The sequence below is a fragment of the Magnolia sinica genome, chromosome 1, assembly GCF_029962835.1.
Source record: "Magnolia sinica isolate HGM2019 chromosome 1, MsV1, whole genome shotgun sequence".
Taxonomy (NCBI): domain Eukaryota; kingdom Viridiplantae; phylum Streptophyta; class Magnoliopsida; order Magnoliales; family Magnoliaceae; genus Magnolia; species Magnolia sinica.
Window position 1 is genome coordinate 56,297,508 of NC_080573.1, and position 72,089 is coordinate 56,369,596.

At 40.7% G+C, this 72,089-nt stretch overlaps 1 protein-coding gene across 1 annotated transcript; it reads left to right on the forward strand.

Moving 5' to 3' along the window:
• Positions 1-29,697: 29,697 nt before the first annotated feature.
• Positions 29,698-31,402, forward strand: LOC131244077 (glycerol-3-phosphate acyltransferase 9-like). The gene is made up of 3 exons (XM_058243761.1): positions 29,698-30,155; positions 30,298-30,396; positions 30,964-31,402. Exons 1-3 carry the CDS (start codon positions 29,980-29,982, stop codon positions 31,010-31,012), a joined length of 324 nt encoding a protein of 107 aa, XP_058099744.1. The 5' UTR covers positions 29,698-29,979; the 3' UTR covers positions 31,013-31,402.
• Positions 31,403-72,089: the final 40,687 nt, after the last annotated feature.

Below are 72,089 nucleotides of genomic sequence, written 5' to 3' on the forward strand. Positions count from 1 at the left end.
GTCGATTAATTCAGTATGCGCTTGTACCAATCGAACTTGTCAAATAACCCGATTGGCCTATTATGCATTTACCATGTATGGATGCTACTGCTTGAATCTAAGGTACCACTTACCAATGCAAACCCGTTTCAACCATAGTACCAAGATCTGCTAAGACTCATGAGCCGGGCATGGTGGTATGGGACACCGTGGTCGAGTTGTCGGCCTATGGTGGGGTGACGAGCCTCCCCGTAGTGGCCAGTGAGCAACCCAAACTCGTGAGCCGAATACGGTGGTATGTGACACTGTATTCGAGCTGCCGGCCTACGCTAAGGTGATCAGCCTTCTTGTAGTGACCTCGAGTATAAATTAGGCCTACGATGAGGTGACGAGCCTCTGCATAGTGACCTCGAGTGTAAACTCGTGAACTTACCTATCCACTGCTTTAATCAGGGGTGATACCCTACAACTTGCCTATCATATGTGATTAACTAGGATTGGCGACCTTAGATGGATCATTGTTTGGGTAAGTAATATAAATGGAGGTACCTTAACTTTCCGATGAATAAGCCTAATAAATTACTTGGTTAACACGACCATGCACCACATTGCATGTGCTTTGACGAGAAAACGCACGTTTAGGGAGTTTTTCATGCGCGACCGTGAGATGATGTTGCTGAAGGAGTGCAAGCGAGGGCATGCATCATTACGCATATCATTCCTACATTAACAAGAGTAATTAGGATATAGTTGTTGTACTGCTTTATTATTACTGCTTGACTAAATTGATAACATGTTAACCTTTACCTTGTAGTACCACTGAGTTGATCACTCACCCTCACTCTGGGACGGTGTTTTAAAACACCAACCAGACTCTGATTTAGATGCAAGTTATGGCGAGACTTACGCGACGGAGCCGGACTTCATAGACGAGGAGGAGGAATTCTCCTATGTTTAGCTATTATGCGGGTCTATGTATACCTCGTGCTGCTACGATGGGATTTCACTGGGACACTAGATTAGTAGAACATTTACATTTTGATACTTTATATGTTTTGAAACAATACTTATATATATTTAGCCTGAAAAAGATTCGTACTCCGGATGGTGAAACACTTTCATGTTATAATACAAGTACTTAAGTCTTCTGCTTGCTTAATTATCTTAATTCTGGAGTATGATATACTATTTTAGTGTAATCCCACTCATGTTTAAGGCACTAATATGGTCAACATTCAAACATCATTATCTATGTTGCATAAGTGATGCGTTGGAACTCGGGAGTTGAGCTCTGCTTGACCCCCGATTTTCGAGGCGTTATAATTTCAATGGAATATATTAAGACTAAGAATCAACTTTCAGACATAGTCACAAAACCGCTTGACAAAAATAGGTTTGCAAAATTGAAATTTGATCTTAGTATGTGCAATATGAACTGATGATTTGTGCCTATTTGTATCATAATGTATATTTTTTTTTTCTTTTTCAAATTCAAATAGATGCAAATTTATAAATTTTCAGTGGTGCACGACCAGTTGAGTACATAGTCGACTAGTCGTGGCTCAACCAGTCAAGTATGTACACGACCAGTCGTGGATCTCTGGTTTTGCCTCTTATTTGGGGAAAAACCTCCTTTTTCTTCACTTGGTTCTTCTTCTCCAACAAGCCCTACCATGACCGGTCGAACCCATCTTTGATTCCTCTTCGGTTAGTGCTTCAAATCTTATGCTCTGATACCATCTTCTGTCTAGCCCCAAAACCCGGGGATGGACAGCTTCCGTGATGCCCCGAATTCGGCACTCGACTTCCATACACCAAGTCCCGAGTTTGGCGCACCACAAGGAAGATTTTTGACTGAATTTTATATATATATATATATACACACATAGTAATACCTGAGCATAAAGATCCATGATCAAATTACCAAGTAACACTCTCCAATAGAAATCCTGATTGTTACAAATACAATGCCTTCCAAAGGTACACAGCGTCAATATTGCCAAATCGAAGAATAGATGCAATGCATCGAGAAAGCTAAGTCTTCCAAGCTACTCCACGAAAAAATGGGAAATAGGAGGCTCAGGGCAAAAGCCTAGTGAGTACACACGTGTGTGCAATGTGTCCTACATGCAAGCAAGATGAATATGTTATAAGGAAATCATACCACAACCATAACTATATTACATGCATCCATAATCACTTCATCATCATCATATTGTCATGCCATAATTATACAATATCGGAAATATCGACAAGTCCATAAGTCATACAATATCGAGTACGCAATATAAATTAGCTATACAAATGAAGAGTTATAAAGAGCCAAGATATCGATATCGAGGATGCAATGCAATATACGATTCCGATGAGTTCACGAATGTTGTCAGCCATATCTAAATACTAAAACATAGTAACTGAAATGCTAAATATTACTAATGTAATGCAATATGTGGTGCGAATGAAATGACTATCCTGGTGAAGTCAAGATGATAGTACGTAGTATCGCAGACTATGGGGTCTATCACAAAGGACTTCTATCCAAACTAGTCTCATACCTAATTTGGATAGCCGGACTCAATGTGGTAAACTCCCCGATCTCAATTTAGTCATGCGCCCCAACCGAAATCCTGGCTATTGCGAAGGTACACATAACAAATAGTTGTGCAACACCAGAGTGGATCGTGAATGAATGAATGAATAAGTATGCAACTCCCTGCTCAATAAGTCCACATATCAAGTATAGTTCATCTTTGGGATTATCACCGGGTTCTATTACACTCGCTAGCTTGTCGCCCTATCCGAGCACACAACCGGGTAAGTGGAAGAGACCTCACTATCCGCTTTGCCAATATCGGGCCCGGCTCGTCGATAGCGGACCCATTCCTCAAGCTGGTTAAAATCAACCTAGATATTGCCCCCTCACTCAAAGCGGGTAAGGTCACACCCTCCCAACCGACCACGACACGGTGGGAGACGCAGCCTCCTGGTATACGGCCTTCATGCGCTCATATATATCCACTCGGCCTCGACGTTGGGGCATCTTCTGGCCATGGAGGTTTAGGGATTTTCACCCAGGACATCTATGACGCCCATATGCTAGAACAAAACATTTTCGGTGTCCCATTTGGCCATCCACGATACGTCGTGGAGGCTACGGCCCTAGTGTCACTAGGGCGTACATGAATCATAATGCGAGATGCATGAGTCATACAATCCAGTCATGCATCAATCCGGCATACCGCATGCTCAAGTGAGATAACCTCCGCCTATCGAGGAGACATGCGATGGTCAACCACATCTCATAACAAACATGCAGATGATGCGTATGGGCATGTATAATGATGTTATGCTGTCACATACTCACAATCAGTATCAATAACCGGCCTCAACAATCGGCTTCGACAATGTGGACATTTAACCAACATTACCCCCAAGGAATGACCCACATAAACATCAATACATACATCATGGTAAAATCACACATCACGTCAGTCCTCAGATATATCGCTTTGGGTCTCACACGAGGGCCGCACATTCATCGCATTGGGCCTCACTCATGGGCGGCATATACATCACATTGGGCCATATCATATGGGCCTTACACATCGCAATGGGCCTCACCACATGGGCCATGAATACATCACATCAGGCTTCACGACCCATGGGCTTCAAATACACAATAGGTGAGGTCTACACATGGGCCTAAAATACATCACAATGAGCCACAACCCATGGGCCTAAAATACATCTCAATGAGCCACGCCCATGGGCCTAAAATACATCTCAATGAGCCACTCCTATGGGTCTCAAATACATTGCAAGTGGCCTTAAATCTATTTCACAGGTAGGCCACATACCTGGGCCTAATACACATCACTATGGGCCACATCACATGGGTTGGAAATACATCACAATGAGCCTAATCATATGGCTGAAAATATATCCCAATGGGCCTTGCCCATAGGCCACGAATACATGGCTACACCAATTATGATAAGTCTTATACTACAACCACTTTACACGTCACATAGTTAATGGCTCATATTTGGTGCTGCATAGTTAAGGGTCAAGAGCCACATTTCGTCGTACCATTTATGGTTTAGAGATCACATCATATAGAATTCAGGACCTTGATAACATTAGCTTGGGTAACATAACCCTACATCACATTCGGTTTAATATACAACTTAGTTGTATGTGATTCAAGTGGCAGTATCTATATCGATAAGCACAAACTTACGTTGTTGAATGACCACCAATGCCACTTGATTTCATACGGTTAGGTGGCCTTGTGCGTATTTCACATTCATACAATTAGATGACTACATATACTACATATACTCCACTATTGCCTATGATTAGGTGGCTATATATACATCAAATACCTGCATGATTAGTGGACTAAACAGGTGTATCACACCCTCACACCACTAGAATCTACATATTTATTATAATTAAACATGTTTAAGGGTTTAAACACAAGTAACATGATCTTATTACTCGGGGCCGCACTCTGACCAAAGTGCTAAGTGATCAAGGGATGTCCACAATCAGCATATTTAAAGGATTAATCATCATTATTTTAAAAAAATTACAATACCAGTTCGTCATACATTCCACACATGGAGATTACAAACTCTTATCAAAGAGGCTCAATGGTTGGCCCAAACAAGGCTACCACTGATGGGCCCACATAGCGTTCACTTAAAATGGGCCTTAACATTCTTGGGCTCACATATTAATGGAATTCATAATGAGTCCTATACAGTAGAGTCCATGGAAATTTCCCATGAGGTTGAGTTGTGTGTGACCCACCTACGACTTAAGTCTGCTTTGATTTTAGTCCAAATCCTAAAATGATATAAGGAAGTGGATGGTCTGCATGGATTAAATAGATACACCATGTTGGCCTTAGGTTGGATTCAGTAGTTAAGTACTTATCCTCACAGCCTTGTATTGTATGGTCCAATTCAAGTTAAATTGACTGTTCTGTGGAACAATGGCTTAAAGGGAACCCGGTATATGGGTTGGATGGATTGAATATCTAATACATCGTCAAGATGACCTATAATGAATTTTCAACGATGAGAGTTTAATTTGCATTATTTCAGAACATACTACTATTTAATCATTGGATGGGCCTAAGTCTTGGTAACATATCGTCAAAAGACTAGGTAAAATAGATAAATGATGAGGATCTTAAATATAAATCATGTCATAACCATGGTGGATTAAGTGACATAACGCCTACCTCAAAGTGGGGTCATACCACACACAAGTTGAGAGGGTTACCCTCCCTTAAATATTCATAATTATTTGTTGGGCCCACAGAGGTGTGGTTCATAAATCCAGCCCATTCATTATGTGTGTCCCACTTGGTTGAGGGGTCAGACCAAGTTTCAGATACATCCAAATTTCAGGTGGACCTAACAAGTGATTTACATACTCAAGCTTCGAGTTGTATGGACAGTTTAAGGAGATCAAAGTTACATGGGTGCAAAGAGATGTATTTATTACATATACAGAGTTCATCTATTTTTATTTCTCTTTCTATTTTTAAGATCATTTTATAGCATCATCCCAAAAAATGAATCATATCCAAAGATTATCTGGACCTCACCACAAACAGTAGTGGAGATAATGATCTCACCGTTAAACAATTTACAGGGCCCACCATACCATTTATTTTCCATCCAATCTGTTCATAAGGTCACAAAGACTTGAATTAAGGGGAAAAACAAATTTCATACTGCTCCAAAATTTCTGACCCAAAAAGGGTTCCAATGGTATACATTTAATCCCCGCTACTTTTGTAGTGTGGCCCACTTGATAGTTAGATCTATCTTATTTTTTTCTTCTCAAGCCATAAGGCAAACTCGCCAAATGGATGGACGGTTTGGATATAACACATACCTCATGATCAGATTTCCAAATCTTTTTTTTTGTGATGATTATTATTATTATTATTATTTTTTTATGGTGTGGGCCGCCTGAGTTCCGTGTACGGCTGAATTTTGGAGGTGACCCGTTTTTAAACAGGACCCATCAAATGCATGGGGCTGATGTTCGACATACCTCATGGTGGGGCTTGTGGTGGAGCCCACCTCCTTCCAGCGTCAGCCCTGTTTTTTTTTTTTTTTTTTAATATTTGGGGCCCACAATAGGACGATCCAGTCCATCTGTTGTGTGTGTCCTATATGGTGGAGGGTTCAGTCCAAGTTTCAGATGCATAAAACTTTCAATTGGCCCCAGTAAGTACTTTTATATGTTTTAGCATGTCTTTACATGATTTTTGATCGTGTGGCCTACCAGAGAATTAGATTGACTTCATTTTTTGGCTCAACACCTAAAATGATCTGAAAAATTAAATGGACGACGTGGATTTAATACATACATCATGGGTGGGGCCTGCTGTGGACCCACACCTGCTTGCTGCAGCGTCCGCTGGATGCTGGCAGTAGCGTCTCACTCCCTCTCTCTCTCTCTCTATATATATATATATATTAAATTCATTTATTTATTTATATTTTTTTATTTTTATTTTTTTGTGCACATGTGTGTATGGGGTTGTGTGTGTGTGTGAGAGTGTGTGGCCAGCCTAATGGGCCACACTTGGATGATTTGAATGTCATACAAACATTTTTGTGAGGCCCACTATTAATGGATCCCACATGAACTCTATAATAATTTTATTTTATTTTTTTTATATGTTTTCTCTTATCCATCCACACCATCAATAACATCATCATCATTATTACAATTTTCTTTACCATCAATCATACTATTTTCATCATCCACACCATTCCTAACATTTATTGCAATTATCATCACCATTAATCACATCATTATGATCAACATCATCTCCACCATATAAAAACACAACAAAAACAAAATAAGAATGAGTAGGGTGGGTGTACTCACCTTGATGAATTAGATGGGTAGTTGAGATGGAATTGATGGTTGAGATGGATGGAAGGGATGGGATTGATGGAGTTGATGGCCCACCAAGATCACTCCTCTCTCTCTCTCTCTCTCTCTCTCTCTCTCTCTCTCTCTCTCTCTTTCATATGGAAAAAAATGGTGAAATGCTAAGGGATGGAGGGGTATTTATAAAGAAATGGATAAAATTTTGGTTAAGTTAAGCTACTGTGATTAATATTAGCTTAGGCTAGGATTATGGTACTTAATTCATACTTTGTAATTAATGGTAGATTAAAGGAGCATGGGATGGCATGGTGTGGTGATGTCATGCATAGTATATGGCATGAAGAAAGGTTGACTTTTCATGCACATGAGAGAGAAGAGGTATGGGTATGTGACATCACACACATGGGTAGAGATTCTCTCACCCATGTGTGGCATATACATGTGTGCATGACATGTGTTGTGCACATGTGTGGAATGAAATACATGGTGTCATGCACACATGATACACTTATTATTCTTCACGGTGTATCTCACTAACGGAGTATCATACCGACGCACGGGTGGTGGCTCCATGATCACGGCGACGGGGCGGTCAATATAAGATAGGTTTCGAGGTCTTGGGGTTCTGATCAGTTGGGTGTGTACTATGAACGGCTAATCTAGGTCTAGCTAAGGGTGTCGATCATCGTGCATATATGCATAGAAACTGGTACGAAATGGACTAGGTATTACATAAAGAGCTCTGTTCGACTAGTCAAATTTGGTCTTCAACTGGTCGAAGATCTAAAAATTTGAAAAGTTGTTATTGCTGGACTTCGAGTCGAATTTTCTCGAGCTAATGGAGAGTAGAAATAAGAAGAAAGGATCTCATTGTCCCTCTTCTTCTCATTCCACTCCTATCACGGTGTGCCATCTTCGGTCACCCGAAGAAGATCCCGAGTATGTGTGGGATATTCACTTACGCAACGTGATAGTTGAACGGACAGTTAACACTAATTATTTGACACCTTTTGGCATTGTTCCTCTCCTTCAATTTGTAGGATGGGATAACATTTTAAATTGGGGTGGTCCGGCATACCGTTCCATTGCGCAGGCCATGTATGCTTGCATAACTGACTTCTCTTCTGAGAATCTTACGTTTACAATTACAACTAGAGAAGGTCCAATTGATGTGTACCGTCACTTAATTTCTAGATTAATGGACCTTCTAGTTAATGATGACGGTATTCCCATTAATACTCTTGTAGCAAAACCGTCTAAATCTGAGAAAAGATTGCTCATTAAAGTTCTATGCAACATGAATGCAGAATGGAGTTCTGGGAATGCCCTCGCTTCCAAGTTTATGTTACCCAGATACATGGTTCTCCATCATATATTCATTTCTAATGTCTATCCTAGATCTGGTAATAAAACTGAGCTCACTACTTTCATGTTCTGCATTCTTCACTCTATTGTTACTGGTGTCTCTGTGTGTCTTCCATCACTTATCTATTACATCATGATTCAATTCTGTCTCCATTCAGGTCATAGTGACATACCATTTACCTATCTTATGACTGTCTTAGCCACCCATAGTCTTGTGGCTATGCCTGTTGGAGAAGCTCCTACTAACCATCTACTATTTAACAATTCGAACATAAATAAGATGAATTTGAGGTTGGCTCCAGGGCAAGTTGATGTAGGTGCTGGAGGAGCAGCTGAAGCAATTGAAGAGGAGGATGCTTTGCCTCCAGATGATGTCAATATGGATGACATATTTGATGAGATTGAATCAGACTTTGCAGCTGATCTTGATTTTCAGCTATCTGATTTTGATGAATGTTTGCATTCCCTTGAGGAAAAGGTATAGGGTATGCATGTGTCCCAAGAAACTCAATTTAAATGCATGTGCAAATATCTTAGGCACATTAATATAGGACTACATCAAATAGATCCTTCTATACCTGCTCCTTCCTTTGGTTCAGATTAGTATTGAATCTCTGATTTGTAATAACTTTTATACTTGGATTTCTCTTAACTCTATATGCTTGGACATGTTTGAATGGTTATCTTGACAATATTTATGTTATCTTGAACTTACTTCTTACTATCATTACTCATTGCTCTTATTATTTCCATCACCATTTATAGGTTCTTTCCTTTGTCATATTGTGACAAAAAGGGGGAGAATTTGTGTTGGTATGTCACGAATTTGAGGACGAAATTTTCTTTAAGGGGGGTAGATTGTAACGACCTTGGAATTTTTGTGCTTATCTTTCCTTAAGTAGTTGTTTTGGGATAATTAGTGCTTTACTCGAATTGCTTGTGAAATTCGCATCAATCACTTTAAATTGTATCCGCATGGCTCTAAACGTGTAGATTAGTGAGCACTACGTTACTCTGATCTGGGATCCATCGCAAAATCCAGTTGTTGGGGAATTTTTGGAAGATCTCGATCGGACCGACCGCGCGTCGAAAGTCCGATAGCGATGATCTTAGGCATTTACCAAGTTGGGCTTGATCTTCACCTCGAAAATCAAGTCGATCCGATGTTCGGGTCGATTTGATTGAGCTCGAAGTGAAGAGTGTGAGAACGGTTGGAATTTATTAAGCTTTTATTGAAATTGAGTCGTGCCGCTTGCGCGACGATTTTAAGCATTCCGACCGTTGGATTCTGACCCAATTTCACCCTCCGATCAGGATAGTGGCCCATGCATATCCTAGTGCTTGTGGACCCGATCGAGTTTCCGTGATCGTTGATTTGAGTGTGGTCCGCCACTACTGTCTCAAGAGCCGGTCGGTACGAAAACTCACCTGACCTAGATCCATGGTCAATGAGCTTAAGTCCGACCTTTCGTGGTTAGAGGCCCACCGAAGTGCTTCGTTGGATCGAGAAAGGCATGCTTTGGTTATAACCTAAGTATACCTTGACCCTGGGGTTATTTCCATCATTTTAAGGCCTATATATAGTCCTTAAACCCTAGCTCTCATTTCCATACGAATTTTCTCTAACCCTAGCTTGGAAAGAGAGTGGAAAAGAGAGAGTTAGTGAGAGAGATTTGTTGGTGATTCATCTTGATTCTTCCTTGTTCTTCTTCACCTTTGAACCTTCACTTTGAATCGTTCTTCTGACGGTTCTGAGTTCCTTTGGGGTAAGTTAACCTAACCCTAACCTGTGTTAGAGCTTAGACTAGACTTGGTGTTGTTGTATCTCATTTCTATCCTTATTTTAGGGTATTCTAGCGCCGTTGACGAAGACAACTCGTCTAAATCAGCTCGGCGGTTCTTTCTTCGCTTAAGGTGCGGACTTTAAGTGTATAGGTTATAGTTTTCAAGGCTTTCAATCCCAGTTAGTGATTTATTCTTGTTATGGATGAGATTTCACATGTCAAATGTTGTGTTTACATTGCTTTCCTGATATGCATGTGCTATCTTGAGATTTGTGTATTCTAGGTGTATTTATAAAGTACCGTATACGTATATATTATGCACATATGTTTGCCATGATTAATTGTCATGTATGTATGCTAGGTACATGTATGACAACTCCTTGATAAAAGGAATTGTCTAAGTGCATGTATTTCAACATGCGTCATGTATGTTGTTCCACGTATGCTAAGTGTTTGTAGAAATGCATGAATGATCTAAAGTGTAACTGATTACACTAAATGCGGGCGTTGAGAAGTGATTCTCAATACTCCTATTGATGCGCATGATTTCCTTTATGCAGTTACATTCCAAGTTATTTAAATTCAAGCATCTCCTATACTTACATTTATATTAAGTTGATATTCTTCAAGTGGTGTACCATGATTCGAGTTGTTGTTCCATTACTGTCTTACGTTCCATATGAATATCTGTAGTAGTGTAAAGTGTTTGGGACTATGCCTTAGTCCAGGAAATCGGTAGTTGACCCTGTATGCGTGGTTGAGATTGCTGTCGCCACGTAGGACGTATTAGACGAACCCGAGCCGTATTAGAGTTGTCGGCAGTGGTTTGGCCACGCGGAGTGTTTGCGCACTCTATGTCGTTCAATTCAACGTGCGCTCGTGCTAGTCGAGTTCGTCAAATAACCCGATTGTCCGATGTATGTTAACCATGTATGGACGCTACTGCTTGAATCTAGGGTACCGAACTTACCAGTGAAATCCTAATAACCATGGTACCTGATCCGCTAAGACTCATGAGCCGGACATGGTGGTATGGGACACCGTGGTCGAGCTGTCGGCCTACGCTGGGGTGACGAGCCTCCCCGTAGTGACCAGTGAGCAACTAAACTCGTGAGCCGATTATGGTGGTATGGGACACTATATTCGTGCTGTCGGCCTACATTGATTGGTGACGAGCCCTTTGTAGTGACCTCGAGCATACCTGGATACCGCAAGGAGGTGACGAGCCGATCTGTGGTAGTAAGGGCATGAAAGGCGTGCATTGATTGGTGACGAGCCCTTTGCTACAACCTCAAATATAAAATCGTATGAGATGTCTAGGATTGACGACCCTAGTATGGATCATTGTTTGGATAGTGACATGAGGAAGGTTTCTTAGCTTCCCAATCCTGTTGTGTGAAATGGACTAATAACAACTTGGTAATCATATCCATGCACCGCATTTGCATGTGCTTTATAGATGTGGCGCACTTTGAGGCGATGTCATGCGTAACGTAAGATGAAGACACTGAGGGTGTGCGCGTGAGGGCACGCATCATATTGCATTCATACTTACATTAACAAGAGTACTTAGGATTTAATTACTTATCCTGCTTTATCATTACTGTTTGATTGAACTGATAACATGTTAACCGGTGCTTTATTGTTCCACCGAGTTGATCACTCACTCCCACGTTTCGGGACGGTGTTACACACCCACCAGACTGTCTTAGGCCCCGATGTTGCAGATATGGATGCGACGTCCGAGGCAGAGCGGGAGCTGGATGACGACGAGGCCGCCTTCTCCTATATGCACTCAGACGGGTTCTAGCGAGCCTCGGTCGATGCGCGGGATTCCCGGGATATTTTTGGGGACTGAAATGATGTAATTTGATACTTATAATTTTGTTGAATAACACTTTTACACGATCTGGTTGTATATGTAATTCAAGGATTTACACTTGTACACTTTTACTATAAGTCTTCCGCTTGCTTTATTCACTTGTCCCTGAATCATATCTCGTGTTTTGGCTTAATCTATTCCATGTTTTATGCACTAATATCAACATACATTCATCATTAAATATGTTGCATAAGTGATGTTTTGGAACTCGGGAGTCGAGTTATGCTTGACCCCGAATTTCGGGCGTTACAAGTTGGTATCGAGCATGATCTGGATTAAACCGGACATAGGTTATGGTCACACACCGCACGTTGTCGCCACTATAGTGTATTTGGGTCCGGGTCTATCATCGCTTTGTGTTTGTGCTCCGTAGTTTCTATCGGTGAAAGTTTCTTGAAAACCTTTGCCGAGATCGAGTCTATACTCCTACCTGATCACACACAGCGACCCGAAACCTTTCCTAGACCCTCTATTAATGAGTGTAGACGGTCAATCTTCCTTTTTTTTCATCTTAAACTTTCCAGAAATCGCTGTTTGAACCAGATTCCTGTCAGAATGACCCGATAGGCCTCCAACTACGCAAGGGGCCATTTGGGGCATTTCCAGTGGGGCCCAGGGGGGGAACCACATGTTTTGGACCAAGGGGGACCAGGAGGGCCTCGCCAAATCGGCGAGGCATCGCCGATATGTCCAGAGACCGGCGATGCCATTGCCGGTCGCCGGGCCGAGCCGACGCGGGCCGATCGTTCATGGGGCTTGTGTGGCCCACCCCTCCACGGTTTTCATTTTAAAACCCTTCCTTTTACCTATTTCCTTCACAAAACCCACCCCCAAGCTTTCCTTTTCTTCCAAAACCTCTCCAAACTCTCTCAAATCTCTCCCAAATCTTCATCTTCCTCCCATTTTCGTGCAAACCCATCACCCCATTCTCAAATCTTCCATTCCATTACTGATTTCTTCTTTTTCCCTTCTCATTTGAGCCCTTTCATTCCCTATTTGGCTAATAATTGTGTGGAAGCTTCACCATCTTCCTATTTCTCTCTTTCTCTCATTTCTCATGGCCCTCTTTGAGATTGTGACGGCCATCTTTTTCATTTCTTCCCTTCTTTCCTTGATGAGGAAGAAGAGAGCGCCCGTGGATGAAGCCGGGCCGAGCAGCCCAACCCGTGCACGGATGCCGAGAGGTGCCGCCGCTAGCACGTCCGCCACGCGCGAGTTCCAGACGAAGCGGGACCTCGATCCTCGAGCTCCTGTCAGTAGGACCTTGTTGGCGGAATTGTCGCATGGAGTCTATGAGGGGCGTAGAGTCCTTTTTGAGGCTCATGTTGATCCGCGGCTCTTTGGTAAGTTCTTCTTGTTGGAGCGCCTAGAAGGGGCTGGTTGGGGTCCCTTGTTCGAAGGCGAGTATCGCGCGAATGCTAGCACTGTTCGGGCCTTCTATGCCAACATTCTGGAGCCTTCGCTGGATCCTCTGCAGTTCAAGATTTCCTGTGGTAGCGGTCGAGTTGGAATTGTCAATGTTGCTTTGATATCCCGACTCTTGAAGGTGCCACTTGGGGAAGTGCATGCCAGCGAGAAGAATGTGGACAGTGTGCGCGAGAAGGATCATCGCACCCGATTCTTGTGTGGTCGTCTGGTTGAATGGCAGCCGAATAGGAGTCTTCTGGCTTCTTTCATGACGGACGACTTCCGTTTGCTTCACCACATCTTTACGTTCAATGTATATCCAAGGTGGAGCAACCGCAGCGAGTGTACGCGCCTGATGGTAGATTTTCTATATCAGGTGGGGCAGGATGCGAAGTTGTGTGTGCCGACGTACGTCCTGCGTCAGATTATTCTCATCGCTCGTTCGAGTAGACGGACCGAGTCTCTTCCCTTTGGCCGCCTTATTTGCAAGATCGCACATGAGTTCGGCTATAGGCTTGGAGCTGAGAAGCCGGTCCCTGTTCGCCATATCAACTTGAGGACCCTTAAGCTGATGGAGGTTGGTTCTGGTCGGCTTGCCTCAGAGGGTGAGGCCGGGTCTGAGAGTGGTGATGATGAGAGTTATGCTGAAGGCGGTGCGGAGTCTGGGGAAGAAGCAGAGCAAGGCGAGGAAGAGATTGAGGCACAGGATTCGAGTGATAGCTCTCCTCCTGTGGTGCCAGAGCAGGGCGCAGAGCAGATTGCCAGAGATGCCCGTCTTACACGGCTTGAAGAAGGGCAAGCTGCTTTACGCCAGGAGATGGTTGATCTTCGAGGCTTTGTTAAGCATAAGTTTAAGAAGATGTCTCGGACTTTGAAATCTATCCTGTGTTGCTTGCAGGATAAGGGTGCTCCGCCTCCATCTCCTGATTCCGACGAGTAGCATCGTCGTGGCCGTCTTTGCTTTGTTGTGTTTTTCTTTCTGTGTGTAGCCGTTGTTGGCTTGTAGTTGGAGTTGTTGTAGTGTGGTAGCTGTTAGTGGTTGTAGTTGTTGTGGTTGTTTGAAGTGTTAGATGTTGTTGTTTTCATGCTTTCCTAGTCGTGATTCATGTATTGCTGCACTACTTGTATTGCGACGTTTTTGTTTAATGGAATGGTTGTTGTTTTTTTTGGTGTTGTGCTTTGTTGTTGTTGTGTGGATTGATTATGTGACTTAGAATCGACAGGTTGCATCCTTTGATTTAATGTAGGGATGCCTCCTAAGGGTTCGAAGACTTGGGCCCGTCTCTCCGTTGAGTCGCTTGTTGGGGTTCCTCCCTTGAGCGATAGCCGGTCAGATCCACAAGGTCCATCTTGCGTCGGTGTTGGGTCGACACCTATGGCTCCTCCATCACACCCTCGGTTCTGAGCCGAGCCATGCACCTTCTTCGGCTCCACTGTTGATAGGTTTGAGCAGATGATGTTGTTGATGCGGAAGCCAGCAGCAGCAGCAGCAGCAGCAGTTCCTCTCCTCCATGGCTGGCATCTTTGCTCGTAGGGGAGACTCCAACTGTTTCACCTATGCCTCCATCCGGGAGTGCCAGTGCCAGTGTCAGCGGCACATTCGAGCGATTTCAGCGCTTGCGACCTCCTACTTTTGCGGGTTCTCATAGACCCGAGGAGGCCGAGTATTGGATTGACCGCATCTCTAAGATGCCGAGGCCGTTGCACTGCTCTGAGGTCGAGCAGGTTGAGCTTGCCACCTTCATGTTTGAGAAGGAGGCCGGTTTGTGGTGGGACAGTGTGCTTGCCGAGGAGGACTTCGTGTGGTCGTGGCAGCGTTTGAGGCGCGCTTCCACGAGAAGTATTTCCTGATTTATCGACACGAGAAGGAGAGTGAGTTCCTTCGCCTCCGCCAGGAGGGTTGTTGGTGACGGATGAGAACCGGTTACTGAGTTGGGGCGGTATGTTCCTTTGATCTGGGCGATCAACCGATGAGGATGCGGCATTTTTCCGAGGGCCTGCGACCCGATATCCGATCGAAGATTTGTTGTGCCAGCATTTCTTCATATGCGGAGCTAGTGAGCATGTCCTTGCGAGCAGAGCAGACGGAGATAGAGCGTCCCGCATGTGAGCACCGATGCCTCCTAGGCCGCGATCGGATTTCCAGTGGTGCACCTTTCCTTGGCAAGAGGCCGCGAGTTGATTCTCCTCCTAGGCGTTCGGCCGCCCGCTCGGCAGATGAGAGCTGATCTGAGATGTTCTTATTGTGGGAAGGTGGGGCACTTGGACCGTTCGCTTCTCCCGTATGCGAGCAGTGGTTTTACTCCACCGCAGAGGGTTAGCGTCCGATGCCTCCGGTTATTTCTCCTCCTCCTCTTCGATCGGCGCCAGCTCATCCATCCTTCAGACTGTCCTGGTTTCAGGCCACCTCATCGGCCCATGGTTCCTCCGCCGAATCGTCGCCAGCAGGCTCGTGTTCATGCGCTTTCAGCAGAGGCTATGTCTGACTTGGTGCCGAGGTCCTTTGAGGTGATAGCGCAAATTGAAGGTATTCCCATTTCTGTGCTAGTGGATACATGGTCCACTACTTCTCTTATTTCTTATGCGACGTTAGGCATTTGGGTTTGAGATCTGTTCCTATGCGGAGTGACGCTTACTACCGCTACGGGGATGTCCTCTGCTTTGGGCAAGCGTTGTATGGATTGTTTGGTCGATCTGGGAAGTGGATCGATCCGTGTTGATTTGCTAGTCGCTCCGCTTTATCACTACGATGTTATTATGGGTATGGATTGGCTCACGAGGATGCGAGCTGAGATTGATTGTGAAGCGAGATCAGTGACGATCCATGGACCTGAGGGCGAGATTGTTACTTTTCCAGTTCAGGTCAGTTACCCTCTTCGTATTGATTTTTATTCTTCTCTATTGGAGAGTTCGGCCGAATCGGCGTTAGTTAGTACGCCGGTAGTTCAGGAGTTTGAAGATGTGTTTGAGTCGATTCCTGAATTACCTCCTCAGCGTGAGATTGATTTTGCTATCGATCTTATGCCTGGTGCGGCGCCCATTTCTTTACCCACCTATCGTATGCCTCCGAGTGAAATGGAGGAGTTGAGGAAGCAGATAGATGGTTTGCTAGAATTGGGTTTTATTCGGCCTAGTGTGTCTCCTTGGGGAGCACCTGTTTTGTTTGTGAAGAAGAAGGATGGTTCCTTGCGATTGTGTATTGATTATCGCAGTTGAACTTCTGGTAATCGTGAAGAATAAGTACCCTTGCCCAGGATTGATGATCTGTTTGATCGTTAAAGGGGGCACGGTACTTCTCGAAGGTTGATCTGCGATCGGGTATCATCGATTGCGCGTCACGGATGGAGACGTGCGTAAGACCGCTTTTAGGACCGGCCGGTCATTATGAGTTCCTTGTGATGTCGTTCGTTCCTGACGAACGCACCGGCCGTGTTCATGGATCGATGAACAGGGTGTTTCCCATTCTGCTTCGATTCGTCATTGTCTTTATTGATGACATTTTGATTTATTCGGTGAGCCGGGCAGAGCACGAGGAGCACTTAAGAGCGGTTTTGGGTACTCTTAGGGAGCATTAGCTTTTCGCACAGTTCAAGAAGTGTGATTTCCGGAAAGAGGAAGTCAAGTTCTGGGACATGTGGTGTCCAAGGACGGGATAGCCGTCGACCTTGCCAAGGTAGGTGCAGTGCAGGACTCGGTTCGGTTACCGAGGTGAGGAGCTTTCTTGGCCTTGCAGCTATTATCGACGCTTTATTCAGACTTCTCGAAGATTGCCGGACCGTTGTCGCGGTGACACGGAAGGATTTGAAGTTTGCTTGGAGTGAGCAAAGCGGAGTTAGCTTTTCGGGAGTCAAGGACAAGTTGACGTCCGCCCCTGTGCTAGTATTGCGAGCAAGGGGTTAAGTATATTATATATACCGACGCCTCTCGCGTTGGTCCGGGTTGTGTCCTTATGCAAAGAAGGACAGGTGATTGCTTATGCTTCGCGTCGCTTAAGGAAACACGAAGAGAATTACCCTACGCACGACTTGGAATAACACATGTCATCTTCGCATTAAAGCTTTGGAGACATTACCTCGATGGCGAGGAGTTCGAGCTCTTTTGCGACCACAAGAGCCTTAAGTATATTTTCACGCAGCGTGATTTGAATATGAGGCGCAGATGGATGGAAACATTGAAGGACTTTAAGTTCGATGTTTCTTACCATCCCGGTAAGGCGAACCTTGTGGCGGATGCGCTGAGTCGCAAGAAGGCTTTGGAGTTTGCGGCTACGCCGATGATAGCAGAGTGGGAGATGTTGGAGTTCGTGCGCGATTTTGAGCGAAGCTTACGGTGGTTGAGCCGTATGAGGTTATCGCACACATTCGTGTACGGCCCTTATCGACGAGAGGATCGTTGCAGCTCGGGCAAATGATGAGCTTTTGGTGAAGATGAGGCGGCGGGTTGGTACAGTGAGAGCTCCGACCGGAGTGTTAGTTCGATGGGGGCCTACGTTTTCGTGGCGGTTATGTGTTCCCGACATCCCTGACTTGAGACGTGAGGTTCTCGAGTTAGCCCATAGTTCTAAGCTTGCGATGCATCCAGTAGCACGAAGATGTATCAGATATGAAGAGGTCTTATTGGTGGGACAATATGAAGGTCCAGATTGCTGAATTTGTTTCTCGTTGTCTCACGTGCCAGGTCAAGGCAGAGCATCGCCGACCTCTCTGGGTTGTTGCAGCCCATGCCCATAGCCGAATGGAAGTGGGATTTCATCTCTATGGATTTTATTTCTGGGTCGAGGACCAGAAAGGGATTTAACTCTATTTGGGTGATCGTCGATCGATTAACGAAGTCGGCGCATTTCTTACCGATCGGAGTCACTTACTCTGCAGACGAGTTGGCTAGGTTGTATATCAAGGAGATAGTGCGTCTGCATGGAGTTCCCCTGGAGATTGTGTCTGATAGAGACACGCGTTTTACATCTATCTTCGACTCGTATCCAGAAGCAATGGGTGTGAAACTGAAGTTCAGCACCGCGTTTCATCCGCAAGCAGATGGGCAGACGGAGCGCGTGAATCAAGTCCTGGAGGATATGTTGCGAGCTTGTGTTTTGGATTTCAAAGACAGTTGGGATGTGTCTTCAGGATGCAGAGTTCGCGTATAATAATAGTTTCCAGTAGTATCGGCATGGCTCCCTACGAGGCGTTGTATGGTCGCCGTGCAGAGCACCACATTGTTGGGCGTAAATTGGTGAGCGTAGTTTGCTTGGCCCGAATTGGTGCAGTGACTTCAGAGAAGGTTGACATCATTCGACGTCGACTTTTGACAGCACAGTAAGCAGAAGAGTTATGCGGATACGAGGCGTTGACCGCTTGAGTTTGTAGTGGGAGACCATATTTTTCTGAAGGTCTCTCCTATGAAGGGAGTTCTGCGGTTCGGTAAGAAGGGGAAGCTGACGCCGAGATTTATTGGTCCATTTCAAGTTCTGGATCGAGTGGGAGCGGTAGCGTACCGCCTTACTTTGCCCACACCTCTTGCGGGCGTGCATAACGTATTTCATGTTTCTATGTTGAAGAAGTACGTTCCTGATCCTTCGCATATTATCAGTTGGGAGCAAGTGCAGTTAAGTGAGGATGCCACTTATGTACTGCGACCGACGCGTATTCTCGACAGGAAGGAGCAGGTATTGCGTAGCAAGGTTATCCCTCTTGTGAAGGTGCTATGGACGCATCATGGTGTGGAAGAGGCTACTTGGGAATCTGAAGCTGAGGTCAGGAAGACCTACCCTCTGATCCTCGAGGATTATATGAAGGTATGAATTTCGAGGACGAAATTTTCTTTTTGGTGGGTAGATTGTTACGACCTTGGAATTTTTGTGCTTATCTTTCCTTAAGTAGTTGTTTTGGGGTAATTAGTTCTTTACTCGATTGCTTGTGAAATTCGCATCAATCACTTTAAATTGTATCTGCATGGCTCTAAACGTGTAGATTAGTGAGCGCTACGTTACTCGGAATATGGGATCCATCGCTAAATCCAGTTGTTCGGGAATTTTTAGAAGATCTGGATCGGATCCGACCACGCGTCGAAAGTCCGATGGCGATGATCTTAGCCGTTGGGGTCACCGAGTTGGGCTTGATCTTCACCTCGAAAATCAAGTCGATCGGATGTTGGGTCGATTTGATTGAGCTCGGAGTGAAGAGTGTGAGAACGGTTGGAATTTATTAAGCTTTTATTGAAATTGAGTCGTGTCGCATGCGCGACGATTTTAAGCATTCGACCGTTGGATTCTGGACCCAATTTCACCCTCCGATCAGGATAGTTGGCCCGGGCATATCCTAGTGCTTGTGGACTGATCGAGTTTCCGTGACCGTTGATTTGAGTGTGGTCCGCCACGGTGATCCGAAGAGCCGGTCGGTACGAAAATTCAGCCTAACCTAGATCCATGGTCAATGAGCTTAAGTTCGACCTTTCGTGGTTATAGGCCCACCGAAGTGCTTTGTTAGATCGAGAAAGGCGTGCTTTGGTTATAACCTAAGTATACCTTGACCATAGGGTTATTTCCATCATTTTAAGGCCTATATATAGTCCTTAAACCCTAGCTCTCATTTCCATACGAATTTTCTCTAACCCTAGCTTGGAAAGAGAGTGGAAAAGAGAGAGTTAGTGAGAGAGATTTGTTGGTGATTCATCTTGATTCTTCCTTGTTCTTCTTCACCTTTGAACCTTCACTTTGAATCGTTCCTTTGACGGTTCTGAGTTCCTTTGGGGTAAGTTAACCTAACCCTAACCTGTGTTAGAGCTTAGACTAGACTTGGTGTTATTGTATCTCATTTCTATCCTTATTTTAGGGTATTCTAGCGCCGTTGACGAAGACAACTCGTCTAAATCAGCTCGGCGGTTCTTTCTTCGCTTAAGGTGCGGACTTTAAGTGTATAGGTTATAGTTTTCAAGGCTTTCAATCCCAGTTAGTGATTTATTCTTGTTATGGATGAGATTTCACATGTCAAATGTTGTGTTTACATTGCTTTCCTGATATGCATGTGCTATCTTGAGATTTGTGTATTCTAGGTGTATTTATAAAGTACCGTATACGTATATATTATGCACATATGTTTGCCATGATTAATTGTCATGTATGTATGCTAGGTACATGTATGACAACTCCTTGATAAAAGGAATTGTCTAAGTGCATGTATTTCAACATGCGTCATGTATGTTGTTCCACGTATGCTAAGTGTTTGTAGAAATGCATGAATGATCTAAAGTGTAACTGATTACACTAAATGCGGGCGTTGAGAAGTGATTCTCAATACTCCTATTGATGCGCATGATTTCCTTTATGCAGTTACATTCCAAGTTATTTAAATTCAAGCATCTCCTATGCTTACATTTATGTTAAGTTGATATTCTTCAAGTGCTGGTGTACCATGATTCGAGTTGTTGTTCCATTACTGTCTTACGTTCCATATGAATATCTGTAGTAGTGTAAAGTGTTTGGGACTATGCCTTAGTCCAGGAAATCGGTAATTGACCCTATGAATCGTTGTTGAGATTGCTTTCGCCACGTAGGACGTTTTAGACGAACCCGAGCCGTATTAGAGTTGTCGGCAGTGGTTTGGCCACGCGGAGTGTTTGCACACTCTATGTCGTTCAATTCAACGTGCGCTCGTGCTAGTCGAGTTCGTCAAATAACCCGATTGTCTGATGTATGTTAACCATGTATGGACGCCACTGCTTGAATCTAGGGTACCGAACTTACCAGTGAAATCCTAATAACCATGATACCTGATCCGCTAAGACTCATGAGCCGGACATGGTGGTATGGGACACCGTGGTCGAGCTGTCGGCCTACGCTGGGGTGACGAGCCTCCCCGTAGTGACCAGTGAGCAACTTAACTCGTGAGCCGATTATAGTGGTATGGGACACTATATTCGTGCTGTCGGCCTACATTGATTGGTGACGAGCCCTTTGTAGTGACCTTGAGCATACCTGGATACCGCAAGGAGGTGACGAGCCGATCTGTGGTAGTAAAGGCATGAAAGGCGTACATTGATTGGTGACGAGCCATTTGCTACGACCTCAAATATAAAATCGTATGAGATGTCTAGGATTAACGACCCTAGTATGGATCATTGTTTGGATAGTGACATGAGGAAGTTATCTTAGCTTCCCAATCCTGTTGTGTGAAATGGACTAATAACAACTTGGTAATCATATCCATGCACCGCATTTGCATGTACTTTGTAGATGTGGCGCACTTTGAGGCGATGTCATGCGTAACGTAAGATGAAGACGTTGAGGGTGTACACGTGAGGGCACGCATCATATTGCATTCATCCTTGCATTAACAAGAGTACTTAGGATTTAATTACTTATCCCGCTTTATCATTACCTGTTTGATTGAATCGATAACATGTTAACCTTAGTGCCTTATTGTTCCACCGAGTTGATCACTCACTCCCACGTTTGGGCGGTGTTACACACCCACCAGACTGTCTTAGGCCCCGATGTTGCAGATATGGATGCGACGTCGAGGCAGAGCGGGAGCTGGATGACGACGAGGCCGCCTTCTCCTATATGCACTGACGGGTTCTAGCGAGCCTCGGTCGGATGCGGGATTTCTGGGATATTTTTGGGGACTGAAATGATGTAATTTAATACTTATAATTTTGTTGAATAACACTTTTACACGATCTGGTTGTATATGTAATTCAGGATTTACACTTGTACACTTTTACTATAAGTCTTCCGCTTGCTTTATTCACTTGTCCCTGAATCATATCGTGTTTTGGCTTAATCTATTCCATGTTTTATGCACTAATACTCAACATACATTCATCATTAATTGTGTTGGTATGTCACGAATTTAATAATGATATTGGATTCTGTGGAGTGGATGTTAAGATGTGGAGAAGTGGTTAGGTACAAATTTCTTAAGGGGGAGTAATGTATTAAGGGGGAGTATTGTTTTGATGATTTTTTCTTACCAGTTTTTAACTAGTGCATGATTCTTTATTGTGCATGTATGGTGCATGATTCTTTATTGTGCATGTATGATGCATGGTTCTTTACTGTGCTTATTATGTATAATTTATTTGGTTTTGTCACGAATTTAAGAAATGGGGAGATTGTAAATGCTATCTTATCTAGCTCCTAAGTTTGTCAAATTTTATAGTGCCAAAACCTCTTGGAATCTGTATCTTATGTAACTGTTACTGTAAGATCAAGAAGTTCAAATTCAAGTTCAAGAATTTCAAGTATAAGATCAAGAAGTTCAAATACAAGATCAAGAGACTCAAGAACAACATCAAAGAAGTTCAAATACTAGATCAAGTCTTCAAGCTTCAACTACATCAAGAGAATGATATGTGATGATTCCATCTCACAAATAAGGTTTGTTTGACCCTAGGCTGAACTTAGGATAGGTAATACAATTTGCATTTATATTATAGGTTATCTGATAATTTTATATATCATTTTTCGACTAGTCCTAGTTATGGTTCGACTAGTCCAAGTATTGGCTCGACCAGTCTAAGAATTTTCTCAACTAGTCTAAGGTTTCTTGTGAATTTTCAGAATTTCTGTTGGACCCTCGACCAGTCCTAGAGATTGTTCGACCAGTCGAGTGAACAATGCTCGACCGGTCATGCAGGCTCGACTCAAAGTCTAGAAACATTTCTAAGTCCCACTCGACCAGTCGAGTGCAGGGCTTGACCAGTCAAGCAGGTCACTCGACTAGTCTAGCAAGCCACTCGACCAATCGAGTAGCGATCTCATCTTATCACACCAGAATTTTTGAAATATTATTGGTCCTTCGACCAATTGAACTGACTACTAGGCCAGTCGAGCAAACAGTATTTTTTCCTATAAATTGAGGACGATTTTCAGAGTTTTTCAATTCATTCCAAGATATTCAAGTCACAACTCTGAGAAAACTTGTCCTCACATTTAAGAAGCTAATTGGTTAGTATTTAAGATTCTTTTAATAACTTTTTTGCATATAATTTTGTGATTTCTATTCAATTCTATTTCTTTTGAATAGGGAATATTGATTTTACCCTTTTTGAGATCAAAATCAAATCAAGCTAGCCCAAGTAAATTTAATCAAAAAAATCATTTAGATCTAAGAACCCTTTCATATGTGAATTTGGATATTGAACATCTACATCGAATTAGTTCTATTGGGCTTCATTAGAAGAAGAATATTTAGATAAGCACATCTCAATTTTCTGCATTTGGTTTGTAAGATTACTAAAAAATCTTTCATTTTTGGTTTTGACTAAGATAGAAAATCTCAGTGAGTAGGGTTTTTAATTGTGGTAGCCCTTTGAAAACACAATTGTGAAAGTTTTAGGTGAACCTTGGAAAACCTATTTCATAGTGAAAGCACTACGCCTAAATCGTGAATTTGCGATGCATTTTCCCGACAGACGTCACTTGGTTTAATGATGGATTTAATCTATCGCTAAGAGAAAAAGTCCGTTGCCAATCCCATCTTTCTAGAAAATATGTCATCCAAACATAATGGAATTTTACGATGGACCAAAATCCGTCGCTAAAATCTAATTTACGATGGATTTTGGTCCCTCATAAAATAGCGACGGACTAAATCCGTCTCAAATGTTCATTTTGCAACGGAATACGATCAGTAACAAATTCCCGCCAAAAATAGCAATTCACAACGTTTTTTAGTTTCTTTTGTGATGGATCATGGTCTGTCATAAAACGACTTTTGCCTTCAACATTTATTTTTTTCATTTTTTTAAGAATATGGTAGAAAATTATATTTTTTCCTAGTCTAAGAATTGTTTTTTAATAGATTCCAGTGGTCTAATTGTACATATTTGCATTTAATATTATTTTTTAACAATTGATTGAATGCAAATATATGTGTGTGTGTGTGTGTGTGTGTGTGTGTGTGTGTGTGTGTGTGTTTATATCAAATGAGTGGAAATTATTATTTTTAAAATTTTAAAACTAATATTTAAATGATTTGTAATATGACATGAAAAAGAATATTGAGAAGTTCAAAATTTTTTACAATGTTTGAGAAAAAATGAGATTTTGAAAAAATAAAAATCCTGATTTAATAAAAAATCTATTTTGTGGGGAAAAAAAAAGAATATTGAATAAAGTTGATAATTTTGAAAAAAAAAGAATTTGATTTCTAGAAAAAAATAATATCCTGAAAAAGAAAATTAAAAATATTTTAAAAAATGTGAAAATTTTGAAATGTTGAAAAATGAAAATATTTTGAAAAAGAAAATGAGATTTTGTATTTTGAAAAATAAAATAAAATTGGGAAGTTTGAAAAAAATGGTTTCAAAAAAAATGGAGAAGTTAAAAGGAATTGAAAATTTTAAAATTAAACAATATTAAAGAATCGATACTTTAACAAAAAACCAAACATTTTGAAACGAAAAATAAAGAAGTTGAAAAATTTTGTGATTTTAAAAATAATTGAAAATGTTAAAAATTTGAAATTAAAAGTAAAAGTTAATTATAAAAACATTGATTTTGATATATATATATATATATATATATATATATATATATATATATATATATCATTTTAAAAAAGAAAATTGGAAAGTTGAAAACAAAATGATGCTTTTAAAGAAAACAAATCGGCATTTTGGAATTTTTGAGAAAAATAAAATAAAATTTAATAAAATTTTTGAGATTTTGAAAAAAAATAAATTCAGAATTTGTATTTTAATTTTTTTTTGAAATATTTATAATAAAAATTATATTTTGTTAAAAGTTTTCAAAGAAAAATTAATCATAAAAAATATACATTTTGAAAAAAATGTTATTTTTAAATGGAAATTGAAATTTATCTGTGAAAATAAAAATAAAAATGTAGCCTGATCAGGGTGAGTAACTATTCAAATTGAGGGTATTGATTAGTAAAATAGAGTGAATGGACCAAACATATAAAATGGGCCAAATATTCTGGTAAAAATTGTGACCCAACTTATTGACCTCGTGAGAACCTGAGAATTAATGTTAGTAAGTTTTGTGGGTCCCATCATAATGTGTGTCGAACATCAACACTGTCCATTTGATGTGTCCCCTCTAGGTTATGAGATATCTCAAAAATCATCCATATACAAAACTTAGGTGGGCCATACCATCTAAAACCATGTGAAGACATCCTAAAAAATATAAAAGCACTTGGTGGGGCCCACATGAGTTTTGGATGCGGTTGAAACTTAGTCTGACCCCTCATCCAAGTGGGACACACATAATGAATGGGTTGGATATGTGAATCACATTTAGGCAAGCCCAAGATATGATTATGAATATTTTAAGGAAACCTCTCTCCACTCTATTTAGGTGAGTTACTAATTACCCTTAGCATACTGACTAAACTCTATGGGGTCCATTATTTATTTATTTTATCCACTCCGTTCATCCATGTTAACAGATAATTTGAGGTCTAAAGAACAAAAAGGAAGCATATCTAAAGCTCAAGTGAACCACACCAGAGGAAATAGTGTGATTGAACCTCTACCATTGAAAAATTCTTGTAGGCCACAAAAGTTTTGGATCAAGCTGATGTTTGTGTTTTCTTTTCATCTATATCTTTTTTTATATTATGACCAGGTTGGATGGCAAATAAACATTACTGTGGGCCCAAGGAAGGTATCAACAGTGGAAATCATTATTCCACACTGTTTTGTGTGGCATCGTCCACTTGAGCTTTGGATTTACCAAAAATTTAGAATCAACCCACACCATTCATCCATTTTTCAAGATCATTTAAGAGAATTATCCAAAAAAATTGAATCATATCCAAAGATTAAATGGGCGACACCACAAATACCATTAAAAATTCATAGGGCCCACCATAACATTTATTTTCCATCCAATCTATTCATAAGGTCACAAAGACTTGGATGAAGAGATAAAACAAATTTCATATTGATCTAAAACTTCTGTGACCCCCAAAAGGGTTTCAATGGTAGACGTTCAATCCCCCACATGCTTTTGATCGTGTGGTCCAGTTGATAGTTAGATTTGTCTTATTTTTTGTCTCAAGCCTTACAACTAGCTCACCATATGGATGGATGGTTTGGATATAACACATGCCTCATGATAGGACCCACAGAACTTGATCACGTCACCCAGGCCCCTCTCTCAATGGCGTTAGATTAGATACAGACAGGTTGAGTAGTGAGACTCACCACTGAAGTTACGTCACCAACTTCTGTGGGCCCCATCATGATGTATGTTTTGTATCTACACCATCCATTCAGTTGGAGAGATCATATTAGGGCATAATCCAAAGAATGAATCAAATCCATAGCTCGAGTGGACCCCACCACAGAAAACAGTGGGGAGAGAGTGACGCCCACCATTAAAAAAGTTCTAAGTGCCATGAAAGTTTTCGATCAAGCTAATATTTGCGTTTTCCCTTCTTCCATGTCTTCTTTAACACATGAACAGGTTGGTTCTCAAATAAACATCATGGTGGACCTTCTGAAGGTTTAAACTGTGGGCGTCACTCTCTCCATTATTTTCTATGGTGGGGGTCCACTCCAGCCTTGGATCTGCCTCATTCTTTGTATCATACACTAAAATGACCTCCTAAAATGTATGGATGGTGTGGATACAAAACATACATCATAGTGGGCCACACATATTGGTGACGTCACTTCAGTAGCGAGCCTACTCAACTTGTCAGTAGCTAATCCGCGTCCCCCTCTTAAGAGTTGAGGACTGGTTAGGGCCGGCGCCCTAACCGGTCCTTGTTTCAGCTTCTCTCTCTCCCTTAATCACTCTCCCTCCCTCTTGATCTCTCTCTCGATCTCGATCAGTCTCCCACTCTCTCTCTCCCTCTTCCTCTCCAACTCGGAGCTCGAAGAAGAGAGCCTCAATGAGCACAACTAGGTAATTCGTGGTCTGCGTCTTCTAGGGTTTCTTTCCACCTGTTTCTCTCTTGGCAAAACCCTCTGCAGCGAAAATGGTGAAAGGGCACAAGGGTTTTTTTCCACCTATTTCTCTCTTGCAGCCTGAGAATGTCTTACATCTACAAGGCCAAGGTCAAGAAGGATAAAAACCCTCTTAATCCTCTCGATCCCTCTGCCCATCTGTCTCCCACTCCCTCACTATCGATCGCCTGATCTCTCTCTCTCTCTCTCTCTCTCTCTCTCACTCTCTCTCTATTCCCCTCTCTCCCTCTCCCTCTCTCTCTCCCTCCCTTCACCAAAAACAGCGAGCCATTGATCTGATCGAGCTTCTGACGACCGAATTTCGCAGGTGTGTATCGGCTGGAGTTTAGATCTGGTCCGTATGCTTAGGGATTGCATTCAATCCATCCATAAGGTTTGAATCCACATTTTCCTGATTTTTCTTACTCAAATTCTGTTTTCCCCCAAATTTCTGTAGATATTGGCCAATGAAATCTCTAGTACTGCTTTAATTTGTAATGGCCTCATTCACTGAACCATCGACCAAACTTGTCACATTTGAAAGCTTCTTTGTATTGTAAAGTGTACCTTGAACATGGCATCTGTTGTATAATGACTGTAGTGTGCATTATCATATGTCAATCTTGATTTTCTTTTAGTTTTGTAATTAGTCTAAGGAATTCTGGAAAAATCTATTATCTACTGCCCAATTTGCAGTTCGATTCACTTTAACATCAACTGTAATTTAAAATTTGATTGAGTTTTTCTGAGCATTTCAATGTATTTATTTACCTATTGCCTCTTTTGCAGCTAAGAAAAGCCAAAGAGAAAAAGCAGTATGTGTGCATTACAATTTGTCAAGATGTTGGCTCTATCTTCAGTAGAAACTGAATCAGGTATCCATGTGCCCAGGCCCTTCAGTTTTTGGAGAAAATAGGATAATATTAAGCTTTATTTTTATTTTTTGAAAAGCATGATGTTGGGCTTTATCTGTTTTTTCTCAGTAGTAGCAATTTATTGTGTCAGAGAAACATCTCTACCAATATGGCTTTGAGAGGCTGACTTGTCATCAACAATGAAATCTTGAATATTGTTATTTGTGATTTGGCTCTGGAAATTGGGCTATTTGGATGCCTGAGCAAATTGAATTCCAGACATTCAGTTAAAAAAATGTTGTTTCCTACCGTTGACAAGGGAGTAGTGCACGTACAAAGTGAAAGTAACAAAATTGCAATTTAGAGCTCAAGCTAAAGTGAGGAAGACATTTTATACAAATGTTCCTGATGAATGCATGCAAGCTGTTGAAGATCTGGCTGTCCTAAGGACTTATCCTCTTCTTGTTGTCCTCTTCTTATTGTCTTTTTGAATTTTGATGTTTGGAAAAAAAGGGCAATTTAAATAGCAAGAGAGCAATCAGATGCATTTTTTGGCATTGTAGTAATTTTTCTGTGGAAATAGGAAATATGTGCAGTTCCGCTTTGTTCTATAGCTATCAGTTTGAATTGAGGCATGCATTAACTCAAAATAAACTGATTAAATAAGTGTAATTTTTGATTCACGGTGCATCTAAAATGCGACCTTACAATTTAAACTATTTGATTGGCTACCTGCTTTGATTGTTTACCTTTGGTCTTGAGGGCCATTTCGGTTAATTGGTGGGCAGCACAAGTGTCATTGTGTTGTGATGGTTGGTGAATAGAGGATTCTATGATGTACCTATTTGGATTAATTGTTGGTTGTGGGTTTGCATGTGTAGAGTAATTGGATACTTTGATGTGATGGGTGCAGATTGGAAGAGTTGTGTAATCTGTTTGGATGACTTGCATTCTGTGTTGGGATGGTTGCATAATGGATGAAGAGTGATTATTTGGAGGAATTGTTGGTTGTAGGTCTATAAGTTTGGAGGGGAATTCTTCTGTTGGATGAAGAGTGTTGTATGTTTTCAGGTCTGTATTGTTGGCTGCCTTGGCTGCTCATCTTCGGGCTTGATACAAATGTAAGATGCATTGACATGATCCGTCATACAATTCTGTTTATATTTGTCTTTAACATTCACACTGTATTGTCCTTTTTTTTTTCCTTCTTTCTTTCTTTCTTTCTTTTTGTGTAGCAAGTGAAGAGCAAAGCTGCAACTGCATTTGGTAATAGAGTTTATTTGGAGAAGTACATAAAAAATCCCAGGCACATTGAGTTCCACGTACATATTCCGATTGAACGTTCTATCACATCCATTCCATTAGGAGCTGTTTGGATTGGTGGAAATAAATAATTGAGAAAATGAAATCAATTTCCTCAGATGTGATGGTTTCCCTTATTTGCAAAAGACGAGGATTGAGGAGATTGATTTCCTTTCCTTTCTAAAACCCAACAATCAGCCAAAGGATGGATTGTGATGTTGATGTATCATTTATAGTTTCAATAGTTTCAATTTTTTTTTAAATTATTATTATTATTAAAATCTTTGATGGCATTTTTATAAATTTCATAGCATTCCTCTGTCGTAGATCTTGTGCTAAATGCACGAACTGATTATCTTTAAAAAAATTTTAAAAATACATGATATCATTCTTGGTGAAGTTGTTGGTGCCCGTTTGATTTCCCATGCTGGAAGTCTTACGAATCTAGCTAAGTGCCCTGCTTCTACACTTCAGATCCTTGGTGCCGAAAAAGCACTGTTATGGATCTTCAAAACACAAGGATCAATGAAATTAGTTGAACAAGCAGTTATTTAGGTTGTCCATGTTAAATCTATATTATGCATTCTTATTGTCTTTCATTGAGCTATTTGCTTGCAGGCAATCATTTACAATGCATTTGCTCCATCTTATGACATCATGGGCTGTTGTTTGTGACGTGTGGTACTTGGAACCTCAAAATCTAAAACCAGGCGAGACGCCAATAGAATTAGCAGAAAGGTATTTTTTACTGCCTTGCAATTCCTATGAGATGATACTGGGCATTTGTCACTCTTTGTTCTAATCTCTAAAAGAAAGTCTATGTTGGTTCTTTCTTGCAATTGGAATAACCTTTTGTCTGATAAAATGGCTCTTGTTGCAGAGTCAGGGACATAATATCTATTCGAGCTGGTCTTAAAAAGGTTCCTTGGGATAGATATCTGAAATACTCTCGTCCTGGTCCAAAGCACACTGAACAGAAGTATGTTAGATGTATCTTTTTCTCTTAAAAACCAATAGAGGATCTGGCATGGACAGTCATGGCCTACCTGATTTTAGTTGAATATAGAGGTTTGTGGTGTATAGCCCTGCCCATGGTGGAACACTGCAAGATCTGACCCGTCTCTCAGGTAGGCCCATGGCATGGATTCCTAGGGCCCAATAATGAGGCCAGTGAATTCATCAGGTGGGCCAGTGTACAAAACAAATGGACTTCTGAAACAAGTTCTTTCAGCTATCTATTCATTTCATACCCTGTTGCTGGATGAGTGGACCGGTCTGATTTTTGGGAGATGGTGGTTATGCAGTGGGGCACACCAGATGGTCAGCTTGGTTGTTCACCATGTGTAGTCTTTGCATGTGTCCCCAGCTTGTAGATGGGCTCTCCTATACATGCCTGTGGCCTTGGAAAATCTGATAGATATAAAGCTTATCATACAACTTATGAAGAAAAGGAAGGTCTTGACTCTTGAGTTTAGCATACCAGCAACATGACAATCTAATACAAAAATATTGGCAATATCATAGCACTGTTGTTTCACATTTTCAGGCAACAAATCTTCACAGAGTCGGTTCTGCGACGTCTCGAGGAAAAATGAAGAAAAATCAGGCTCGTGTATGGAATTTTCCCTTTTCCATTTAATGTCCCCATGGGGCTCGTTATGTTCTATTTCTGGTTTGAATAATTTTAGTCATTTCTTTCAGTTAGTGCTCATTGTCAAATGAATGGTTCATGTTAAAATGGTAAAGGTCTAAATTCTATGACTGAAGTTTATTTGATTGGTGTTAATGCAATCTCTATTCAAAATGGAGTCAACAATTATAAGGTCTAAATTTTTGCACATGTACACCACTTGAGCGGTGGACGAGCTCTTCCCCTTCCCATTAGTACTCTACACATTTTTACATTGAATTGATTTTTTTAAATGTCGGTATTAAACTAATCAACAACATTAGTCCATGTAATTACGACGATATACTCACACGTGCAACACATGCATTTTACTAGTTTATTTATATAAAGCAATAGCTCCATAAAATACCAAATAGAATCTACACCAAATATCCAGCTGCAACCAGCCAACCACATCTTCCAAAATTGATTATCCATTTCAAAATAAGCAGTTTGGAGCATTTTATGATTGGTGGAACTGGATTTTCTTTCATGAATATATATATACACATCATTTTCCTACTTTATGTAATTGGTTTGAGTTGTTGTCTATGCTGTGAAGTTTGTGAAATCTATTGCATTTATAATTTTATTTGGTCTTTTTTAATGGTTTTTTTTTTTTTCATCTTAATGCCTTGTGGTTGCAGGGCTTGTAATCTGGAGGCACTGAAAGGATTCCCTTTCTTTTTTCTCGTATTTTCCAGTTAAAAGTAACTTGTTCAAATTGGGTGTTCTCCAATTCCCACCTCTTCATTGGAAATTCTTCTTCTGAATCTTTTATGCATGAATAACAGGTTTCAACTTTTGGGGTGTCTGATTGTATTTAAAGTATAGACTTTTCATTCTCCATTGAAAGGAGGAGAGATTTTAGAGATGACCTTTAGGAAGGTATATCCTCTATTGTTTGTTAGATCCTAATTTCAGAGGGCTTTTGTTTTTCTTAGATTCTAATTCCTGAGAATCCAATTTTCTGGAACATTTCTTGGTTGGTGGAAGAAGAATCTCGTCTACTTCTTTTATTTTCATTTTGAAACAATGGTTTTTTTTTTTTTTAATAATTAATTTTATTTTTTTTTATACATGATGCTTGCAGTCTTTTCTTCCAAGAATATTTTCATCCAAAGAGAAGACTATAAGCCAAACCGACGAAGATTCATTTGATTCTTCTGGTAAGTAATAAGCATCTCTTTACCTTTTAAATCCAACAAAATCTCTTAAATCCTTTTACCAATTTTTTTAATTATTTTTTTAAAATTTACTGCATGCCTTATTTTGCAGAAATTACCAAGCTGACTCTTGCAGATTGCAAAACTGCCTTTTCTCTTCAATTCAAGAACGCGCTAAATTTTCCAAATGCCCCTCTGCAAGATCCGTAATTCATGTTGGTTTTCCAAGGAAATCAGTACCCAACATTCGAAAATTTTTCGGGCAAGTTTACCTAACGATTTATTAATTCGAGAATTTAAAATTTGCATTGATTTTTAGTGGTGGACAAGGTATTTCAATGAAAGATATATACATCCGAATTTCTCTGTCAAAACAGATGGCACAAGAACTACTCACTGAACTCATACGGACTATCTTTATGAGAAATCTATGTCAATGCTGCCAAGATGGTCCCAATATCAATTTATTGCAGCCCATTTCTTTTAGCTGAGACTTCATATTCAAGGAAATAGAACTGAGAAAAAGACAACACAGTAGAAAAATAACTACCCATTGTAAATGAAAACAACAAAGAATATTGTAGAAAGCTTTTTGAACTTAGGTAATTCGATATCCTTTTAAGCTTTGAATTGGGATGTAAGAATGGCATTTTATGTGAGGAATTATGGAATGTTGAGCCTCAGGAAATGTGGATTTTACTGAGGATTTCAATTCCTTATGTGTGGGCCTGTTGTCTGGTGATCTAGGCCATTGAGATGTTGAGCCTGCAGTGGATGGACCATGCTCCCAAAAATCTTCCACCTTTTAAGATAGTAAAAATCAATTGATAGCCTAGAGATGGACGGTTAAGAAAAAAATGTAGGACCAGTTTCAATGGAAAAGAAAGAGCCAAAGATTGGGTGGGTAGGGTCTTCCAATCTTGAAGACTTTTTGGGAGATGGGGGATGAAAGAGCAGCCCATCATATCAACAGTTTGGATCGCCTAACTGTGGGTCCCACACACATGGTATCTAAAGCCTGAGCAACTTCTGGATTTGATAACCCCACCCAAAAAACTTGGAGTGATTTTGGATGACATTTCTGTGTCTTTATCCTCTGCCAAGCTTTCCCTCTTATATCTAGTATTTCTTTCTTGCAAGAAATAACAGTGGAATTTGAGAGAACCCCGACTTTTTCAGCTACCCCACCATCCTTCAGAAAAAAGCTTATCTGGTATGCATTGATTTCATTGATTTTTCTTCCTATTTGTCTTTATCCCATCCAAAATTTTCTTCTTAATTCCTTTATCTTCTATTGATGTTAGTTGCAGAATCAGAGTCTACTTCAAGGCTTGGGTGTCTAAATTTCAGTAACTTCCAGTTTCAGATGTTGGACATCTCAGACAGACGAGACTTCAAGTTTTCTAATCTTGATTTCCTCTGTTGTGCTCTGTTCCTAATTCTTGTTTGGGAATTGATATGTACACCCACCATGATTGATTTGTTAGAATTGTATTTGTGTAAGCCTTGGCACGCTTTCAGGAAGTCACCAACAGATATTGCCAAGAAAAGAAATCTGTATGTCTTGATTCGCCTAACATCTTTCCATATACATTGTTTTATAAAGCAGAATTGTATTAGAAATTGCAGTCTTAATTGAGTATGGAGTCCTGATGTCACTTGTAATCATTTTTTGGTTCAGACCAGAAATTAAATAGGAATTCGAGTTGTTAATGGAAATGTGCATCTAGATAGTGCTTGCCTATAACATTGGACTCGCTCTTGTACAGACATTGTGCTGAATGTTTATCATCAATGCTGGCCCTGGTTTTAGGCTGCTGTGGAGGACAGTATGTCTTTTATGGATAGAAAAACCACTTCAAAGATTCATGTACTCTCAATGAGGCTTTTCTTCTATTTGTATTTAATTAATTAATGTTCCATCTTCTAGAAATACTGTGACAATGTGTCTAGCAGTAGTTTTTGACATGCTTCTTAAATTTGGAAGGGTAGGGTTCTCAGAGTTTGATGAATATGTTCCCATGGTAACCGAAGCTGTAGATTCAAGCTGGAAGAAGTGTCCCTTCAAAAGCTCCCGTCTCCTAGAAGTTTGCAAGTATATATTAGATTTCATTAAGGAGTTGCAGGCTTTTGCAAGTCAATGGTTATATGTTGTTATATGAGGTATCATATTTAGTGGATTCCCTTTATGTGCATGTATTTGTTATATGAGGTATCATATAATGCTTCGGCAGAGGGAGTTTTTATTTTCAATATGATTGAACTTTTGTTTGATGAATAGGACTTATTTTGTGAATAGAAATCTTATTAAACAATCATATGAATTATTTTTTGAATGACTATCAAGTGTAAGATTAAAATAAATAAATAAATAAAATCTGACGATATTTTATTTGATTTACGGATATTTTAGCGACGGACCAAATCCATCGCTGATTTCTGAATGTTGAAGATAAACGACGGATTTGGGTTCGTCACTCTCCTCATATTAGCGACGGACCTTATCCGTCGCTAATAATTTTAATGAGAGTTTTTTTGAATTTTTGTGACAGATTTTTTATTTTTGCGACAGATCTTATCCGTCTCTATTATGCGACGGACCTTATCCGTCGAAAAAAGACCCAGTAAGCAGAGGAAATCTGTCGTTTATTTGGTTTTACGATGGATTTGGTCCATCGTAAATTAGCGACGGATGAAGCCAATATCCCGTGGGTGAGCATATTGGGAGTGGAGTAGTTGTGTGGTTGTTTTTAACACTTGGTGTACACACAGGAATCGAGTTGTGGAGAATATTTTTGTACATTTGTAGTGAATGATTGTAATTTATTTTCTACACATGTGGTGAATGTTGTAATAGAAATAGATATTTATTTATGTTTTATTTTTTATTTCTCTGTATTGGTTTGAGACTTTATACATAGACCGTTCTAGAAATCAAAGTTGTCCTACCATAAGCCATTGGTTTTGGTGTAAGGTTGTTTTTAGAACAACATTAGTATCAACCTCTCAATACTTGTGCATTTGAGGTTGTTATTTATTTCGCTTTTTGGGATTGATAAGTGCTATCTTGTTCTAGTTCTTCCTTAATTCTGCATTTAAATTTTAAATTAGCATAGTCTTATTCTCCCCCTCTAGGACTTACCCTATACCTTCGATGTTATCAAACAGTCTTTCTATGTCATCAAAGGGTGTTCGATGTCATTTAATCCAGCAACCAGACTAGAATTTCACTTAAATCTCAATGCAATCGAATGACCTTTGATGTCATTGAATGGTGCTCGATGTCATCAAATCAGATTAGCTTTTTTGAATTTTTACACTTTACACTTTTCAACTTCCTTCCTCCACTTGGTATTCTTGAAACTCGAACCCTTGAAATCTTCAATCTTAGTATCCTAAGATCCATCCCTTGCCTTAGAGATTCTTGAGCATCAAGTCTATGCTTTTAACATTCTTTTTAATCTAAGCTCTCAAATTCAACTTACAATACAAACATGCATAAAATATACCAATTAACCATTATCATGTTCATAAAATTAAGATGTAAATAGGGGAAATATGCAATATTTGACACTCAACGGTCACAAGGGTGCTGCGTACAATCAATCGATGATGCAGATTAGGGCACGTGTGTGATCGGGCTGTGTTTTTAAGGACTGGGGTCCCACAATCCATTGCCGGGGAATTAAATAGGTCGATTCTCAATCATAGTTCCAATTAATTCACAAGGCATGGCCATTTCCTAACATAGTGATTTGACAACTCTTCACCTAATATCTTGTCTCATAGAAGTTGTTTAAAGCTATGTCGTATCCTGTCACGCCCCAAACCCAGAGATCGGACTCACAGGAATCTCGATTGCCGAATCCGGTTCTGACAGCCTCCGCAGTACCGCATTTTCGGCCCCTAGCGCCCATACGCCAGATTTCGATCTTGGGATCTTACAAGGAGGATTTTTCAACGTACATTTATCTCGTAAGAAGCATAACCACAAGTTTACCAAAATCACAAAGGCAACATCATCATCACATATCCACTAATATAATCATTTGAATACAATGCTAAAAGAGAAATACATATATCGAAAATCAAAGCTCCAAGCTCAACCGCACGCTCCTACCTCAGCTCGATCCTAACATCACTGCATGCATCTATCGTGCATAAGCTTATAAAAAGCTTAGAGGATGATGTAAGTGTGTGAGCAGTATATGTATTAAAATGTAAAATTAGAGTAAAAATATACTGATAAGTCTACGAACCATACAATATTAGATTAAGCAGAAATACTGACAAGTCCATGAGTCATACAACATCAGAGTACGCAATACAAATCAGCTATGCAAAAGAGGAGTTCAAGAGAGCCAAATATCAGATGCTGAGGGTACAATGCAATATGTAAATCCTGCTGAATCCATCTAGGTCATATAAGTGCAGAAACATAACAACTTAAAATGTCAAATGCCTACGGATGTAATGCAATATGCGATGCGAATGAAATGACCAAGCTGGAGTGTGAAGTTGGGATGATAGTATGTAGTATCGTAGGCTACGGGGTCCACCACAAGGGACTTCTATCCAAACCAATCTCATACCTAAATTTGGATAGTTAGACTCAATGTGGTAAACTCTTGATCTCAGGTTAGTCACGCGCCCTAACCGAAATCTTAGCCATTGTAAAGGCATATGTAACAAATAGTTGTGCACCACCAACCCGAGTGGATAGTGAATGAATGAATGAATGAATATGCAACTCCTATTCCACAAATCAATACTATACATCTATAGGATCATCACCAGGATCTAGTACACTCCAAGCTGACTACTACTCCAGCCGGCCGTGTAGCCCAGTGAGTGAAAAAGAGCTCACTATCTGCCTGCTAGTAGTATACCAATGCCTACCCGGTTCATCAATAGTGAACCCATTTGCGAGCTGGTCAAACTTATCCTAGCTTATAGCACTCTCACTCGAGCGGATAGGGCCACACCCCCTCCTAACGGACCATGACACAGTGGGATACGCGGTCTCCTGGTATTCGACACACGGGCACTCATGTAAACACTCGATCTCGACGTTGGGTCATCTCTTGGCCTTGGAGGTTTAAGGACTTTCACTCACGGACATTCAAAGAGCCCAGATGCTCGAACTCAAACATTTTAAGTGTCCCCTCTGGTCATCCACGACATGCCTGTGGAGGTCACAGCCCTGATATCGCTAGGGCATATAGTAGTCACAATCACACAATGTAAGATGCATGAGTCATGTAGTCCAATCATGCATCAATCCTGCGCATACCGTGCGCTCATGTGGGATAACTCCACCTATCAGGGAGTCCCATAAACCATTTGTACTATGGCATATGCAATGGTCAATCACATCTCATAATAAACATGCAGATGATGTGTATGGGCATGTATCATGATGCTATGCTGTCACATACTCATAATCGATATCAATAACCGGCATCAACAATCGGCCTTGACAATGTGGACATTTAACCAACATTACCCCCCAAGAAATGACCCACATAGAGACTAATATATAGTGGACTCATGGCCTCACACAAGGGCCTAATATACAACACCATGGGCCTTACTCGAGAGCTTAATATACATCATGATGGGCCTCTTACATGGGCTTAATATACATCACAGTGGGCTCCATTGCCTAGCCCTCAAATGCACCACAATAGGCATCATCATATAGGCCTCATATACATCACATTGGCCCTTAAACACGTGTTGAATATACATCACAATGGGCCTTAAATACGGGCCGCATATACATCACATTAGGCCTCGATAATCGGCCTCGACAATTGCAATCGCCTTGATAATCGAATCGACATCGATAATCGGCTTCAATAATTAGAATTGGTAATTGGCCTCGACAATCAAAATCGGCCTCGTGGAAGGTCACAATGTGGACATTTTGCCATTATTACCCATCAATGTGGACATTTAACCAACATTGCTCCCAATAGTGGGGATTGGCTCACATAGAGCCAAACGTATCGTGGGCCCATAGCCTCACTCATCGGCCGCATATACATCACAATGGGCTACATATAAGGGCCTCGAATATATCACGATGGGCCGCATCACATGGGCCTAATATACATCAAGTGGGGCCGCATTATGTGGGCCTCAAGTACATCAATTGGGCCACATGACATGGGTCTATTACACATCACAATTGGCCACAACCCATGGGCCTCAATACATCGCAAGTGGGCAACAAAATGGGCCGCATGATATGGGCCTAATACACATCATATGGGCCACATCACATGGGCCTAATACATTAAGTGGGCCATGCCAAAAAAGGCCATAAATAAATACAAACATACATCAAGGTAGGGCAGTTTGCAATCCACGGTGAGAGCTAGGATTATACCTAAAATCATTTTCATAGTTGTGGGTGCAACATGTGTATCATCGTACACTATCATTCTATTGGGCACATGGTGCACCAGTGATGATCAACACCGCCCAAACATTGCCCATGTAAAACAACACCTTTCATACATTCTCCTCACATACAGCAGGTGGGCCCTAGATGGTGTGGATACAAAAATACATCAAGGTGGGGTCCATAGCACCACCCAAACATTGTCCAACACACCGTCCAGATGATCGGGACGGTGTGGATGAAACTCATACAACACAGTGAGGCACCATAGCACGTCCAAGCATGTCCAGCACCATCCAGCATAAACTGGGAAGTGTGGATGAAATAAATACATCATGGTCGGCCCCACAAAGACCATCTAGAGATGGACGGTGTGGGCATAAAATGCATACATCACATGCATAAGAGATGGGGTCCACATCCTGACGAACCGCCTAGATTTAAACAACATACATCACATGGGTCACACTGTCCACTATCCATATTTGGATGGTGGATCGCATGGATGAATAAGCATACATTAAAGGTGGGTCCCACATCCCACCGAACAAAGTGGGGACTCCACATGTGTGGCTAAGTCCCATCGTCCAAAGAAATGGTAGGACGGTGTGGATAAGACCCATATATCATATGTGGCCGGGTCCCACAGAACTTTCTTATGGACAACAAATGTGTGAGGTACCCACCATTCTCATCACAGGGTCCCACATGAGGCCCACCACATACGTACATGCACACACAATATATGTATATATAGTATAAAATTATATTATTAGTATATATACTTTATATATATGCAGGGGTTTGCAATCCACGGTGAGAGCTAGGATTATACCTAAAATCATTTTCATAGTTGTAGGTGCAACATGTGTATCACCGTACACTATCATTCTATTGGGCACATGGTGCACCAGTGATGATCAGCACCGCCAAACATTGCCCATGTAAAACAACACCTTTCATACATTCTCCAGCACCGCACCGTCCACCCTGGATGGTGTGGATACGAAAAATACATCAAGGTGGGGTCCACAAGAGTGGCCCACCAGCCCCAAAGATCGAGCTAAGATTCTGACGGTGTGGATGAAACGCATACAACACAGTGGGGCACTACAGTACGTCCAAGCATGTCCACCATCCAGCATAAACTGGGAAGTGTGGATGAAATAAATACATCATGGTGGCCCCACAAAGACCATCTAGAGATGGACGGTGTGGGCATAAAATGCATACATCACATGTGAGGGATGGGGTCCACATCCCTGGACGGTGGACAGATTAAAACATACATCACATGGGTCACACTGTCCACTATCCATATTTGGATGGTGGATCGCATGGATGAATAAGCATACATTAAAGGTGGGTCCCACATCCCACCGAACAAAGGGGGACTCCACATGTGTGGTTTGAGTCCCACCGTCCAAAGAAATGGTAGGACGGTGTGGATAAGACCCATATATCATATGTGGTGGGTCCCACAGAACTTTCTTATGGACAAATGGTATGAGGTACCCACCATTCCGTCAAAGCAGTGGGTCCCACATGAGGCCCACCACATACACATACACACACCATATATGTATATATAGTATAATATTATATTATTAGTATATATACTTTATATATATGCAGGGGGTGCAGGGTGCAGCGTCCAGCGTCCAGATCTTCCGACGTGCTGGATTAATGGTGTGGATATAAAATAGAGACATCAAGGTGGATCCCACCCACATGTGTGGGGTGGGCCACTCCCTACCAGATGGACCGGGGCGGGTGGTGGAGGATACAAAACACATACCTCGTGATGGACCTACGTAACTTGTATCATCAATCCAAGAAATTAAGAGGGTCATGGCCCACCGTCTAGGCCTGGACGTCCATTCGATGGACGGTTTGGATGGGTGCCTCGTCCAGGTGATCCCGTGCTCAAGTAAAATGGATGGACGGTATGGACATACTCATACCTCAAGGTGGGATCCAGAACTTGCTGGCATCAATAGAGCAGCAATCTGCTGCTCATCCAACAAATGGACAGAGCTGATAAAAATCATGGTGGGTTCCACCCGTCTCTAATGGATGGTGGTGATACACCACATCATGGTGCATCCCACATGAACGATCGGTATGAATAAATTACATACAATATGTGGGTCCACGTGGTGGCCCACCCGAGCCAGGATCAAGCTGATATTTGTGATTTCCCTTCATTCAGATCGGGCAACGGGACTGGCCCAATGGCTGGACTGTCTGAATCATGCATGTGCATAATAAGTCGGCCACACCGACAAAGAAAGGAGAGAGAGAGAGAGAGAGAGAGAGAGAGAGAGAGAGAAATTGGATGGTGGAGGGACCCTGCCACTATAGGCCCTTCTATACAATGCATACATTAAGATGGGTCCCACCACAAGTGGGCCCTCAAATCATCAAATCTAATAATAAAATCACCCACTTCAAGATCTCTTCTACCATCTTCTGCCAATACGAACTAGAGCTCCAAGGGGTCGATCTAATGGTTGAGATGAACTTTGGATGGTGGGATTGGATGTAGGAAGGTGGGTCACACTAAGCTTTCTCCTCTCATGGAGCTTGGACGATTGCTTGTTTGGAGAATGAGAGATAGAGATGAGAAATGTGAGTGATGGGTGAGTGAGTGATGGGAGTACTTGTTTAAGAGAGAGCGTTGACTGGGGAGGGTGGTTGTAATTGGGGATGGGTGTGAGTGATGGGATAAGTACTTGACATTTGATGTGATGGATTATCTTAGGTGTCATAGAGATTCCCTCGGTATTTACAACGTGCGACATTTTCCTTGAATCGAACACAGCCCACATCTCTGGCCTCGGGTATCACATCGACGCAAGACGCCTCGTCGAAACCGCGATGACGGAGGGGTCGCAAGGATACAAGTCTCGGGTCGAGCTAACTTGGGTTGGCAGGGTACGACTCAGGATTTCATATAAATGCTATCTATGCGTCGCGGGTCACCGGAATTCGACCGAGAGGACTGTAGAAGCCTATGGAATGGTACGATCTATGATACGGGCATCACAGGTCTGATCAGAGGTATGCGTTATATCCAAACCATCCATCTATATGGGCATCAGCAAGTTGTGAGGGCCTGATCAGAGGTATGTGTTATATCCAAACCATCCATCCACTTGGTGAGATCGTCTTAAGGCTTGAGATGGGAAATTAGTCAGATTTGTCTATCAAGTGGACCACACTGCAAAACCAGTGGAGGATTGAACGTCTAGCATTGAAACCAATTTGGGGTCAGAAACGTTTTGGATCAATATGAAATTTGTTTTCCTCTTAATTCAGGTCTTTATGATATGTGATGTTATCCTCGGGTATTCCCAAGTTATGCTCGATACCAACTTCTGTCACGCCCCAAACTCGAAGATCGGACTTACAGAAATCCCGATCGCCGAATCCGGTGCCGACAGCCTCTGTAGTACCCCATTCTTAGCTCCTAGCGCCCATACGCTAGATTCCGATCCTACGATTCTACAAGGAGGATTTTCCAACTACATTTATGTCGTAAGAAGCATAACCACAACTTTACCTAAATCACAAAGGTAATATCATCATCACATATCTACTAATATAATCATTTGAATACAATACTGGAAGAGAAATACATATATCAAAAATCAAAGCTCCGTAAGCTCAACCGCACACTCCTACCTTAGCTCGGCTACATCATAATGTCACCCGCATGCATCTATCGTGCATATGCTTATATAAAACTTAGAGGATGGTGTAAGTGTGTGAGAAGTATATGCATGCTCATAATGTAATATCAGAGCAAACGGAGATACTAATAAGTCCATGAACCATATAATATCAGAGTAAGGAAATACTGACAAGTCAATGAGTCATACAATATCGAGTAAGCAGAAAAATGACAAGTCAATGAGTCATACAATATCAGAGTACCCAATTCAAATCAGCTATGCAAAAGAGGAGTTCAAGAGAGTCAAATATCAAATGTTGAGGGTACAATGCGATATGTAAATCCTGATGAGTCCGTTAGGCCATATAAATTCAAAAACATAACAACCCAAAATGCCATATGCTTGCAGATGCAATGCAATATGCGATGTGAATAAAATGACCAAGCTAGAGTGTGAAGTCGGAATGATGGTACGTAGTATCGCAAGCTTTGGGGCCCACCACAAGGGACTTCTATCCAAACCAGCCCATACTTAAATTTAGATAGTCGACTCAATGTGGTAAACTCCCGATCCGAAAAGGCCGAGCTAAGAGTCCTAGAGGGGGTGAATAAGACTATGCCAAATTAAAAATTAAATGCAGAATTTAAACAAATATAAATACAGATAGCACTTAAACAATCTCACAAAGCATAAATGAATAACAACCTCAAAAGTACAAGTATTAAGAGGTTAATACAGATGTTGTTCTAAGGACAACCTTACACTAAAAGCCAATGGTTTATGGTAGGACAACATTACACCAAAAACCAATGGCTTATGGTAGGACAACCTGATTCCTAGAATGGTCTGTGTATCAAAATCTCAAACCAATACAAAGGAATAAAGAAATAAATAGCAAAGAGAGAAACTAAGCTATTACAACATTCCCACACTTACATAAAAAGAATTACAACATTCTCCACAAATGCATAAAAGGAAATTACAACATCCACACAATGTAATAATCAATCAATTACCATAAGACCAGAAATTATAGTGGTTTGCGTGTGTGTACCCCAACTATTTAGAAAAACAGCAACACAACTACTCCACTCCTAATATCCTCACATAGTGGATATTACCGTTCACTATGAAATAGGTTTTTGAAGGTTCACCTAAAACCCTCACAATTGTGTCTTTCAAGTGGGCTTACACAATTCAAAAACCCCACACTCTGATTTTTCTAGATCACCTTAGACAAACCAAAAGAAAGAGATTTTTCTAGCACAATCTCAAAGAAACCAAAAGAATAATTGATTTATAAAACTGTAAAATACTTATCTGGATATTCTCCTTTGATGCAGCCCGGAAGAACCAATTCGGAGTAGAAGTTCAACGTAGATGTTCAATGTCCACACTCACTTATGAAAAGGTTCTAAGTTCTAAATGATTTTTAAATTAAATCACTTTAGGCTAGCTTGATTTGATTTTGATTCCAAGAAATAGAAAAATTTCAATCCCTTCTTCAAATAAGATTAGAATGTAAAATACAAAATCAAATACAAAAAGCTAATTAAAGAGAATATTAAATGAGTACTTAATAGCTTAAGAATATTATAAACTTATCTCTCAGAGTGGTGTCTTGATTTTGCTTGAATTGGATATCAAACTCTGAAAATCGTGCTCTATTTATAAGTGCAGAAACTGTTCACTCGACTAGCCTAATGGTCAACTTGACTGGTCGAAGGACCAACAAACTTTTGAAATTTTGGGCGCGATAAGATCAGCGGTTTCACGACTAGGTCGAATGCCTCGCTTGACCGGTCGAGTGGCCTCCACGATCGGTCGAGTCCTGTCCACGATCGGTCTTGTGGGACCCAATTTGGGTGCTGGACTTTGAGTCGGTCCGCTCGATCGGTCGAGTAGCCTCCACGATTGGTTGAGGGTCCAACAAAAATTTTGAAAATTAGTAACAAACCTTGACTGGTTAAGGAATTTCTTGGGCTGGTGCTAGGACTAGTTGAATATGTACTAAGACTAGTCGAGAAATAATCTTTACACTTATAAAGTGACCCAATTAAAGTATGCAATTAATATGACCTAACCTATTGTCAATCTAGGGTCATTCATACCTTATAAGCAATGTTTGAACATTGAAACATCTTTTTCTTTGGTTGATAGTTGATCTTGACATACATGAAGCTTGTTATCTTGATGAATATGAAGCTTGAACTTGATACATTTTGAAGCTTCAACTTGAAGTACCTTGAAACTTGAATTTGTAACCTTTTGAAGCTTGAACTTGAAATATCTTGAAGCTTGAGCTTTAGGTACTTAAGTTGTATTTCACCTTCTAAGTTGTATTTCACCTTGAGCTATGAGTACCAAAGTAATGACTATTGTCTTGACTTAGATGAAGCTTTGAAAGCATGAAGTATCAGTTGATGTTATACTTGAATTCTTGTACTTGTGATGCTTGAATCTCAAAACGAAACACCTTGTAATAGATCATCTTGAACTTGTATAAGAATTGTATTAAACATAAAGATGATCTACACAAGATACAAATTTCAAGAGGTTTTGGCACTACAAAATTTGACAATCATAGGAGCTAGAAAACATAGCACTTACAGTTTTATCCACACCATCCATCCATTTTGCCATATTATTTTAGGGTATTGTTGCCTAACGTGATTTGTGAGGGGTGCTAAAATTTTAGGTGTGACTAAATATGCATCAATACAACAATACTCCCCTTTACTTACTCCTCCTTACAAAAAAATAATGTCTACCTACCCACAACCACATATCACAAGCATGATAAATTTCTCCCCCTTTTTGTCACAATATGACAAAGGAAGGAACCAATAAATGATAATGGAAGTAGATAAATAACGAAGTAAAAGAAGAGTAATGAGGAATAAGAGAATAAATGAACAAGATAGTCAAGATAACTAAATCCATAAGCAAGCATTGTTCAAGCATGTCTAAGCCCATAAAACAAGAGAAATTTAACTTAAAAGTTATTACAAACCACAAATTCAAATACTAATCTGAACCAGAGGAAGGAGCAGATATGGAAGGATCAATTTGATGAAGCCCCTTATTAATGTGCCTAAGATATTTGCGCATATATTTGAAATTGCATTTCTTGGGACACATGCAAACCTTCAACCTTCTCCTCAAGTGAGCACAAATGTGCATCATAATCGAAGGCCGATAATTAGGATCAGCGTAATCGATTCGATGTTGTCAAAGAGGTCATCCATATTCACATCATCTGGAGGCAAATCACAATCGTCATTTGTAGTCAGCTCCACCAACACCCACATCAACCTGGCCTGGGGCCAACTTCAAATTCATCTTGTTAATGTTAGTGTTGTTGAAAGGTAGTTGAGTAATGGGAGCCTCTCCAATAGGCATAGCCACTAAACTATGGGTGGCTAACACAGTCATAAGATAAGTGAAGGGTATGTCACTATGACCTGGATGGAGATGAAACTGAATGATGTTATGACAAATTAAAGAAGGAAGACATATAGAGACTCTAGATATGATGGAATGAAGAATACAAACCACAAACATAGTAAGTTTGGTTTTGTAACCAGATCAAGGATAAACATTTGAAATGAAAATCCTATGAAAGATTCTGCATCTGGGTAACAGAAACTTGGAGGCAAGTGCATTTCCAGTATTCCATTCTGCATCTATATTGTGTAAATCTCTAGTGAGCATTCACTTCTCAGTTTCAGATGGTTTTGCCACTAGAGTGCTAATAGGAATACCTTCGTCATTGACAGGTATATCCATTAATCCAGAGATAAGATGACGGTCTACATCAATTGGACCTTCTTTGGTCACAATAGTAAATCTTAGATTTTCAGTAGAAAAATTAGTAATGTAAGTATACATAGCCTGCGTAATGGAGAGGTATACCAGCCCACCCCAATGTAGTATGTTATCCCATCCTACAGACTAAAGGAGAGGAATGATATCAAACGGAGCCAAATGATCAACATTAACGGGTCGTTCTACTATAACATTGCACAATCGGATATCCCACACATAAGTGGGATCATCTTCGGGCGACCGAAGGCAGCGCACTGTGATAGGAGTCGACCTAGAAGTAGAGAGACCATGAGATCCTTTCTTTCTAGTTCTATCTTCCACTTGCAATAAAGAAAGCAAGGAAAAAAGAGATTGCAAAAGAGGTAGAGTGGGTTTCCAATAGATCATATTTTTGAGAAGAAAACTCCAAAAACTACTATAAATCAAGAAATAAAACACACAAATGATGAAAAGGGAGTGCAAAGGACATAAATCTATAAGAAAAAAGAAAACAATGCATTAACCCTGAAGAAATAGAAGATGGGTTCGACTGATCAATGTTGGGCTCATTGGAGAAGACAACCCAAATGAGGAAAAAGTGATTTTTCCCCCAAATAAAGCACTAAACCCGTAGTTTCACGACTGGTCGAGTTTGATTGGTCGTGCGCAACAAAAAATGTATAATTTTTCATAAAATTTAAAATTTAAAAAAATTTAAAATAACAAATATATACATTATGATATAGAAAGACATGAATCATCAATTCATATTGCACATACCAAGATCAAGTTTCAATTTAGCAAACCTACTTTTGTCAAGCGGTTATGTGAATATGTCAGCAAGTTGAGTCTCGGTTAGAATATAATCCAAAGAAATTATCTTGTCTTTCACTAATTCATGAATATAGTGATATCTAATGTCAATATGCTTGGTTCATGAATACTGGATTAGATTTTTGGAGATATTAATTATGCTTGAATTATCACAATATAAAACCATAGTATCTTGCGCAATTCCGTAATCACTTAACATTCTTTTCATCCATACAAGCTAAGTACATGCATTACCTGCTGCAATGTATTCAACCTCAGCAGTTGAGAGCTATACAGAACTTTGTTTTTTTTTTACTTTGCCAAGAAATTAAATAGTTTCCAACATAGAAACAACCACCACTGGTTGACTTTCGGTCATCAATGTTACCAGCCTAATCAGCATCTGTGTAACCAGCTAATTGAACACTAGTATCATGTGGATACCAGAGACCAAGATTAGCTGAACTAGCGACATATCGCAAAATGCGCTTAACAACAATTAAATGTGACTATTTAGGGTCAGATTGATATCTAGCACAAATTCCTAGACTAAATGCAATATCAGGTCGGCTCGCAATTAAATAAAGCAAACTACCTATCATACTACGATATAGCTTAGGATCCACACTCTTACCTGTAGAGTCCTTTGAGAGTTTTAAAGTAGTACTCATAGGAGTATCAAAATTTTTTCCACTCTCAAATCTGAACTTTTTAACTAAGTTCAGAGCATATTTAGTTTGAGAGATAAAGAAACCATCAGGTAGCTATTTTACTTGCAAACCTAGGAAATAATTCAATTCTCCAACCATGCTCATTTCAAACTTATGAAGTACTTAGACTTCATAATATCTACAAACTCAACAGTCATGTTAGCACAGGTAGATCCATAAATAATATCATTAACATAAATTTGCACTATTAAAATGTGATCATTATGTTTATTTACAAACAATGTCTTATTAACACTTCTCATTATAAAGTTATGACTTAGTACAAACTTAGTCAACTTTTCGTACCATGCCCTGGGAGCTTGTTTCAAACTGTAGAGTGCCTTTTCTAGGCAGTAGACATGATCAACATTCTTAGGGTCTTCAAAACCTATTGGTTGTTCAACATACACTTCTTCATGCAAATCATCATTTAAGAAAGCACTCTTTACATCAATTTGGTATATTTTAAACTTTCTAAAGTATGCAATGGATATAAATAGTCTGATTGATTCAAGACGAGCTACTAGGGCAAAGGTTTCATCATAATTGATGCCTTCAATTTGAGTGTACCCTTGTACAACCAGCCTAGCCTTGTTTCTAATAATATTACCAAGTTCCTCGGACTTATTTTTGAAAATCCACTTTGTTCCGATAATGTGTTTATCTTTTGGTCTTGGAACTAAGTATCAAACATTATTTCTGATAATTTGATTAAGCTCATCTTGCTTCGCAACAATCCAGTTTTCGTCAGAAAGGGCTTCTTTTACATTAACCGGTTCTATGTGAGATGTAAAGCACATATAATTACATATATTTTCTAGTTGTTTGCGAGTGCGCACACCAGTAAGAGGGTTTTCAAGAATTTGATTAGTTGGATAGTCTTTAACAGTCCTCAGTTCAGAGTTATTTTGACTTGATGAGGTATTTAGTTTATCAATTAGAAGTACTTCATCATTTTCTGAACTTAAGACATGTGTATTTAAGTGATCGTCAATAACCACATTAATGGACTCTTGAATTACACCGGTCCACTTATTAAGAACCCGATACGCTCGACTGTTTAGAGCATATCCTAAAAATATCTCTTCATCACTTTTGGTGTCAAACTTACCCAGATTTTCTCAGTCACATAAAATATTGCACTTGCTGCCAAAAACTCGAAAGTATTTGACAGTAGGCTTCTTATTAATCCACATTTTATAAGCCTTTTTACCATTTGATTCTCTAGTATAAATGCGTTAATTATATAACAAGCAATATTTATGGCTTCCCAAAGATTTTTATGGAGCTTCATACTATTTAACATTATATTTGCCATTTCTTGAAGCACTTTATTTTCCTTTCTACTATACCATTTTGTTGTGGTGTTTTGGGCAGAGAGAATTCATGTGATATTCCCGATCACTACAAAATTTCTCAAAACCGCTATTTTCAAATTCGAACCATGATCACTATGGATCTTAGAGACATGTGATTTTTTTTTCCGTTTGGATACGTCTAAGTACACTTTTTTACTTCATCGAGAGTTTCGATTTGTCTCTTAAGAAGACTACCCAAGTGAACCTGGTAAAGTCATCAACAATTACCAGTATATATTTCTTACCACCTCGACTTTCCATTTTAGTTGGTCCAATGAGATCCATGAGGAGCAGTTTGAGTGGTTTAGATGTGGCATTGGAGTTCACCTTTTTGTGAGTACTCCTGGTTTATTTGCTAATCTGGCATTCACCACATATTTTGTCTACTTTCTGTATTTTGGGTAAACATCTTACTAACTCTCTTTTGCTCAATCTATATAAGTTATGGTAGTGTACATGTAAAAGGCTTTTATGCCATAATTCGGTCTCATCGGTATGGACCATGTAAAACGATATATTAGATGAGCTTGAATCACTCATAATGTAGTAGTTTTCAGAAGTTCTGCGACCAGTTAATATTACAGAACCATTTTTATTTAGGATTTCACAACCTTGGTTACTAAATTTTACACTATGATTATTATTGCATATTTAAGAGATGCGTAATAAATTGTGTTTTAACTCTTCAACATATAAAACATTCTCAAATAGAGGGAGGTTAAAGAGTTGAACCGTACCTTGGCCAACAATTCTGCAGTTGTTACCATCACCGAATGTGACTGAACCATCAGTCATGTCTTTAAGATTGGTGAACAGACCCTTGTCGCTTGTCATATGTCTGGAGCAACCACTGTCTAGGTACCACTTTGAATGACTCGAAGCTTTGAAAGCAGTGTGGGCAACCAAGCAAGTAACCTTAGGAACCCATTTCATTACAGTATTGGGTTTAGGAGTATAGTTGGTCTTCTTATGTTTGTAGTTGATATAAGACCGACCCACTGAGTTAGATTTTAAGAGCTCCTTAAGTAAGTCAACAATTTTCTCAGCTAAAGGATTACGATTCTGATTTTTATGGTTGATATGGTTGCTTTTAGGTCTTAAGTTTTGAAAAGTCTTAACAATTTTAGAATAATTTTGATTTAGACTTTTCCCTTTTGAGTTAGAAGACTCTCCTTTCACAAATGTGAGTGGAGTATTCTTATGTTTGGGAGGAATACTTTTGTCGTAGCCCAATCTAGATCGATCGCCACATTTTCTGGATCCGGATAAGAGTTTTTCTAACTTAGGATCACCTTGGGCATACCTCCAAGTGTCTTTTAAACTCAAAAGTGAAGAGACTTCTAGTTTTAGCTTTTCATTTTCAGATTTTAGGTTTTCAACAAGGGAGGTTTTGAAATCTAAATCGCATTTAGTTTTTTCAAAACAATCTGAAATGTGTGATTTTTCTAAGACTAGATTATCAAAATTTTCTTTAAGTTTTGAAAATTTTTCTTTTTGAAGTTTTAGTTTTACAGCAATTTTGCAACTTTCCTTGTATAGGGCATTATAAGCATCTTGAAGATCTTCTTCATTTTCATGATCACTATTCAGATTTTCTTCACTAGTTGAATCATCATTATCTGAAAAAGTGAACTTGGCTAGAGTCATTAGGGCTTTAACATCATTACCCGACTCGGTTTCAGAATCTTCTGACTCAGAAGAAGCTTCAGAGCAGGAAGATTCATCCCATGTAGCCAACATACCTTTCTTTTTCGGTTTGTCCTTTTTAGGACACTTGTTCGCTAGATGCCCATATTCATGGCAGTTGTAACATTGACTGTCTTTTAAAGATTTCTAAGTTTTAGATCTAAATCTTTTCTTTTCATTAGGTTTTTACAAATCAACCATCTTTTTACTTTTGAAAATCTTATAAAACTTTTTAGCTAAAAGGGCCATATCATCTTCAGAATTTTCTAAATTAGAATTATTATTTTCTTGAGAAACAATTTTAGAAGACTTAAGGGCAATAGATTTACCTTTAGGAGCTTTAAATTTTAACTCATAGGTCTGTAAGGAATCAACTAATTCTTCTACCCTCATATTATCCGTATCACGAAGTTCCTGGATCACAGTCACCTTTGAATTGAACCGTTCAGGCAGTGAGCGTAGTATCTTTGCACAGACTTTACTTTCTGGGATTCTATCACCGAGACCCCACATAGAGTTGACAATGTCATTTAATCTTGTATAGAAGTCCATGAAAGTTTCACTTTCTTCCATACGTATTTCCTCAAATTTGGTTGTGAGGATTTGGACTTTAGATTTCTTGACAATTGTTGTTCCCTCGTGTGTCATTTCTAAAATATCCCAGGCTTGCTTTGCAGTATCACAGGATATAATTCTCTTGAATTCATCCGGTGATAGTGCGTAAGTGATTGCATTTAGAGCCTTTGCATTGACACTACTCTCACTTTTCTGAAGAGTGGTCCAAGAGAAATAAGGTGTGACTTTCATAGTTTTGGAGCCGTCGGTAGCAGTTACTTCAGTGGTAGGAGGGGTCCAATTAATCACTTTGGCTTGCCACACACTCACATCCACGAATTTTAAGAAAAATCTCATCTTGGCTTTCCAATAGGCATAATTAGAGCCTTCAAATAGTGAAGGCTTAGTGACTGAAAGCCTATCAAAATTTGACATCTTACAAAGCTCAAATCGATTAGCTTAGGAAATTAATCTAAATGAAATAATTAAAACGAGCTATTAGGCTTTGATACAACTTGAAAAGGCCAAGCTAAGAGTCCTAGGGGGAGTGAATAGGACTATGCCAAATTAAAAATTAAATATGAAATTTAAACAAATATAAATAACGATAGCACTTAAACAATCCACAAAGCAAAAAATGAATAACAACCTCAAAAGTACAAGTATTGAGAGGTTGATATAGATGTTGTTTCAAGGACAACCTTACACAAAAACCAATGGTTTATTGTAGGACAACCCGATTCCTAGAACGGTCTGTATATCAAAATCTCAAACCGATACAGAGGAAAAAGAATTAAATAGCAAAGAAAGTAACTAAGCCATTACAACATTCCCACACTTGCAAAAAGGATTATAACATTCTCCACAAATGCATAAAGGAAATTACAACATCCACATAATGTTATAATCAATCAATCACCACAAGACCAGAAATTATAGTGGTTCACTTTTGTGTGCACCAACTGTTTAGAAAAATGACCACACAACTACTCCACTCTTAATATCCTCACACGGTGGATATTAGCGTTCACTATGAAATAGGTTTTTCAAGGTTCACTTAAAACCTTCACAATTGTGTCTTTCAAGTGGGTTTACACAATTCAAAAAACCCCACACTCTGAGTTTTTTGGATCACTTCAGACAAACCAAAAGCAAGCAATTTTTCTGGCACAATCTCTAAGAAACCAAAAGAATAATTGATTTACAAAACAGAAAAATACTTATCTGGATATTCTCCTTTGATGCAGCTTGGTAGAACCAATTCGGAGTAGAAGTTCAATGTATATGTTCAATGTTCACACTCACTTATGAAATGGTTCTAAGTTCTAAATGGATTTTAGATTAAATCACCTTAGGCTAGCTTGATTTGATTTTGATTCCAAAAAATTGAAAAATTTCAATCCTTTCTTCAAATAAGATTAGAATGTAGAATAAAAAATCAAATATAAAAAGCTAATTAAAGAGAATATAAAATTAGCACTAAATAGCTTAAGAATATCACAAACTTATCTCTCAGAGTAGTGTCTTGATTTTACTTGAATTAGATACCAAACTCTGAAAATCGATTATGAAAATCGCTGTTCACTCGACTAGCCCAAAGGTCAGCTCGATTGGTCGAAGGACCAATAAACATTTGAAATTTTGGGCGCGATAAGATCAGCGGTTTCACGACTGGTTGAGTGGACTGCTTGACCGGTCGAGTGGCCTCCAAGACCGGTTGAGTCCTATCCATGACTGGTCGTGTGGGATCCAATTTGGTAGCTGGACTTTGAGTTGAGCACACCAACCGGTCGAGCACTATTCACTTGACTAGTCAAGCAGTCTCCAGGACTAGTCGAGAGTCCAACAAAAATCTCAAAATTTAGTAACAAACCTTGGACTAGTTGAGGAATTTTTTGGACTGGTCGAGCCAGTACTTGGACTAGTCGAACATGTACTACGAGTAGTTAAGAAACAGCCTATACACTTATAAAGTGATCTAATTAAAGTATGCAATCAATATGACCTAACCCATGGTCAATCTAGGATCATTCATACCTTATAAGCGATGTTTGAACATTGAAACATCTTTTTCTTTGGTTGATAGTTGATCTTGACATACATGAAGCTTGTTATCTTGATGAATATGAAGCTTGAACTTGATACATTTTGAAGCTTCAACTTGAAGTACCTTGAAACTTGAATTTGTAACCTTTTGAAGCTTGAATTTGTAGGTTGAACTTGAAGTACTTGAGTTGTATTTCACTTTGAGCGTTGAGTAGCAAAGTAAAGATTATTGTCTTGACTTAGATGAAACTTTGAAAACATGAACTATCAGATGATGTTGTAGTTGAATTCTTATACTTGTGATGCTTGATTCTTGAAATGGAACACCTTGTAATGGATCATCTTGATCTTGAAGATGAACTAAACAAGATACAAATAAGTGGTTTTGGCACTACTAAATTTGACAATCATAGGAGCTAAAAAACATAGCACTTACACGCTTGCAGCCGTTGAGCGTTCCAAATCCTGGCCATTGTGAAGGTACACATAACAATTAGTTGCGCACCACTAGCCCGAGTGGATAGTGAATGAATGAATGAATGAGTATGCAAGTCCTGCCTAGTAAGTTCACATATCAGTACCGTACATCTCTAGGATCATCACCGAGGTCTAGTACACTCCAAACCAGATTGCCGCCCCATCGCGCGTAACCAAGTGAGTGGAAGAGACTCACTATCTACCTGCCAATAGTCTGCCAATACCTACCCATCACATCGATAGCAGACCCGTTTATGAGCTGGTCAAACTCAACTTAGTTTTGCCCACTACGAATCGGGCGTATAAGGCCACACCCCTCCCAACTCGACCACGACACAGTGGGAGATGCGGCTTACTGGTATTCGGTACTCAGACGCTCATGTATCCACTCGGTCTCGACGTTGGGGCGTCTCCTGGCCTCGGAGGTTTAGGAACTTTCACCCACGGACATCCAAAGTGCCCAGATGCTCGAACCAAACATTTTCGGTGTCCCATGTGGTCATCCATGATATGCCTATGGAGGTCACAACCCTGATGTTACTAGCGCGTAAAGTAATTACAATCACATAATGCAAGATGCATGAGTTAAGTAGTACAATGATGCATCAATCCTACGCATACCGTGTGCTCATGTGGGATAACTCCACCTATCAGGGAGTCCCATGAACCATCTATACTATGGCATATGCAATGGTTAATCACATCTCATAATAAACATGCAGATGATGTGTATGGGCATGTATCATGATGCTATGTTGTCTCATACTCATAATAGATATCAATAACCGGCATCAACAATTGGCCTCGACAATGTGGATATTTAACTAACATTGCCCCCAAGAAATGGTCCACATAGAGCCTAACATATAGTGGACCCAGGGCCTCACACAAGGGCCTAATATACAACACCATGGGCCTTACTTAAGAGCTTTATACACATCACGATGGGCCTCTCACATGAGCCGAATATACATCACAATGGGCTCCATCGCCTGGCCCTCAAATGCACCACAATGGGACTCATCACATAGGCTCATATATATCACATTGGGTCATAAACACAGGCTAAATACACATTACAAGGGCCTCAAATACGGGTCGCATATACATCACATTAGGCCTCAAACACAGGCCGAATGCACATCACAATGGGTCTCAAATATGGGCCGCATATACATTACATTGAGCCTCGATGATGAGAATGGACCTAACAAGGCCTAAGGGAAGGTCATAATGTGGACATTTAACCATCATTGCCCATCAATGTGGACATTTAACCAACATTGCTCCCAAGGGAGGGCATGGGGTGGCCCACATAGAGCCAAATGTATCGTGGGACCATGGCCTCATACAAGGACCTAATACACATCAATATGGGCCTCACTCATGGGCCGCATATACATCACAATGGGCCACATCTCGTGGGCCTAATACATCAAATGGGCGTATCACATGGGCCTAATATACATCAAGTGGGGCGGCATCTTGTGGGCCTCAAGTACATCAATTGGGCCGCATGACATGAGCCTATTACACATCACAATGGGCCACAACCCATGGGCCTCAATACATCGCAAGTGGGCCTCAAATATATATCACGGTGGGCCGCATGATATGGGCCTAATACACATCATATAGGCCCACATTACGTATGTATTGTAACATCAAGCGGGCCATGCCAAAACATGACGCGAATATAAAACATACATCAAGGTAGGGCAGTTTGCAATCCACGGTGAGAGCTAGGATTATACCTAAAGTCATTTCAATAGTTGCAGGTGCAACATGTGTATCACCGTACACTATCATTCTATTGGACACATGGTACACAGCGATGGTTAGCATCGCCCAAACATTGCCCATGTAAAACAACACCTTTCATACATTCTCCAGCACCATTGCACCGTCCACCCTGGATGGTGTGGATACGGAACATACATCTAGGTGGGGTCCGTAGCACCACCCAAACACTATCCGAACACTATCCAGAACTGTCGGGACGGTGTGGATGAAATGCATACAACAGTGGGGCACCCCAAAGACGTCCAAGCATATCAACACCGCCCGGATCATCTCGATGCTGGATGAAATAAATATATCATGGTTGTCCCCACAGACGGTCGAGAGATGGACGGTGTGGGCATAAAATGCATACATCACATGTGGTCCACAGGTGGGTCCACATCTGGACAGACTGCCCGGATTTAAACCACATGCATCACATGGGTCCCATCGTCTACGTGTGGACAGTGGACTGCTTGGATGAAAAGCATACATCAGAGGTGGGTCCCACGTGGGGCCCACCATAATATTATATATATATATATATACACACACACACATAGAGAGGTGGGTGTCTACCGTCCTCTTACTGGACGGATGAACTGGATATAACATATATATCAGGTGGGTCCACGCGTGTGGCCCACCAGTGATTTGAATCTGCCTCATTCCCTAGCCCATGGCTAGGGAGTTGGATGGATGACGTTGATGAGAAATATACATTAGGGCCCCATGGTTTTGTCGAGATGGACGGACGACTGTGGATATACAAACATCATGTGTGGGACCCACAGATCTTGCTGATGTTAGCAGCAGTGGGACCCCGTCTCTGCAGAAATAGATGGACGCATATATATAAAACACATACATTGTAATGGGCCTACAGAACTTGGCGTCGTCACTTCAGTAGCAGCCCTGGCCCACCGTCCAGGCCCGGACGTCCATTTGACGGATGGTTTGGATGGGTGCCTCATCCAGGTGGCCCACCTGCTTTAAGCAAAATGGATGGATGGTATGGATATACTCATACCTCAAGGTGAGACCTAGAACTTCGGCATCAATACGACGCAATCTGCCGCTCATCCAACAGATGGACGGAGCTAATAAAAATCATGGCGGGTTCCACCGTCCGATGGATGGTGGTGATACACCACATCATGGTGCGTCCAAAAATAAATGAACGGTGTGAATAAATTACATACAATATGGTTGGTCCATGTGGTGGCCCACCCAAGCCGGGATCAAGCTGATATTTGTGATTTCCCCTCATCCAGGTCCGCGTGGGCTGGCCCAATGGCTGGACGGTCCGAATCATGCATGCACATAATAGGTGGGCCCCACTAACATGGAAGGAGAGAGAGAGAGAGAGAGAGAGAGAGAGAGAGAGAGAGAGAGAGAAATCGGATGGTGGAGGGACCCTGCCACTATGGGCCCCTCTTTACAATGGATACATCAAGATGGGTCCCATCATAAGTGGGCCCTCTAATCATCAAAATCACACAAATATGATCTCCTCTTCCTTCTTTTGCCAACACGATCTAGAGCTCCAAGGGGTGGATTTTAACGGTTGAGATTGATTATGGAGGGTGGGATTGGGTGGTAGGGAGTGGGCCACACCTATCTTGCTCCTCTCATGGAGCTTCGCCGATTGCTTGCTTGGAGAATGAGAGAGAGAGAGAGATGAGGGAGATGAGAGTGATGGGTGAGTGAGTGATGAGAGTACTTCTGTAAGAGAGAGAGTTGACTTTGGGGATGGGTGTGAGTGATGGGAGTGATGAGATGTGTACTTGATATTTGATGTGATTAATTAATTGATTTGACATGTTCTCTTAGGTTTTGCAAAGCGCGGCATTTTCCTCAAATTGATAAGCGTAATCACTCATATAATAATCACACATTGTCTTCTTAACTAATGGAACATCATAACCCAATCGGTTCTTAATCGTAGTTCCAGCTAATTGATGACATATAGGGTGTTTCCTAACATAATAATCTGACAACCCTTCAACCAATATTTTATCTCTTAGAAGTTTATTAGAGTATTCTCGTGTCTACTCTGGTATGATCATGATAAAACCCTAATTCTACATTAAGGTTTGAGATGAAAAGAAATAAAACAAAAATATCAAGGTAACTTAATGAAGTTATAAGGCAAAGGTTAACATGTTATCAATTTAATCAAGCAAGAATGATAAAGCAATACAATAATCACTTCCTAATTACTCTTGTTAATGCAGAATGATATGTAGTAATGATGCATGCCTCGCTTGCACTCCCAGCGACTTCATCTCGCGATCGCGCATGGCAAACTCCCTAAACGTGCACTTGCTCACCAAAGCATATGCAATGCGGTGCATGGTTGTGTTAGCCAAGTATTTGATTAGACTTTTTCATACAGCAGATTCGGGAAGCTAAGGTGCTCCCTTTATATCACTTACTTAAACAAGGATCCATCTAGGGTCGTTGATCCTAGTTAATCACATATGATAGGCAAGTTGTAGGCATCACCCCTAATGAAAGCAATGGATAAGCAAGTTCATGAGTTTACACTTGAGGTCACTACGGGGCTCGTCACCTCAGCGTAGGCTAGTTTATACTTGAGGTCACTACGGGAGGCTCGTCACACAACATAGGCCGACGGCTCGAATACGATGTCCCATACACCACCATATTCGGTTCACGAGTTTGGGTTGCTCACTGGTCACTACGAGGAGGCTCGTCACCCGGCGTAGGCCGACGGCTTGGACCACGATGTCTCATACACCACCATGCCCCGGCTCATGAGCTTAGTGGATCTTGGTACCATAGTTAAACAGGCTTTACATTAGTAAGCGGTACCTTGATTCAAACAGTAGCGTCCAAACATGGTAAATATATAATAGGCCAATCGGGTTATCTGACAACTTGATTGGTACGAGTGCACATTGAATTAATCGACATGGAACGCATAAGCACTCCATGTGGCCTAACCACGGTTGACAAATAGCGTACGACTTAGATTCATCGAACATGCCTAATGTGGCGAAACTAGTTTGGCCACTCAATCAGGAGCTATCATCGATTGCCTGGACTATGTAGTAGTCCCAAACATACTTAAATGCAGTAGGTAGTCACATGTGTTAATCATAACAACATTTAGCAACAATTACAACAAAATTCTCATTTGAGCATTTTTATCAAATACATTGAACAAGTTATTAAACATATGCATTTCATCTATAAATCACATGGTAGTAATTTACATTACATGAAGGAAACTATGAACATGGATAAGGTAGTCGAGAATCCTATCTCAACATCCTTATTAAAAGTGATCCATCAATCAATTTCTCATTCGGACATTTTATCAAACACTTAAGCTACATAATACTATCTATATAAACTAAATTAGTTATAACATATATTATTGTAGGTCCTTTCATAAAGGAGTTGTCATACATACAACAAACATGTATTCTAGATTAATAGTCATGGAAAGCTTAATTCATAATTTCACTTTCATTCAACCATTTCAACAAACACCTGGAATGCATTATGTAATCACATAGTTCACACACATGTATAGTTTATCGAATACATCGTAACTAAGATCATATGACAACAATCAAGTCAGGCATAAATCATTGCTGACATTGAAAGCCTTGAAAACCATAACCCAAATGTTTATAGTCCGCACCTTTCGTCGGTTATCTTGTTTCGAACTTGGTTCGAATCCTACGTCCCTGTATACAGAACAACAATACCTAAACATTGAAATAGGTTAGCTATTTCACTGATTCCTCTATTTGGATTCTCAAAAAAAGATTAGGGTTAGGATTTCTTACCCAAATGAGTCGGAATTGATGGTGTAGCGAAACAGGAGAGGTGATTCAGCCTGTGGAGTGGTGGCAGTGAATCCCAGCAACGATCACCCTATCTCTCCCTCTCTCTTCTCCTCACTCTTTTCTTCTTTTTTCTCTCTTCTCTCTCCTAGGGTTAGATAAATATGTATGAAATGAAAGAGGGGTGGTTTAAGGGCATTATATAGGTTCAGAAGTGGTGTAAATGGCCCCAAGGCCATGGTATACTTAGGTTATAGCCAAAAGGTGACTATTTTTTACAAATAGGGCCCTCAGGAAGGTCCATTTCTTACCTACGTCATAGAGTAAGTTCCCTGACAATGGATCTATACCATGATCGATCGACAGTGAAGGAACTGCATTAGATCATTGGTCATTGTCACTCGATCAAGGCCACAAGGTTACAGATATGTGCAGGAAAATTTCCCTGATCCATGGGTGAAGTTCGGTCAAAAGCCGACGGTCTGAAATCTTCAATTTTGTCCACAGGTGAAGTGCCCAATTTACTTAATTTCTGTTGCATTTTCTAAAGATATTCGCGTTCCTCACACACTTTGCTCAGGGCTCAAGTTGTGCGTTCTGAATACTATTTGGGCTCGATTACCATGATGGTCATCAAGCCCAATAAGATGGTCATAACCCTATAGTTTCGCGGTCATCGGACTTTCGACGTGTGGTCTAGGTTCGATACGGAGTTTTAATGTGCTCCCGGGAGCAATTGGCTTTTGGGATTTCTCCTAGTTTTTAAGTAGCTTGAGTCAGTGCTTTTGATAGTTTCGGGTCTTGCCATTTGTATAAATAGTGGTTCAAGCTAAATCCACCAAATAATTTAGTTTAGTACTTAATTGATTTTCGTCTAATTTCCACGATATGGTCTTTAGGGATTTTCGCCTAAGGACGTACTGGGTCTTTGTACGGATTTTTTCAAGACGTTATAATCTACACCCTTAAAGAAAAATTTCATCCATGAAATTAGTACCTTTTTGGTACTCCTCGAGGATCCGAGGGTAGTTCTTATGGACTTGCCTCCATTTCCCAAGTAGCCTCTTCCTCGGTGTGGTGTGTCCATAATACTTTCACAAGTAGGATAACTTTGTTACGTAGCACTTGTTCCTTCCTATCCAGAATACGTGTTGGTCACAATACATATGTAGCGTCCTCACTCAACTACGACTGCTCCCACTTGATAATGTGAGTAAGATCAGAACGTATTTCTTCAGCATCGATACGTGAAATATGTTGTGCACGCCGGCGAGTGGTATGTTTTGGTCAGATGGTATGCTACCACACCCACTCGATCCAGAAATCTGAAATGGGCCTATGAACCTCAGCATAAGCTTCCCTTTCTTACCAAATCGAAGGACTCCCTTCATGGGGAAAACCTTAAGAAATACATGGTCCCCAACCTCGAATTCTAACTGTCACAGTCCTGTATCGGCGTAACTCTTCTGTCTGTTCTGGGCTACGAAAAGTCGACGCCTAATAATGTCGATCTTCTCTGAGGTCACCTACACCAACTTCGGGCCAATCAAACTCTTCTCGCCAACTTTCGCTCAACAATGTGGTGCTCAACATGGGCGCCTATACAATGCCTCGTAGGGAGCCATGCTAATTCTTGCTTGGAAGCTATTGGTATAAACAAACTTGGCATAGGGGAGATAGTCATCCCAACTATCCTTGAAATCAAGCACACAAGCCCACAATATGTCTTCTAATATCTAGTTTACCCATTCCATTTGCCCATCCATTTGTGGGTGGAACGCGGTATTGAATTTCAGTTTAACTCCCATTGCTTCTTGAATCCGAGTTCAGAAAATAGACGTAAATCGCATGTTTCGATTCGACACAATCTCCATCGGAACTCCATGCAGACGTACAATCTCCTTGATGTACAGCTTGGCCAAATCATTTGATGAGTTTAAAACTTTAATCGGGAGGAAATGAACCGACTTCGTCAATCTCTCTATAATCACCTAAATGGAGTCATGTCCCTTCCTTATCTTCGGTAACCCGAAAATGAAATCCATAGATATGAAGTCCCATTTCCATTTAGCTATGGGCATGGGCTGAAGTAAACCAGGAGGTCAGCAATGGTCGGCCTTGACCTACTGGCAAGTGAGACAATGGGGTACAAAATCTATTATCTAGGCCTTCATGTTATCCCACCAGTATGAATGCTTCAAATCCTGATACATCTTCATACTACCGGGATGCATTGCCAATCTTGAATTATGTGCGGCTTCTAGGACCTCTCTCCTCAATTCATAGAAATTTAGAACACATAGGCGGCCGCGATATCTCAAACCTCCATCTAAGCCAACCCTCCATTCGGACTCTTCACTGTCACTTGCTCGCCTTCTCATCTTCACCAACAATTCGTCTTCTTTCTGTACCGCAACAATTTGTTCATCTATAAGTGGCTACACATGGATGTGTGCGATGCTCTCGAACGGCTTCTCTACTGTAAGCCTCTATTCGAAGTCTTACATAAACTTTACCACATTCCATTCTTCTATCATCAGCGAAGCTGCAAATTCTATTGTTTTCTCGCGGCTCAACGCATCGGCCATAAGGTTGGCTTGGTAGGAGACCTCAAACTTGAAGTCCTTCAAGGTTTCCATCCAACGTTGTTGCCTCATATTCAGGTCCCGTGTGAAGATGTACTTAAGGCTCTTGTGGTCACAAAGAGCTCGAACTCCTCTCCATAGAGGTAATGTCTCCATAGCTTTAATGCGAAAATGACCACTGACATTCCATGTAACGCCTTGAAAATTGAGGGTCGAGCAAAGCTCAAATTTCGAGATCCAACGCATCACTTATGCAACATAGATAATGATGATTAAATATTATCCATATTAATGCATTTAAACATGAGTGAGATTATACTAAATCAGCATATCATACCCCAGAGTTAATGTAATTAGGTAAGCGGAAGACTAAGATAGATATATAAAGTATATAAGTGTTTCAAAACCTCCAAAGTATGAGTATTTTACCAGGCTGAATATATACATGTATGGTTTCAAAATTTATAAAATATCAAAGTGTAAATGTCCAACTAATCCATAAGTCCCTGTAATCCCGTCGAATCAGCGTGGGGTCTACATAGACCCGTCTGAGAGCTGAACGTAAGAGAATCCTTCCTCCTCGCCTACGAAATCTAACTCCGCTATATAGACTTCGCCATCAGTTGCATCTAAATTAGAGTTTGGGTGGTGTTTTAAAACACTGTCCTGGGGTGGGAATGAGTGGCCAACTCGGTGATACTATAAGGCAAAGGTTAACATGTTATCAATTCAATTGAGCAGTAATGATAAAGCAATACAACAAACATCTCTAACTACTCTTGTTAATACAGGGATGATATGCGGTAATGATGCATGCCCTCGCCTACACTCCCTCAGCGACTTCATCTCACGAACGCGCATGGCAAACTCCCTAAACGTGTACTTTCTCACCAAAGCACATGCAATGCGATGCATGGTCATGTTAGCCAAGTAATTTATTAGGTTTATTCATACAGCAGATTCGGAAAGTTAAGGTACCTCCCTTCATATCATTTACCCAAACAAATGATCCATATAGGCTCATCAATCTTAGTTAATCGCATACGATAGACAAGTTGTGGGGTCATCACTCCTATTTAAAAGCAGTGGATAGGCAAGTTCATGAGTTTATACTCGAGGTCACTCCACCAATGCCCTACCAATTGGAGCGCTATTTTTGAAGGGGGACCAGATCAAGACGGTTCACCCCAACCCATGCTCGGACCACAGCTCGCCAACAGTTTGAATATAGTGTCTCATACATCACAATATTCGGCTCATGAGTTTGGGTTGCTCACCGGTCACTACGGGGAGGCTTGTCACCCCAACATAGGACGACTCGACCACGGTGTCCCAAACACCACCATGCCCGACTCATGAGTCTTAACGGATCTTGGTACCATGGTTGAAACGGGCTTTTACATTGGTAAGTGGTACCTTAGATTCAAGCAGTAATGTCCATACATGGTAAACACATAATAGGCCAATCGGTTTATTAGACAAGTTTGACTGGTACGAGTGCATGCTGAATTAATTGATATGGAGCGCATAAGCACTCCACGTGGCCTAACCACCGCCGATAATCATTGTACGACTCAGATTCACTGTGCGCATCAAGTGTGGCGAGACTAATTCGGCCACTTAAATAAGAATTGTTACCGATTGTCTGGACTACGTTGTAGTCCCAATCGTACTCAAATGTAGCATGTGGAGACATGTGATAATCATATATGTAATTAACAAACAATCCAAGTACAACGCTCATTTAAGCATTTTATCAATATATTGAACATGCTACCGAACATTTCAAGTCATCCATAAATTCCATAGTTGAAATTAAGATTACATGAAGGAAATTATACATATAGATAAGGTAATTGAGAATTCTATCTCAACACCCTTATTAAATACAATTCATCAAACAATATCTCATTCAGAAATTTTATCAAACACATAGAACATATTGTTATACATGTGCATTTTGAAATTAAGACTGTATGAAGGAAATTATACCTCTAGATAAGGTAGTTAAGAATCTTATCTCAACGCCCTTAATAAATACAATTCATCGGACAATTTCTCATTCGGACATTTTCTCAAACATTTAGACTACACATTACCACATATATGAACTAAATTAATTATAGCATATATTATAGCAAATCCTTTCACAAAGGAGCTGTCATACATACAATAATCATGTATTCTAGGTTAATAGTCATGGCAAGCACAAATCATGATTTTATATTCATTCAACAAACACATGGAATGCATCATATATTCACATAGTTCACACACATGTATAAATTATCGAATACATCGTAACTAAAATCATATGGTGGCAAACAAGTCAGACATAAATCATTAACTGACATTGAAAGCCTTGAAAACCATAACCTAAACATTTATAGTCCGCACCTGTCGTCGGTTAACTCGTTTCGAACTCGGTTCGAATCCTACGCTCCCGTATACAGAACAACAGGTACCTAAATTACGAAACAGGTTAGCTATTTTGTCAATTACTTTATTTAGATTCCTAAATCAATATTAGGGTTAGGATTTCTTACCCCAATCGAAGTTGGAATCGACGGCGTAGCGATGGTGGGGTGGTGATTCGGTGTATGGAATCGTGGGAGTGAATCCCGGCAATGATCTCCCTATCTCTCTCTCTCTTCTCCTCACTCTTTCCTTTTCTTTTCTCTCTTCTCTTACCTAGGGTTTGAGAAAATCGTATGGAATGAGAGAGGGGTGGTTTAGGGCATTATATAGGCCCAGAAGTGACATAAATGGCCCCAGGGCCATGATATACTTGGGTTATAGCCAAAAGGTGGCTGTTTCGGGCCAACAGAGCGTATTTGGAGGTCCACTGTCATATATGGTCTGGAGAAAGTTCCCTGACAATGGATCTACACCAGGTTAAGATTTTTGTTCCATCAAATTAGTGGATCGATCGTGGAGGACCCATTTCAGTTCAACGGTCATCGTCACTCAATCAGGGCCACAAGTATAATGACATGTGTAGGAAAATTTTTCTGATCCAAGGGTATAGTTGGGTCAGAATCTGATGGTCTGAAATCTTAAATTTAGCCTACAAGCGAACGGCCCAATTCACTTAAGTTTTAGTTCATTTTCTAAAGATATTTGTGTTCCTTACACTCTTCGCTCCAAGCTCGAGTTGTGCGTTTATGAATACAATAACTCAATTCCTGTGATGGTTGTCAAACCTAATAACGCAGTCATAACCTTATAGTTTCATTGTAATCATACTTTCAACGCACGGTCCCGATCCGATACAGAATTTCAATGTGTTCCCGCGAGCAACTGGGTTTTGAGATTGCTCCTAAGTTTTCAAGTAATGTTGGGTTAGTGATTCTAATGGTTTTGGGTCTTTTAGTTTGTATAGAAAGTGGTTCAAGCCAAATCCATCGATTGTTTAGTTTAATACTTAACTAAATTCCACCCTAATTACAACAGGACAAGGTCCTAGGGTAGTTCTATGCCCCCTTTTGGTACTTTTAGTTAGTATATTATTTTAATTATTTTTTTATTAGTTTTTCATCAAGTCTACTTTATCTCCACCAAATTTCATTATATTTTATATTCTAGAAAAATTCTAAAAATTCTAGAAGTAGCAGTTGTCCACGCTAATTTGTTTGGGATAGTTGTCACATCAACCTAGATTCAACTATATTATAATTTTTATTATATATTTTTACTTATTTTTATATGAAACTAGACTTATCAATCTTCAATCTAGCTTTTGAATCACCTAAATAAGAGTTATATTGAGGGAGATATGACTTTTTTAAGTTGGTCAAAAAATATAAAAAATTACGGTGAGGGTCCACCGAAATCCGGTGCACTGGCGGCGCACCGCGGTCAGGGCGGTGGAGTCGCGTGCTGCTGTGATGTCTGGTGGTGATTCTGCCACCTGATATTTGAAACGGGTGTATTTTCTTGCAAAAAGGGATTAGTTATTTGACATGCAATATATGATTTTGGGGTAGGAGAAGCTATTCTATCCAAATAACACATTTATTTTTTGATATTCCATAAGGTTAATAGTTAAAAACTCATTTTATTTATATATTTACTATTTATAGTAAATTTTAGTTTAAGTATTATTTTTCATCATTTAAACTTTAGGATTTGTGTCTAATATGAAAATACTTAGAAAACTTTAGAGAATATGGTGGTGAAAGGTGAGTTTTTGAAGGAAATGGGTTGAAAGGGGATTTGAGGCTTTAAGATTGAGTTCTAAGAAGTTAATAAGAGGTTATGATTGACCCATTATCCAAGGATGTCTAACTCCAAGTTGGCAAAAAATTCAGGACGTTATAATTCTAAGTCATGTGTGGGGTAGTTTTCTTCATGTTTCATCAACTATCGCGATGCATAAGTAATCACTCTGTGCTTCTGCACAAGAACACAACCCAAACCAACACGAGATGCATCAGTGTATATCATATATCTGACTCCTTGCTTTGGTAATACTAGCATGGGTGCGGATGTCAACTTGTCCTTCAATTTCTGAAAGGCTACTTCTGCCTTCTCATTCCAAGCAAACTTAAGATCCTTTCGACTAAGCTGAGACAATGGTCTAGCTATCTTGGAAAAAATTTTAATGAATCAGCAATAGTAGTCAGCAAGTCCCAGAAAACTCCTCACTTTTGTAACCGAACCGGGCTGCTCCCAATCCTGAACTACGGTCACCTTAGCAAGGTCCACAGCGATACCTTCCTTAGACACCACATGTCCCAGGAACTTGACTTCTTCCTTCCAAAAATCGCATTTCTTGTACTAAACAAATAACTGGTTCTTTTTTAGAGTATTGAAGACTGCTCACAGGTGCTCTTCATAATCCTTTTGGCTCCTAAAGTATATTAAAATATCATCTATAAATACAATGACGAACCAGTACAGATAAGGCCAAAATGCATGAGGTCCATGAACACGGCCGGTGCATTCGTAAGTCCGAACGACATCACGAGAAACTCATAGTGCCTAAAACTGATCCTGAATGTTGTCTTCTGCACATCCTCATCCCTGACACGCAACTGATGATATCCAGACTGTAAGTTAATCTTTGACAAATACTATGCCCCTTTCAACTAGTCGAACAAATCATCTATCCTGGGCAAGGGATACTTGTTCTTCACCGTCACTTGGTTCAACCTGCGATAATCAATACACAATCCTAGTGACCTGTCTTTCTTCTTTACAAACAATACTGGTGCTCTCCAAGGGGATATAATAGGCCGTATAAAACCTGCATCTAACAGATCATCGATTTATCTCCTCAACTCCTCCATTTCACATGGAGGCATGCGATATGTCGGTAGAGAAATGAGTGTCGCACTAGGCCCAAGGTCGATAGTAAAGTCGATCTCGCATCGAGGAGGTAGTCCAGGTATTGTCCTGAATATGTCTATAAAATCTTGGACTACAGGGGTGTCCCCAAGTGTCAGATCATCAACATTCTTAAATAAGGAAGCGTAACAACTTATACGTAGGGCCAACTGACCTGTACTAGGAAAGTAAAGGTCGTGCCCTCATGTGCATGTGCGGTCACTAATCTGGTATCGTAATCGATCTCTACCTTCATTTTGATGAGTGAATCCATGCCGAGGATGACATCATAATGATGTAGTGGGGTGACAATTAGGTCAATACACACTGTTCTACTCCCTAAGTCTATCGGACAATCTTTACAAAACTCAGCAGCGTCGGAGAAAGTCCCCATTGTGGTAAGAACTCTCACGCCAACCATAGGAGTAGTTCTCAACCTTAAGTGCTTGACTGTAGAGCACAATATTATCAAAATAGTGGCCTGTGTCCACCAATAGAAATACAGGTGTACCTTGAATGTGGACAATGACTTCAAAGGCTAAAGGCACTGCAGTTGCTATATCAAATGCACTAGCTGCTAGTGCATGTACACGTGCATGTACATGTACCTTAAAAGTTGTTGAGGCATCCTATTTCAAGGTACAAGTGGTCGGTAAGATGGCTGTGCAGGCGGTGCCAATCACAGAGGTGGAGCTGATATAGCTTGCGGTTGCTGATGGTTGATCTCTTGAGGTGGCGTGAAACTATTGTCCCTCATCTTAGTAAAGTAGTAGGTGCTTGTATGGCCCATCCCCTTACAGTAGGTGCACCACAGATCTGATCGCCTCAGCTGGATCGGTGGAGCCATAAGCCTCGGAGGTAAATCCGCACGTGGCCTCTTACCAAGGAATAGTCGGTTTGGCAAATCAGGTTCGGTCTCGGGCCCATTGGTAAACATATGTGAGACAGTTTGTCTTCGTCCTACTCAACTCGTAGGGACATGTTCACTAGCTCAAAGATAGTTGGGAATGCTAGCGCAACATATCTTCATGCGGATATCGGGCCGCAGCCAGAAAATCGCCACATCTTCATTGGTTCATTTGTTAGGATCAAAGGAGCGTATCTGGTTAGCTTCGTAAATTTGTTCTCATATTCTGACACGGTCATCCCTCCCTATCGGAGGTGAAGAAACTCACACTCCTTTTCATTACAATAAGTGAGGGGGAAGTACTTCCCATGGAAGCGGTCTCAAATGTATCCCATGTCCACATGTGTCCTGTGGGAACAGTTTGTAGGATGTTGTCCCACCATAAACTAGCCTCCTTCTCAAACATATAAGTGACCATCTCCACCTGTTTTGCCTCTCGGTGCGGCTTGATCTTAGAGATACGATCTAGCCAGTATTAGCCTCCTTGGGCCTGTGAGTGTCCGCAAAGGTGGGAGGTCGGAAATGCTGAAAGTGCTCAAAAAGGTTGTTGGTATTCATATTTCTAGCAGGCTGCACAGGTGGCATCGGTGGGACCATATTCATGTTCTCGAGCAATGGCCCCGCAATAGCGGTTAAAAACTATTGCCGCCGCATAAAAATATCATCCGCTCCAACCTATTAGGAGGAGGAGCCGATCGTGGTACTTGTGGCGTCAATGAGGACGCACGCCTGCTCCGGAGCCGGTGGTGTAAAAGGAGTTGGCCCATTCTTGGTGCCGTGGCCGGCTTAGAATCCGGCATTGTCTCATGATTCGGGCTCGGGCTAAGATCCGTTGGCTATCGTTCAGGGGATGTGCCCTGTCAATCAATCCGCCAAGTGCAAGACGTGTCATATTCTAAGTAGTTTTCGGAGGCATTCCTTATATACAACATAAGGTGCAACATGTGTAAGATTTTGAATAACAACACTCAATTTTTCAAGCATTCTACACATTCCAAATCAAAAGAAGCTTCTTGTATTTCATTTAACCAAAATTGCCACAATACTTGAGATGTAGTCTTACGTGGATCATGACAGAAGATGCATGTGAGCTAATCTAATAAAAGCTTACCAAACACTAAGCACACTAATAGCCAACCAAGCTTACCAAGGCTATTACAAAGGAAAATAAGAAACAAGGAAAACTCAAAAATGACTACAACATATGACTAGTGGTCCAACTCCGGTGATGGTGGAGGAGCACCCTTGTTCTGCATACAGCACAGGAGGATCTTCAGAGTGTGAGACATCCTCTTGAATTTTTATTTCAAATAGGCCTAATTCTCCTTGACCTCTTGTCTCAGGGCAGCTTGGTTCTCTTTAATCTGAGTCATGCGGGCTTCTAAGGCAGCCCGATCATGGCGGTTGTCATGTGTAGTAGTAGGAGGCTCCCTATCTGTATCTTGGGCCTTCTCTTCTTACTCTTCCTCATCACTTTCCTCTTTATCACTGCCTTCCCCCACACTTCCTTCCTTCTCGCTTCCGTCCTCTATTTCATCTTCCTCCTCTTCTTCACTACTTTCTTGCTCTTCCTCTATCTCATCCCCATACTCATCAAGCCTTGCTTGTCACTGCCTGGGGCCTATGCCCAGATTTTTTAGCGTAGTGTCACTGATGATATGAATCGGGACAAATCATCCATATGGAGTCTGAAACTGAAGTGGCGGGCAATTTTACAAATAAGTCAGCCAAAGGGAAGTGAGGCATCTCCCCGTATAAATCGTGCAGTACCCACAATCCGAGACAGTATAAATGTAGGCAGACATAGCTTGTCTCCCTGACCAACTTTGTATAAGAAATCCATCATAAGCCGAGTACATTCCGTGCAGTTACTCCACCTGGGGTATACATTATATGTGAATATGTGGTGGAGCAGGCAGAAATTGTTTGTCAATTTGGTCGATGCAAGGCTATTTCCTCGACTTCACCACTCAAACTAGCTGCAGAGGAAACGTGTGCAGTGATTCCTTTCTCGCTCACTGGCGAGGTTTGTCTCACTAGAATGTATAAGTCCACGCTCCATACCCATGATACGAGCTATCATGTCTACATTGACTATGGCCTCCTTCCTTCCCAAAGGGATAGTAAATTGCAACGGCTCTAGTAGTGGGTCCCGTATATAAGCATAAAAGGCACGCACTGCCCCTTCACTTGCATGGGTATTCCCTCAAATATGGGACCCCATCCATTTTCCAGGAGCATGTCCATTACTGGGTATAACTTGAAAAGCCTTTCATCCACATGAGCATCGAATACAACTCTTCGGTTACAGAACTTACCTAATTCGATGCCTGCCTATAGCGATCTTTCGATAGGGATTCGCGGGTCGAGATCCCGTTTTAATCTCCTTTCTCGCTTAGCGCTCGTGCTTGCTTCGGCGCCCGTCTTCTTCCTTGAACGGGTTGGGCGGCTAGGCCCGACTTTATCCAAGGATGCCCTCTTCTTTCTCATAAGGGAAACGAGTGTGGAGAGGGAGAAAATAGTAGTAACTAACTCAAAAAGAGCCATGGGGTTAGAAAATCTTGAAAGGTGGGATGGGTTTATGGATTTGGAGGGCTATGAGGCACAAAAGAGGGCCTTTGTGCTCAGATAGGTAGGAAATGGGAATATGGGGGTTGTAAGAAAGAGTTTTGAGGAAAATGGTGGAGGATGGGTGTGTAATGTAGAAGAAGAAGAAGAAGCCTTGTGTATGGGAGAGAGATTTGAGAGAGGAAATGTGAATTTAGAGGGGTTTGAAAGCTTGAAAGGGGGGTGAAATGAACAAAAGGGGGCAAACGAGACCCAAATAGGGTGGTCCCACATGAATATAAGGCCCCACACATGTGGGTAAGGGCGGTGGGCGGCCAGATCAGCAGGCCCACCAGAGGAGGGGGCAGCGCGGCACCGTTGGGACGGTGCCGCTGCGGTCCTCTGGATTCGTGGCGGTGCCATCGCCTGGGGGCAGTGGCCTCCCCCTCCCCGGGCTCCGAAATGGTGTGGGGGACCCCTTGCGTCCCACTGAATTTTACGGTATGGGCCCCTACGTCCGTGAAATGTATTTCCTCGGTCCATCTTGCACATATTCATGCCCTTTGGCATGTTTTAAGTTTGGGATTAACTGACTAATAGTTTAAACCCGTCGATTGACGGCCTAAGAAGGAATCGAGATCATTTCAGAGGATCTCGGTCACGTATGGGTCACATTTCGACTGTCAATCTCACATGTCGGTGAAACTTGGGATCCTATGATCATTTCTACATTTTTCGCCCTCACCTAAGTCAAAGTACGTCAAAGAAAGTCATGTTACCATAACCCAGGTCCATTTTAATCCAAATCATGCTCTGATACCAACTTGTAATGCCCTAAAAATTGGGGGTCGAGCAAAGCTCAACTCCCGAGTTCCAACGCATCACTTATGCAACATAGATAATAATGTTTAAATGTTGTCCATATCAGGGCATTAAACATGAGTGGGATTACACTAAAATAGCATATCATACTCCAGAGGTAATTTGATTAAGCAAGCGAAAGACCGAGATAGGTATATAAAGTGTATGTACGAGTTCCATAACCTCCAGAGTATGATCATGTAGCCAGGCTTAATATATATATAATTTATTTCAAAATACACAAATATCCGATCATCCAACTAATCTAATATCCCTGTAATCCCGGCAACACAACTCTAGGTCTACATAACCCGCCCGAGAGTTGTACGTAGGAGAACTCCTCCTCGTTAAGGTATTCTGGCTCCATCGTGAAGCCGCATCGGAAACTGCATCTAAATCAAAGTCCGGTTAGTGTTTTAAAACACCGTCCCAGTGGGAGTGAGTGATCAACTCGGTGGTACTATAAGG

Bases quoted from the DNA above. Each gene is read 5' to 3' on its own strand.
- LOC131244077 (XM_058243761.1), top strand. From the start codon at position 29,980: ATGTTAAATCTATATTATGCATTCTTATTGTCTTTCATTGAGCTATTT. The intron at 30,156-30,297 runs GTATTTTTTACT...CTCTTGTTGCAG, and splicing joins CCAATAGAATTAGCAGAAAG to AGTCAGGGACATAATATCTA. The intron at 30,397-30,963 runs GTATGTTAGATG...TCACATTTTCAG, and splicing joins CCAAAGCACACTGAACAGAA to GCAACAAATCTTCACAGAGT.